A 72,089-nucleotide genomic window follows, 5' to 3' on the forward strand; every position below is an offset into this window, starting at 1 on the left:
CCATAACAAGGCTATTATCTAGAATTTCAGAAGTTGACCTCTGTGACCTTTGACCTACTAACCCAAAATCTAATCAGATAGTCTTCCTAAGGTAAGGAACAACATATCGCAGCCGATGGCTGAATTGAAGGCATGATTTACAAATATTATATTAAAAACATCATATTTACAACTCATTATTTAACAATAATTCAAGATCATACAAAAGTTATTTTACGGCATAGAAAACATTAAGAACATGTGGATATGATAACAAATTAATGAATATCAGGCATAAGTAATATGCAGAAAGGGAAGAAAGAAGTAAAAGAAAAATGTGGAGCAGGAAAATAAAGAGAAAAGGGAAGGCATGTTGAGGGAGAGGGAGTGGACCGGGGAGTGGAGAGAGAAGGGGAGAGAGAAGGGAAGAGAGAAGGGAAGAGAGAGAGAGAGAGAGAGGGAGAGAGGAACACAAACACAGAGCTGGTATTACATAATTCAAATTAAAAATGTCTTTGAAAAAAGTTATTTCATCCAAGTTAGTTTAAATGCACTTCAAACTGCTCATCACACCAGACAATGATAATGGCAGAAAGTGTTTAAAACAGATGGTTTTAGAGTAAACAAACATTCTATTGGCAAAAAGATTGATCTTGTCTATTTGTGTTTTAATTAAAATGAACACCACCACAGATTTTTTTTTAATGCCAAATTGGTAACAAACTGCCAACTAGGGCTGAATATGCTTCAGACCAAACTACATCAAAGATTTTAGTAATTGTATGAAGTTGATATCCCTACAAGAACTTAAATTGATAAATAAAATATAAATTTGTACAATAATTTAGATGTCTATTTCATTTCCATATCATACTTTAAATCATTATGCACTTTACATAATTTTCAACAAAATACAAATAGGCACTATGTTAATGATAAATAACATTTAGTTGTTACTTCAGCACCACCTATTTCTTCTCCCTAGGGATCCTTCCCAGCAAGTAGAACTCTTTGTTAGGTCTAGAGCTAGTGAGGTGTGCCAGACGATTAGACATGGCAAAGAAAGCAGCAACACTGCCCACCATGAAGGCATCCTCTTGGTCTAGTCCATGAGCCTCAAGGTTAGTGAAGTGTTCATCTGTGATTGGTTCATTCTTACACACAGCCAGTGCAAGATCTAAGATAGCCCTCTGCCGGGAGTCTAAGGCAGCCATGTCAACGTTGGCAACAATCTGTGGGGATATCATACATGTGGAAAATAAGGGTATTTAAATAAGAAACCTCCTTTAAAATGCTAACAGTTGGGTGTATTCCAATGAAAAGTTTCTTGTTCATACCAAATAGGGGGAAGGTGGGTGGGGGGGGGGGGGGGGGTCAACCCTGTAAAAAATGTTGACTCATGCAAAACATAGGTCATTTTGAAATCCTGGAATTCATGAGGTACATCTTCAGATTGCATTAGTGAATACCATGGAAATAATTCCTTCCTCATATTGGGCAGTTCCGAAACCAGATAAATCCTCCAGTAATATCCCAGAAAACCTGTACTTTTTACATGAGGTATTCATCGTGTTTGACCTTACCTGATCTGCCAACGTTGGATTTTTGCTGTAAATTCTATGCAATGCACTGTGAGCAATGATACAGTACATGCAGTTGTTCACAGAGCTTGTTGCCACGACGATCATCTCTTTATCAGCCTTGGTGAGGTTGCCACTATTCTCCATCAGGACATTGTAATAATTTACGAAAGATCGGAAGGAATCTGGATGATAAGATAGCATCTTGAAAACATTGGGCAGAAATCCGCTCTGTAGTTTATGGTGTAGATAATACAAAAAGAAACAAAGAAGATTGAAATTTTAAAGAAAGAAATATGCTATATTTGCTGATCATGAAATTATGTATATTTCTAGTTCATCCTCAATAACCAATAGATGTGTAGAATAAATGAGATACCTCCATGTTTAATTGAAAAGGGCACTTACCTTTGTCAATAAATATTTATACTTTCCTAAATCTCTAATATATCTTACAACACCTTGTTTCTTGGGTAGAAATTTAAAGAAGAAAAGCTGTAAATGAGGATCTCTTCCTGTCCCTGCATTCAATCATTCCAACACTATCCCGACAAAAATGGGTACTGATGCAGATGATCTGTCCTTAAAAAAAAAAATCACCTGCAATGATTGACAGGTCGGTGTTAATGGGGCAGTGGCGTATCCAGCAAGGAGAAAATACATGTACACTACCTTCACCAATTGCATGTGTAGTTTCTCCTTGAAAGGCCAGGAAACACACAGTGAAACTTGCTATGAGGTAGCTGACAGATACATTTACTAAGCCCCTGTCTTGGGAGGATGCCACCTTTAACAATGTCTGGATAGGCCATTTGGGGTATGCATGTAGCTAGGTATAGGGTTAAAGATCAAACGATTGTTCAAATGTATTATTAACAGTTAATAGAGCACAAGTGAATAATTGCCTGATTTTTGTTAGTTTTCAAAATTAGCTAGTGCTAAATGAAGCGTAATATACTGTTAATACTTATAATGCTATCTCATTGAATGGAGACCCTAACCCATAATTTCATAAGAAAAATATAACGCAGATATCGTGAAATTAATATTTTGGAGTATGTTTTCAAAGTGTGTACTTTTGTTAATATGCTCTTTGTATTGGTAATGTGACCTTTTAACTCACACTTACCTTTTCTTCTACTTCATCCATGACCTGTTGTACGTCATCTGGCAGAGTCTTGCGATCTGGGATGGGGAAGCGGCTTACAGGAGGAGAGCTTTCACCATCAGCTTGCAAAATGGTGGATGACGTACAGATTTGTCGAGCCCTGTTTGAGAACCTGGTGCACTACATTAAGAAAGATACAATACTGGTCAAAGTATTACAACATCTGCTAAAATAAACAAATTTGAACGTTCATCAATATCAAGTTCTTATTTAGTAATGTGGGATATACATGTACTAAGTATAAGAAAGTTGTGGACAATCCGACAATTATGATGTCCTGTTTAGCAACATTCTTACATCCTAAAGTAATTATTTGTGCGAGGAGAAAATCTTTAAATTTTCACATAAGACTTCATTAGGAAATAATATTATTTGAAAAATTCCTCTGATATCATATATCAATAAATTGTGGATTCAAAGATTCTGTTGCCACATACATGTAGCAAGTTAAAAGGAAAAGAGGAAATATCAAAGAATAAAAAATTTTTAAAAAATATGGTGGAAAGGGTAAGAGATATATGGAATAAAGAGGGGGATAGAGAGAGGGGATAGAGAGATGGAATTATAGGTCTACAACATGCCTAACTTTAAAATAGATTGCAACCACAAATTTACCTTTTTCTTTTTGTTTTTTGTTTTGTTTCTATAGTGTGCACACTACCCCCCCCCCCCCCCCTCCCCCACTGAGCTAAATATCAGTCAGCTCGATTTATACATATCCAGGGGAAAAAAAACGAAACAAATATTTTAATGCTGACTACCCCCCCCCCCCCCCCCACTAAACGAAAAGTCAAATTTCAGCTCCCCCCCCCCCCCCCCCATATGAAAATTCTGGATCCGCCACTGATCTAAGACATGCGCATTACGTTGATCCAGTCTCAGCCTCATTTTCCTAAATTGGTGTCTACAAAGGCTAGGCCTATCGCTGGCTGCCCACTGTTCAATTTTACATGTAAGTACATTATATGTAAGTAATTCACATTATGACGATTATCATTATTACGGTCCCTAACTTCACGCAGGCACCTGCTTGCAACATTTCGTCAATATGGTATGCAATAGTATTGTAATTGTGCAGTAGTTTGCTGTGAAACCTGTGAGACAGTGTATATTTATGACGTCTCTGTTTTTAGGAAAAATACTCCAAAAGAGATAGAAAATTCCACCTGCACACACCCCCAGTATAGTACAATAAATACTTTGTAAAGAGGTCTGTACTCAAAAGGAAGAAGAAGAAGAAACGGGTAAGAACGTACCAATTTTTAAAATCATGACAATTCTATGAATAATTGATGAAGATTTAGTTGATTCTTGGTATTCTTCTTCTTCGTTTGGTATCATAAATATAAATGGCCATTTAATAGTCAAATTTGACTATTGTTGCCAATTTCATTGCATCTTTTTCTTTTCCAATCTCATTTGAATATAATATATTAAGTCATACTCATCATCATACTCATAGTCTACCCAGTTTTACTTTTACAAACTGGAATTCTATTTCAAATTAAATGACGATCCACACGCAGTTCCAACTTACGCTGGCCCTGTCCTTTTTATGATGCCTTCTTAGTCTTACCAAGAGAGTAGTGAAGCTGTGATGTCATAAAAATCTATTTTTTAGAATTTCTCAATTTTTTTCTTCATTTTCCGAAAGAGCATCAAAAATAATGTCCAAATGTCGAATTCAGTCGAAAACCAATTGAATACCGGTATGTTAAGTATTGACTGAGGAACTCAGTGTTATATGCTCTGGCTCCGAATGGTTAGGAGCCAGAGCAGAGCATTATAGCATAGGCTATATGTAAAACTATAGGAAATATATTTATTTATTATGATGATGTCCACACTTCACCACTCTACACCAACACCAATACCAGCCAAGCTGATCTTGCCCATGCATCTTAATATCATGACCGTCAATTCATGAGCTCGATGATTCATTAGGCTTGACTGTGTTTATCTGTGATCTCAACTCTATTGTTTTGTTTCTTTGCATCTAATTCATAGCATTCCTATGAATTTTCCAGGTACTTCTTTAACCTCTTTTTCTACTTGGTTGGATATTTAACCACTGAGTAAAACAACCAATCTGATCTCTTCACATGTGAATGATGTGAGTCATAATGAATGTATGTTAAACAGTCTGTAGACCTCTATATGTATTATGTACGCTAGAGAAAATCATTATTTTTCTTAGGTTGATTCTGGGCCCCAGAAGCAACCCACGTGTTAGTTTTTTTCCTTTGTAAATGAGTCTTTTTTTCCTTACTCATTTTGAGGAAGTTTGTAAAATATGTTAACACATCACGTTTTTGTATACGTGATGCTTGGCCATGCGGAAAGGATGGCTTTTGACATCTCTATCAATTGTGTTTATGTCTTTTTTTCCCCTTTTGTGCTATTGTTAAATCCAGTTACTTACTTTATAACCACAGATCTATGTGCAGATTTTAGTCAATGCTACTCAATTGAGCCACACTCAGTCTGATGATAATATTGTTGCAGAGTTGAATATGAATGCAACACATTTTGAATACATGTTGAATGACGAGGTTGAAACTACAGTGTACGACTCAAAATATTTTACTGGAAAACAATTTTCTGAACATTTAGAAAACTGTCCTGTCAATGAAACGTCCTTGTTGCACTTACATGTGCGTAGCATGAATGCAAATTTTGACAGGCTTTCCTTGTTTTTGGACACTTTTCAGGATAAGTACCCAATAATTGGAATCACTGAAACTTGGTTTTCTAGTCACCCAACTGCCATGTACGATCTTCCTAGGTATCAACTAGTCACTAATGATCGACAAAGCAGATCCGTGGTGGTGTAGCAATGTATATTCCCATTTCATTTGAGTGTCATACAAAAACAGAATTGTACATTATGAATGATTCATTAGAATCTCTATTTGTTGAGATTATAATTCCTGGAGAAAAAAACTTGTTAGTGGGAGTAGTCTATAGGCTACCAAATGGTGATGTGAATGAATTTATTGAAGAATTGTCTAACACTCTTTCAAGCCCATTATTCAGAAATAAAAAAATAATTATTATGGGTGATTCTAATATAAATTTATTAAGTTATGATCACAATAACTCTGTTAATAATTTTGTTGATACTTTAAGTACATTCTCTTTGATTCCTCTGATTAATAAGCCAACTAGAGTAGCAGAAAACTCACAAACCTTGATTGACAATATTTTCACCAATATGCACCCTATTCCCACTGCTGGTATAATAGTGGCCGATATATCGGATCATTTCCCTATATTTGCTAGAACATCTTTAGCATTAAGGAGTTCTTGTAATGAATACTGTGATAAGTTAACACGGAAATTTACTCAGGGAAATATAGCAACATTTAAGAGAGAATTGGAAACTGTTGAATGGAACGAAGTTTTATGTGAAACAGAAGTTGATAAGTCTTTTGATAAATTCATGGATATAATGGTGTTATTTTATGACAGATGCTTTCCCTTGGTGCAAAGAAGTAAGGAAGAATATAAAAGAGTACCTCGAATGCCATGGGTCACTAAGTCTTTACTCAGGTCAATAAATAAAAAGAATCGTTTGTTTTGTAGATACAAAGCAAAGCAGACTGGTGTAGCCAAGCTTAAAGTATACTAACTATAGAAATATATTGACTTCTGCTCTGCGCCAAGCAAAGAAAGACTATTATCATTTTCAATTCCAGTCTACGTGTAATAATGTTAAAGTCTTGTTAAATGTCTTGAAAACCAATCCTAAACTACAGAGTATTACAAAACTCACCTGGAAGGATGGTCTTATTGAAGACAAGAAACTTATGTGTGAAGCATTTAATGAATATTTTTCAAACATTAGTGCTACTCTGTCTAGCTCCATACCTGATATACCGGAAACCTATGGAAATTATTTAACCAGTCCAAATGAAAATACTTTATTTTTTGTTCCTGTATTGAATTCTGAGGTTATAGATGTTGTAAGTGGCTTGAAAAGGAAAAAGAGCCCTGGATACGATGGTATAACTAATGATTTGATAAAAGAAGTAATTTCATTTGTAGTTGTACCTCTCACTCACATTTATAACTTGTCTTTAATGCATGGAATTGTTCCTAAAAAAATGAAAATAGCTAAAGTTGTGCCTATATATAAAAAAGGGAACCCTGTAGAAATGGGTAATTATAGACCAATTTCTCTACTTACTGTCTTCTCCAAGATTTTGGAAAAACTTGTATATCGTCGGCCTTATGCCAAAAGGGCCTTAACCCGATTTTGGGGGTTATTGAGTTATTAATATCACCTTGTAGATTTCATCATTCTCTTTAAAATGATGTGCTTCACTTGTTGAAATCGATTTATTTATGAAGATAATTATGAATTTCAAAAGGGCCTTAATGCGTATCTCATCTTTTTCCTTACGCCAAAAGGGCCTTAACCTCCACGGATGATCCATTTGCGTTAGGAGGGCCTTTCTGGCAAACCAAAGGTGTTGCGAAACAAGAAAATTTCCTTTTGCCAAAAGGGCGCTAACTATGCGCGCGTACGCGCGCATAGTTACGCGCATAGTTACGCGTACGATAACGGCAGGTTAAGGCACTTTTGGCATAACGCCGCGTAGGTTACGCCCCTTTTGGCATAATGCCGAGTAGGTTACGGCCCTTCTGGCATAACATATGCTAACATACGCTACATTCAAGCCTTATGCCAAAAAGGCCCTAACATGTTTTTTGCACATAGCATGTACAATTCTGAATATTTTATAACAAATTTAACACATTTCATGTAAAACTTAATAACTTAACACATTTATCGAAATTGGCTTCAAAAGCAAAAAAACGACCACAAACTTTTGATTATTAGAGAGGCCAAAACCTTTAAACGCGATTATCTCGGAATGTCCAAAAGCAGTTAAGGCCCTTTTGGCATAAGGCCGACGATATATTAGATTGATAAAGTTTTTGAAGTCGTGTCAAGTTTTCTCAAATTCTCAGTTTGGTTTTCGCGAGAAACACACAACTTCTCATGCTGTTTTATGTCTTTTAGACAAAATATCTTCGGCACTTGATAAACACCTCCATACGGTTGGTATATTTTTGGATTATTCCAAAGCTTTTGAAATGGTGAACCATAATATTTTGTTGCACAAGCTCTCTTATTATGGGGTAAGAGGACCTGCACTCGAATGGTTTAGAAGTTATCTTAGTAACAGACAGCAATTTGTGCAGCTCGGCGAAATTTGTTCAGATATGTTACCCGTCACGTGTGGAATACCTCAAGGTTCCCTTTTGGGTCCCCTGCTTTTTATTTTATATGTAAATGATTTTCCAAAATCCTCAGAGACGTTTTCTTTTTTGCTATTTGCAGACGATATAAGTGTATTCTGTTCTCATAGAAACTTAAAAACTCTTTTAGAAACTGTAAATAGAGAGCTTTGTGTATTGACTAAATGGATTCATGCAAATAAACTGTCACTAAACTTATTAAAAACTAAACATATGTTATTCAGTAATAGTGAAACAGTAATGCCTGGTAATGTAGTCTTTGATCAGGTAAATATTGAAAAGGTCTCATTTATTAAATTTTTAGGTCTCCACATTGATGATAAATTGACTTGGAAGATGCATACTACTCATTTAAGTAAAGTGCTCTCTAGAAATGTTGGTATGATCAACAAATTGAAGTTTGTATTCCCAAGAAATGTACTTAGCATGTTGTACTGTTCCTTAATTTTGCCATACTTAAATTATGGTGTGCTAGCCTGGGGTGCCTCAGCCAAATCCTACTTAAATAAAATTCTGCTCATTCAAAAGAGAGCAGTGAGAATTATTTCGGCAGCTGATTGGCGCGCTCACACTGACAAGCTATTTTACGAAAATAAAATGCTGAAGGTAAAATAGTCTATATATACTTTCTATATGTATCTGGGATATCTTATGTAACAGTTGGAGAAGGGTGAAGCTCCCATGGCAATAGCATCTATTTTTGTAAAGAATAACCAAATACACAAATACTCTACTAGGCAGGCTGCCTTATACCATGTATCATCAGCTAGAACTCAGCTTAGGATTAATACACTTGCACATACTGGACCAAAGTATTGGAACTCTTTAGACTGTACCATTAGGCAGTCTGTAAGCTCTTCTGTCTTCAAACGTAAGCTGAAATTTCATCTACTGTACACCTACAGTGAATAGATCTGATATTTATTAGTATTCAAGGTAACTGGATTAGCATTGTCGTCCCCCCCCCCCCCCCCCCGTGTTGTACATTATCCTCCTTCCCCTATTTCTTTACTTTTCCATTATCTTTATTCTGTTTTCTTTTTTAGTCTACCATATTTTGTAAATTTGACTAGACTCTAGTCTAATAGCCATTATAATACCAAAAAAACAACATTACAACAACAACAATTAGTGGTAGATCTGATATTATTTATAGTCTGTATAGGTAACTAGATTAGTATTAGTCCCCCACTCCCCCTCCCCCTGTAATTATAACCTACTTCTTTAAAAAAAAAAAAAAGGTGTTTCTGTAAAGGTGATCTGTGTTTTAACAAGCTGTGCTTTTTTAACAGACCACCTCTTTTTCCACATAATTTGTTAAAGTCTTGGGCCCGAATTCACAAAGCAAGGTTTGAGCTCAGACCAAGGTTTGGCCTCAAACCTCCTTTTGTTTCGCCAAACCTTTTTTTGTTATTTACAAACCTGGTTTGTAAATAACAAAGGGAGGTTTGGCGAAACAAAAGGAGGTCTGAGCTCAAACCTTGCTTTGTGAATTCGGGCCTTGGCTTTAGGTTTACACTATGAACATGACTGACAATGAAAGCGGACAAAATATACAGTTCCTCAGGTAGACAAAGGAACATCCCTTCACTGATAATAGACCTATGTAAAAAGGTGAATATGCATGTGACACCTGTTCTACACATTTTTACATAATAGCAGTGAACGGATGTTCTTTGTCTACCTGAGGAACTGTATATTTTGTCCGCTTTCATTGTCAGTCATGTTCATAGTGTTAACTGTTTCATTGTTAATGTATTTATGCTAGTTGACGATGAACTTGTTAGTCTACTTGTTCCTGAATGAAATTTTTTTTTTATGCAAGCGGAAAGAAATAAATAAATCTTGAATCTTGAAATCTTGTTATTTACGTCGTACGCTTCTCGGTTGGTTTACCTGTATGTTTAGAGGGTATGTTTAAGTAGGGTATCTCCACGCCGGAGTTACGGGTCAAAACTGGATACGGTACAAGTCACTAGCACCCAGCCCCAGCTTATACCTACCTCGTCGTTCCCGTAGAAGAGTCCACGTCTGGCGGCTGCTATGGCTACGGTAGTTCTCGAGAACATCCTACTCCTAGAAGACAACAGTGCCATGTCAATTACAGTATACCCAAATCTGCCCCCAAATCAATCGCAAGTTCTCCAATCAATCGCAAGTTTGCAGTCCTCTATCTCTGTAATTAGGGACTTTTAGATTCGCACAAAGACAATGGGGATTGCTACGATCGACGTCCTTTAATGCACTGCCTTGAATGGACGTCACACGTATCAGTCCACGCAAATCTAAAAGTCCCTATTATAGTCCAGAATCTGGGCGGCCGGCGCGACCACGTAGAATGTTACCCGCACCGATCGTCCGCCTATTAGGGATCGATCGAGAGCGGACGATCGGTGCGGATTTTATCCGAAGGACAGTGCGGAAGAGGTCTCGCACCAATAGTCCGCCTGCCGCACCGAATGTCCGTACTCTAGTCCACATATTCAATACAAGTATAATTATACTTAATGAATGAAACGACTGGATAACCCATATTCAGCTTTGCCAGCTAGCTAGGGATGACACTACAGGTCTTCCCGGCGCGGATCAAGGGGGGGGGGGGGGGGGCCTTGACCCCCAACCGCCAACAAAAAATGAAGAGAGAGAGAGAGAGAAAAGGTAAAGCGGAGAGTAAGGGAAAGGAAGAAGAGGAAGAACAAAAGAAAAGGGGGGAAAAAAGGAGATCGGGGGCGAAAGGCCTTCACCACCCCCCCCCCCCCCCCCTTTCAGCAAGAGAGAGAGAGACAGAGACAGAGAGAGAGACAGAGAGACAGAGAGAGAAGGAAAGGAAAATAAGGGAAAGGGAAAGAAGAGACAAAGGGAAAGGAAGAAGAAGAAGAAAAAGGGGAAAGAAGAAGATCGGGGGGGGGGGGCGAAAGGGCTTTGCCTCCCAGGCTGTTGCCCCCCCCCCCCCCCCCCCAGCAAAAAGAAAGAGAGAAGGAAGAGAAGGGAAAGTAAAAAGGGAAAAGAAGAGATAAAGGGAAGAAAAGAAAAAAAGAGATAAAGGGAAGAAAAGAAAAGAAGAGGGATATAAGTTGCAGTTTTCCCGCCAACAAGTTGGGGATCGGGGGGGGGCAAATGGCCCTTGTCTCCCCCCCCCCTTCTACAGCAAACTTAGAAGAGAGAGAAAAGAGGAGAAGGGGAAGGGAAAGAAAAGAAAGGTACGGGAGATCAATTGTGATTTTTCCCACAAACGCGGTGTGGATCGGGGGCGAAAGGCCTTCGTCTGCCCTCCCCTGGCCCCTCAGCAAACAAAAAGAGAGAGAGAGAGAAAAGGAAGGAAAAGAAGGGAAAGGGAAAGAAGAAAGAAGAGGGAAGGAAGAAGAAAAGAAAAAAGGGGTCCGACAGGGCCTTGCCGCCCATGCTGTTGCCCCCCCCCCCCCCCCGCAAAACAAGAGAGAAGGAAGGAAAGGGAAAGAAACAAAAGAAGAAAAGAAAAGAAGGGATATCAGTTGCAATTTTTCTGCAAACAAGATGTGGGTCGCGGAGAAAGGCCTTTGCCTCTGCCCCCCCCCCCCTCCCGCCAAAAAAAAAGAGAGAAAGAATGGAAAGGGAAAGAGGAGAGCCACAATGGAACACAAAATAGGAAAAAGAAAAGAAAAGGGTGAAAAGAAGCAGAGATCAGTTGCGATTAATCCCACCAACATCGTGTGGATTGGGGAGAGGGGGCGAAAGGCCCCTGCCTCCCTCAGCAAACTTAAATGAGAGAGAGAGAGCGAAGTAAGGGAAGGGAAAGGGGGGAAAAAAGAGGAAGAAGAAGAAAGGTGGGCAGATCAGTTGCAATTTGTCCCGATTTGTACCCCTCCCCCCCCCCCCCCCCCCCCTCAGCAAAGAGAGAGAGAGAGAGAAAGAGATGGAGAAGGGAAGTGAAAGGGAAAGAGGAGAGAAAGGGACAGAAAACAAAGAAGAAGAAAAGAAAATGAATTAAGGAAGATCAGTTGCGATTTTCATTGGTTCTTCTATCATCATTGTACAACTACCATTGTACAAATGTATTTATATATTCATTTATTTATTCCTGTTTGATAACAAAAATATGAATATAAACTCACAACAGCAACAAAATTAAATGTAGAAGGAAACTATCTTGCTGGGAGCAAGAAGCGCAAAAATGATCATGCATTTGCATGTACATGTAAGTGTATCATTAATATCATTCATATTGTTTATTTACATCTTGTGAAATAGTATGCATTCAAGCTTTGGGGATTTTTTGTTGTTGGTGTGTTTGTATGAAAAAAAAACATTTTTGAGCTTATGATGCACATGTTGCAATTTCAGGTGCAACTTAGTGTTCAATATGGGTTACGCATTGCCAGGCATTAGTGTAGGAAATCTTTAAATGTTAATCAGGTATATGACTAAATTACTTGTCTGTTGCCTTACGAAAAAAATGATATTTAGTCAGGCCTGAATTGAGTCGCAAAACAATCATTGTGTTAAAAGGAAAAAAACATATTTGATGACATTCGAAATTCCCCAATAACCAATACAATTGGAAAGCGAGTACTCGTTTTGTTTTTCTTAAAAAATTACTCAACTATAAATAGCTGGCCCGGATACTTGAGCCTCTCACAAAACTCAATTATAGGCCTGATGTGTCGTCAGGGGCGTCGCTAGACCTTTTTCAGTGGGGGGGGGGGGGATATAGAGGCCAACGATTACCGACAAAACAAGCCACCAATTACCGACAAAATTAAATGTCCCAATATCTACAAATGTAACCCTATAAACCCGAGGCCAAAGGCTAAATTGTTATGCGCAAATGGTCATTTTCGTCGACGACATAAATATACAAATTATTTCGCCAACTTAGAAAGCATCATAGCTATATATTTTAATGCAGGCGCGTACTTAGATCTTATTTTAGGGAGGGGCGGTATTGAGCAAGCGAATCACTTAAAGAGCACGCAAAACGCTCCCTAGTTACACAATTATTATAGGAGGAAGACGATTTGTTATATACCGTTCTCTACTCTTAACCCTAATCGTCTGAATTCACTTTTCCCCCTCTCGCGCGAAGCGCGGGAGCTTCGACGTTTCATTAAATTATTAGAAAAAGTAGACGATTCATTGTACCGACTCTAAATCATTGTCTGAATTTTCAAAAATGTTTCTTTGTCCGATAAAAAGTCACAGTTCGAAGGGGAAAAAATTGCTGGCCGACCGACATAAAAAAAAATCCCACCGGCTTCAAACTCACACCCCCCCCCCCTTTAGCGACGCCCCTGAATGTAGGGTGGCCTGTGCGGGTAGATTTCTTTGATAATGGTAGATTGTAAATTTAGTGAAGATATTAAGTCGTTAAATATAAGAAACGACTGAAAATATACGTTGGCGGCAAATGAGGAAGATATTCACGTACCATTGACATGGTCCTATACAGGCGCGTACGCAGGATTTTTTCAAGGGGGGGGTTTTAACATTTATAAATCGGTCCGAAAATTTCGCAACGACTCAGCCAGCCGCTGAATAAGCGGGGGGGGGGGGGGGGGGGGGGGGGGGGGGTAAGAGGACACATTTTTTTTTTTTTTTCGTCCCAAAAAAATCGCAACGACTCAGCCGACCGCTGAATAAGGGGGGGGGGGGGGGGGGGGGGGGGGGGGGGGGGGGGGGTAAGAGGACACTTTTTTTTTTTTTTTGGTCTCGAAATTTGGAAATTTGACATTTTGCTCCGTTGGGTGGGGGGGTAAGGTCACCTTTTTTAGGTCGGCCATGGGAATAATTTTTTTTTTTTTTTTTTTTTAATAATTAAAAAAAAAAAAAAAAAAAAAAAAAAAAAAAAAAAAATCCAAAAGGGGGGGGTTTTAGGTTTTTTTTAGGGGGGTTTACACACAAAAATTTTCCAAAGGGGGGGGGTTTAACCCCCCAAACCCCCCCCCCCCCCCCCTGCGTACGCGCCTGGTCCTATACTCACTACTCAGTTTACAGGGTTCAATAGAACATATGGCTCCGTTTAGTCTCATTTCACAACGCCCCCTATCGTCAGAGCATGATCAGAGTCAGCAGCCTAACATGTTAGCCTATGGACGTTTTTTTTTTTTTAAATCGTTAAAAATTCATTTTTTGTTTAAACGAGAAGCACATCCACCCCGACATACGTTATCACTAGCTCTTTCATTGGAGCCCTCATGTCTCGTTGACTTTTGAAAGTTCACCCACCGTAATTTTTCAAAATAGGTTGCAAGCTCTTCATTGCCTATAATACACATGTGAAACAAGTCTAACTTTGGACTCAGTTTACCAAGCGATTTGAAGATTATAGGTCGAGCACACGAAACATAAAAAGCATGAGTTATCATAGATCACTTCTGCCTATTTCATTATGTCCATTTCATCCAACCCCCCACCGTAATTTTTCCATTTAGTAAAAGCAAACATTTTGCCGAGTTTAGCAAAAACATGAATATTCATGAACGGTCAGACATTACAGCCTTTTAGTACGTAACGTATAGTGAATGGGAATGGGCGATGATCCGTTCAGGAGGTAGAGGTCAGTGGTTTGTGCTGGCAATGTTCACGCGAGCGAAAATGAGACAATCGGAGCAATATGTACATGTTCATTTATATAATAAAAGGAAATCATGAATATTCAAATATCATAGGTAGCAAATAAAGGATGACTAACAGAGGAATGACAACAAACAGATAGGAGAGGATGATCAAGCATAATGATGGTTCCATGACACATGCTCCGCCGACGATTGCTCCGCCGACATTTACTCCGCAAAACGCGACAATTGCTCCGCGACATTTGCTCCGCGACATTTGCTCCGACGTCAAATGCTCCGCCGACAGGTGCTCCGCCGACAGTTGCTCCGCCGACAGTTGCTCCGCCGACAATTGCTCCGCCGACAGATGCTCCGCCGACAATTGCTCCTCCGACAATTGCTCCGCCGACAATTGCTCCGCCGTCAATTGCTCCGCAAAACGCGACAATTGCTCCGCCGACATTTGCTCCGCCGACATTTGCTCCGCCTGAAGCGACACTTGCTCCGCCGACATTTGCTCCGCCGACAATTGCTCCGCCGACAATTGCTCCGCCGTCAATTGCTCCGCCGACAATTGCTCCGCCTGAAGCGACAATTGCTCCGGTGACATATGCTCCTCCGACAATTGCTCCGACGACATTTGCTCCGCCGACAATTGCTCCGCCGACAATTGCTCCGTCGACAATTGCTCCGCCGACAATTGCTCCGCCTGAAGCGACAATTGCTCCGGTGACATTTGCTCCGGCGACATTTGCTCCGCCCAAAAAGTGTCCCATTAAATACAAATGCTACTAGTACTACGACAAATGCTTCGCCGACAATATTTTTTTTTCACGGGTTGTTTTTGTTTCTTTCTTTTTTTCTTCATTTTTTGAATGCATTTCATGACATTATGTAAATGAAATGAAATGAATGAATGTTGATAATGTGGGAGGAAAAAGCAGTTGCCTAAAAGTCATTTCGAATATACTGAAATAACTTTCCATCTATCACTGTACGTCCCACATAATGTACACTAAACACTCATTACATGTCATGGGAATTTTTTTTTTTTTTAAAGTAGAGCAGCAAGCCACATTCCCAAATACGCGCATACCTCCTAGTTAATTTGAAACAGCTCATCAATATGTAATACCTGAAATTACCTCAATGAAAGAAGACTAATAACATGAGAGGAAAGAAAAGAGCAAAAAAGACAACCGTTTTTTGCTATTCCCCATAATGTTTGATTTAAAAAAAATAAAAAATAAAATTATAGCTCCTTACGCAAGTTCTCCGGCGGAAGATAATTACTCCGCTCAAAATCTGTTTCATGTATTACTCATTAGCTGATCCAAAGCTCAAGGCTATCTCTCTCTCTCTCTCTCTCTTTCTCTCTCTCCCATGCTCCTCCTTTTCCTGTTTACACCGTTTTCTTGTCTTCTTTGCTCTTTTCTTTCCTCTCATGCTATTAGTCTTCTTTCATTTCCATCACTTCTTCTCTGCTCCCCCTCTCGAGTTCTATTTCTCTCGTGAAATTGAAACGTAAAGTAATACAATCATGTAGTACATTCTTGTTTAGAATAATATTTTCAATAATATCCAGTCCATTTTCTAAAGGTTTCTTTCCTTTAGTTAAGTGTATGTAGCTTTAATATATATATGTTAGTGTGCAAAACACTCCGTTTCATTCGAGTACTTTGTTTTCACTAAATAATTTAAGGGACTCACGAAGCCACCGGAAGAAGAGCAATTGGCTTATCATGAAGAACTAACATCAAACTGCAACAAAATGATTTGTATAAATGTGAATAAGCAGAAAGGCTGCCATCTCATTTTCCCGTCTGAATGGGTTCTCTTCCTAACGTATATAAGTGCCCTTATTTTCTAAACTTTTTTTTAAATATTTGTGTGTTTATTAAATTTTCAATCATATAAAAATTACATATTTACAAGTCATTGGTAATAATTAGACAAACAAAAAAACCAATATGTATAAGAACAACTAACAATAATGAAAGGACAAGAAAGTTATAAAAAAAAAACATTATAGTATAGGTTTTCCCGGCCAATTTCGTCAAAGCAGCGATCAATTTCACTAACGTGCATTCATGTTCGAGCAAATTTTCTCCACTCGTTGCTTCCCTGTTTCATTTTTAAACTTTTTGCATTCAATTTCGTTTCGAGTCACCGAATTTTCGAAACAAGCACATTCAAATTAACGTTTGGTTCAGTCAATTTGGAAATGCGTTAGCGTCATTCAATTTCGCCAAAGTTGAGTGGGAGGACAATTCTTTGTCGAATTGCGGTTTCATTTTCGTCTATGGGCAACCTCTTTCGCAATCGGGTCATTCAAATTAAAACTAGACCTCATAATTATTGTATGAGGCTCGATGTTTATTCGGATATTCACTTTTTCATGTTCATTTGTTTATTCTTTTTCTCTACGATCTTTTCTGACATGATTTCACATTATACAATCTTCTTATTTGTCTGATATATTTATATTGCATTCAATATTTTCTCTTTCTGTCGATCTTTATTTTTGATGAAACATTTCTTTATACAGTCATGTCTTCATATCTTTCATTATAAATGAGGTTATTTTTTAAATGTTTTTTTTTTATCAATCTGGATTGAGTGGGTAATCTTTCTTTCTTTTCATTTCACACATTTTTCTTTATTCATCATTGTATTTTGTTTCCATCCTGGCCATGTCTAAAGCTCAACACTACCGCTGTCCAGGATCTGTGTATAATTATATAGCTTGTTCTTACAAGAAGAAGAGAAGTTACAAATTGTGCGCCTTCTCTGGGGACATTTACCTGTGTAATGACAGATATCTGATAACGAATACGCATAATCATTCCTACAAGTAAACTTAGCATTAAATTATTCAAACAGAAGTATATTAAGTGACAAATTAACATCAAATGAAAAGCAATGCACAAATGTCACATATGAATGCCTAATCACGAAATTGAATGCTCGAATACATACCACCCTCTGTCCGGCACGAATTTGAATGCTCTTTGCATGCTTTTCTAAATTTAATGCTCGTTTTGCACGTCTCCGTGACTAGAGTATGAAATCGCATGCTACTAAATCAAATTGAACGACGCAATTAGCTTTTGAATGTTGATCTACATAGTCATTCAATTTCGCACGAACTTGAATGAACGTAACGTTAATTCGGATGCTAAGTTTACGAAGTTGGGCGGGAAAACCTATAAAAAAAAAATACACTGTACACATATAAATCATAGTTTGAACTCCAGTGCATAAAGGGGAGTGAGGGGGCACAGGAATAAAAGTTAAATCAACATGAGTATCATAAGTCAAATCGCCATTTCTTAAAATGCGAAACAAGCTTGTTCCTTTTTTTCGCTGAGAAATATTCAATATCTTTTTGTTTCTTTATAAAACTCTTAAAAAGATCAACACTTGGTAAATCCCCCTTACTTATTTTCTAAACTTCCATGATGACCTATTACATTGTATAATGCTTTACCTAGTAAGATGCATTGATCGAGGTAATTTCAGGTATTACATATTGATGAGCTACTTGAAATTAACTAGGAGGTATGCGCGTATTGGGGAATGTGGCTTGCTGCTCTACTTTTTTTTAAAAACTTCCCACGACATGTAATGAGTGTTTAGTATACATTATATGGGACGTACAGTGATAGATGGAAAGTTATTTCAGTATATTCGAAATGACTTTTAGGTAACTCCTTTTTCCTCCCACTTCATCAACATTCATTCATTTCATTTCATCTACATTATTTCAAGAAATACATTCAGAAAATGAAGAAGAAAAAAAGAAACGAAAAAAATAGGTGTAAAGAAAATATTGTCGGCGAAGCATTTGTCGTAGTACTAGAAGCATTTGTAGTTTATGGGACACTTTTTGGGCGGAGCAAATGTCGGCGGAGCAATTGTCGCTTCAGGCGGAGCAATTGTCGGCGGAGCAATTGTCGGCGGAGCAAATGTCGGTGGAGCAAATGTCGGCGGAGCAAATGTCGGCGGAGCAATTGTCGCTTCAGGCGGAGCAATTGTCGGCGGAGCAATTGTCGGCGGAGCAAATGTCGGCGGAGCAATTGTCGCTTCAGGCGGAGCAAATGTCGGCGGAGCAATTGTCGCTTCAGGCGGAGCAATTGTCGGCGGAGCAATTGTCGGCGGAGCAAATGTCGGCGGAGCAAGTGTCGCTTCAGGCGGAGCAAATGTCGGCGGAGCAAATGTCGGCGGAGCAATTGTCGCGTTTTGCGGAGCAATTGACGGCGGAGCAATTGTCGGCGGAGCAATTGTCGGCGGAGCAATTGTCGGCGGAGCATCTGTCGGCGGAGCAATTGTCGGCGGAGCAACTGTCGGCGGAGCAACTGTCGGCGGAGCAACTGTCGGCGGAGCATTTGACGTCGGAGCAAATGTCGCGGAGCAAATGTCGCGGAGCAATTGTCGCGTTTTGCGGAGTAAATGTCGGCGGAGCAATCGTCGGCGGAGCATGTGTCGGGTTACCATAATGATGTGCACCAATCTATAAATGTGAATTACTAAGTAGCCTGTTCACACTATACAGCTCTACAGTAACAAAGCATGTGTAGCCTTCATTTTAAGCAGTTGAAGAAATTAATAAAAGTAGGCCTACTTGAAGAAATCGTTGAATGATATTCAGTTTATTTTTATTAAGTAAGACAAAGTACTAGGTGTTAAAATAACACACATTTAACACCTTTGGAAAAAATAATACCCCAGGAACGTGAAAAACAAAACTTTTATTGTAACCCTATAAACGGACATATTTAAAAACTGAAATGTGGCACCACCCACAAAATATAATTCTGAGATCTTCCTTTGTCTTTAATTTGCAACTGGAAATAAATTCTTTGTTCCTCGTCTATGTCATCGCGGCGAAAAATGTTAGACTTTTCTTCTTTTGAGGTGCACATGAAGCCTCAGACAAATGTGCCAAAGAAGTTTTGTCCTCTTGTGTTCCTGGAAACAAAGTTTTGGGCAAACTATAGTCCAGTTTATCTGTACGAGATTTATATATGAGTAATATTAAGCTTTGGTTGAGCTTTCTTTGGGTCATTGTACTTATCAGATAAGTTTTGATCCCTTTCAAGACAGAGATTGTTCTCTCGCAAGTTGCCGTTGTAACCGGGATGGTAAGGTATATGAGAAGAAGAATGTGTACCTCTGAGAATGATCTCTTATAGATTGGACTGTTGTTGAAAATCTCACAGATCGTTTTAATGTATTTGATAGGTTTCCTCTCATCGTCATACACGTCTTGGAGGTTTGTTAGCTGCCGAGTTAATGCTACAAAGTCAATATCTCCGGCAAACACTTCCCTCAACTCATCAGAACGAACAAAATACTGGGGAGGGGGGGGGGGGGGGGGGGGGGGGCTCATGATAACCGAGCCTGAGCCCCCTAATATATATATATTTTTTTTTTTGGGGGGGGGGGGGGGGCTGTACCCCCAAGCACCCCGGTTCCTAAGCCTATGTACAGGTCAATGAAGTCTACTTTTTGAAACTTAAAAGGTTTGGGTGACTTTGTCTCAGGTTCTGAAACAAAATCCTGGAATGATAGTTAGGGCTAGTTCTGATCGGAATACGACCCAAATATCGGAGTATGACTAGCTGCCCCAGGGCCTTGTCCTATATACGGATCAGGGAAAAAATTTCGAGGGCTACTTTTATGACTTTCGGGGGCTCTTTTTAACATTTCGGGGGCTGATTCACCCCGAGCCCCCGTGTATTTTCCCCTGATACGGATAAGTGAGCGCCTTTATTTGTCCACTTCTAACTCGTGTTTTTAGCCCTTCTTTCCTTCCTTTTTCCTTTCCTTTCTTTTTTTTTCAAAGAGGGGGGGGGGCGGGTCCGTCGCCCCCCGTATGTCCGCGCCTGAGTGACACCCACATAAACTAACCTTATTTATTACCGAACAAAAATAAAGAAAGAGCCCCTCGACACCATGGGTGTAAGTAATCAGCCAGTTGCTACCCCCCCCCCCCACCAAAATAAACTTTAAAAGTGAATTTTTTGTTCTAATTTGATACCAGTGATTTGCAGATGCTGCTGAAAAGGCCTAATTTTCCGGGATTTTTCCACACTTTTTAGTAAATTATACATGTTATGCGTTTGTGGGAGAATGATAAATATCAAAATTTACATTCAGGCAAGAAATGTGCTTATTTACTATTTAGAGGCCTACTACGGCGGGCTTGGGGCTCAAGCCCCCCCCCCCCCCCTACACACACACTTTTGAAAAGTATATTAAAGAGAATTAAATAGAAAGAAATAGAAAAGAAAGTATGCTCATGTGACCGTAATTAAATGCCCATATGCCCATACCCCTGAGCTTCGGGGGCTCTGCCCCCTGGACCCCACCTTGGGACCTAAGGCTGGCCCCTGGATGCTAATCTGACCTTAATTTTAATGCCTCAAACCCCTGCGCTTCCGGGGACTCCGCCCCTTGGACCATACGCCAATTAGTGACCTGCCAGTGTCATGAATAAGGTATTAAAATATGCTCACCTGACCGTAATTAAATGCCCCTACCCCCTGAGCATCCGCAGATTTGTGCTACCCTCTACCTTATCTTAACCCGTCGACTACTGAATTGTCTGGGTCCCATAGGTTTAACACAGGGACCACCAGGTTTCCGTAAGCGAAGGGTTAAATACTCTAGCCTCCCACACTCACTTTCAACATCCGGGTATTTCTCAAAGTTTTGCCCTCCTTAGTAATGGCGGGCCGCGCTCCATGCGCGCACAGAGCTTTGAACGGGCGCGTATGACGAGTCCGCACTCTATATCTCTATGGTTGTTCATTATATTCCCGACAATTATTTATTCAAGCCGCCGAAGATGGCACTAAGCACTTTGTTGATGTTGGTTTGTGTGGCGTTTTCCAATGTCGTTGGATGATTTTCGCGCTGGGCGTCCCCAGAAACTTCCGAGTTTTTTTTTTGTTTGTTGTTGTTGTTGGGGGGGGGGGGGGTTAATACCAAAGACGTTTAAATATAATTACCCCCCCCTCAATTTTTGTTATGAGTATGATTTGGAGGAACCCCCCCCCCCCCTTCAAAATTGTTGTTAACTTTTTAAAAACATGTCACAAAAAGTGACCCTTCCCCCCTAATGAACGAAATATCGGTCAGCATAATTTTCCAATTTCCGGGCCAAAATATATATATATATATATATATATACTCTCCCCCCCCCCCACCCCCGCCTATTCACCGGCTCGCTGAGTCGTTTTCCCTCAAAAATGGAGAAAAAACTAAAGGTGCTTTTACCCCCTGGAACCAAATGAAAAGATTAGCCACAGTCTAAATATACACAAATGGCCATTGCTAGAGGATTTAAATGGTGGGGAGTAACTGCCAGAAGCCCTTTGATGCTAGAAAGTAATATAGAATATGGAAAGAAACCTTGCGGGACTAATGTGAAAAGCATATTGTAAGGTTTAAACGTCGCTTTCCTGCCCTTCTTCCCGATATTTTTTGGCGTTTCATCAAAATAGAGAAAGGAAGATGATTCGTCGTACCGTTGTTGACTCTAATTAGTCCTTGTTTGAATTTAGTTTCCCCGAAAATTTTAAACCTCTGATTTCTATGGTGGCCCTGAAGGGACATCGCGAATAGACTAAATCGTGAAAAATATGCGATAAAATTCACGATATCGTCAATTTTATCGCATATTTTTCACGAAGAAATTCACGAAATTGACGATATCGTGAACTTTATCGTGAACTTTTCACGATGAAATTGACGATATCGTGTACTCTATCGTGTACTCTATCGTGTACTCTCCTGACGGGCGCTTCGTAAACAAAACCAGCCCTAGCTGGGGGAGACAGAGAGAAGGAAAAAAGGGAAAGGGAAAGAGAAGATAAAAGGAAAGAAAGAATAATAAGAAGAAAAGAGGGAAACGGGGGGGGGGGGGGCGAAGGGCTCTTGCCTCCTCCTCACTCCCCCCCCCCTCCCCGCCAAAAAATAAATCAGAGAGAGAGAGAGAAGGGAAAGGGAAAGGGAAAGAGAAGATAAAAGGAAAGAAAGAAGAGGAAGAAGAAAAAAAAAAATTATAGCCTGCGAGCTGGACATTTTTTTTTTTTTAGTCTCGAAATTTGACAATTTGACATTTTGCTTCGTAGGGGGGGGGGGGGGGGAGGTAAGGTCATTTTTTTAGGTCAACCATTGGCATAATTTTTTTTTTTTTTTTTTTAAATTAAAAAACAAAAAACAAAAACAAAAATCCGCCAAGGGGGGGGGGGGGATTGGGGGTTAACCCCTCACCCCCTGCGTACGCGCCTGCTACTACTACCTATACATAACTGTCTACTAATACTACTCTTTAATTATTTAGAAACATTGGCATCATCTCAGCATTGCCTTCCTAATCGATCAGGACCATCGTCATCATTATCATCGTCACCTTCACCATAGTCGTCTCTCTATCATCATCATTACCGTTATCAATCATCTTCCTCCTCTTCACCATCATCATCTCATCATGTTCATCGTCCTCCTCATCATCATCATCTACACTTACCCTCCTCCTCCTCAGCCCCATCATCATTATCATCCTCATAATCGTCATGATCCCCATCATCATTGCATAAGTCTTTAGCGAAATTGCAAAGAAACAGACAGGAACATGTATGATCGCCACGGATAATGTTTAGCAACATCATACTTCATTGCCAGCAGTCAGCCAAGAATCATTTACGAACTCCTTCTACCCCCCCTCCCCCCTCCTTAATATTATCTTCTTCATGCACATCATCATCATCAACATTACTGCATGTCATCAATATCGGTATTAGTAACATCATCATTCACTGTGTATTATTTATAATTGTATATGATCAAAATTTTCATTAGGATAACCCATCACCAATGTACTATCATCATCCATCAATCAATAACATCACATTAACATCTTCACGGAACCACATACTCAATGTATCACTCCCTTAATCAATCAATCAATCAAGAGTAAGATTGGAAATACATGTAGTCAAGAAATAGAATACAGTCATATCACATCATGATTCATCTCTTATTTTTTTAATTTTATTAACAATTAAAAACGTATAATTGTGTACAATGTCATGATTCTATTCTCGTAAACAACAACATGGGTTTACACTATTTCTACATGTATCTATCAAAATTCTATAAAAAAAAAGTAATCTTCTGTCAGAATCGGAGGTAGTTATAAGTTCTTACAAGAATCAATTCTTACAAAGTAGCTCATTTATTCGTAAATAACGCGTATAACGGACACAATATACACAGAGATATCAAACTCTAGTACGGTAAAACATAGTTTAACAAAAGTATATGATTCCAATGTATACATAATTATGGAGGACCGACAACTATTCACTAAAGGGTTATACGTTTCCACTTCTTCATTGGAAGCATTGTAACGATGATAATGATGATGACGATGATGACAATTATGATGATAATGATTATGATGATTATGATGATAATGATGATAATGATGATGATGATAATGATGATGATGATGATGATGATGATGATAATGATGATGATAATGATAACTAGTTACAGAGCGCACAAATCCATGAACGACGTCAACGCACAATGCACATGTACTATACATTGAGGTCCAAAAGCTTTATCCCCGACCGGGTACCAAAGCAGAAAATAAGATAATATAAACTAATCGTAATGGATCCGCCATTGGGGGTGGGTGGGGCTACAAGGTGGTCCATTCTCTATTCAGATTTTCTTATTATTCTTCCAGATATTAAATTATACTATCGTCTTCACAACCATCATCTGATCATCACTTGTTAAAAGAAGAACAAATCCAAAAATTCTAACAAAATAGTCAACGTGTAGTGTGGGGAAAATTAATATAAAGTTGGATTGTAAAAAAAGTAGAATTTATTTCGTGGAATGGATATCTCCAAAACAAAATAAATCATTAGCGATAGAAGAAATTAACCGGAATTAAAAGAATTCCCTAGAATTTCAATATCAATGTTGATCATATTGCTCCGATTGTCTCATTTTCGCTCGCGTGAACATTGCCAGCACAAACCACTGACCTCTACCTCCTGAACGGATCATCGCCCATTCCCATTCACTATACGTTACGTACTAAAAGGCTGTATTGTCTGACCGTTCATGAATATTCATGTTTTTGCTAAACTCGGCAAAATGTTTGCTTTTACTAAATGGAAAAATTACGGTGGGGGGTTGGATGAAATGGACATAATGAAATAGGCAGAAGTGATCTATGATAAATCATGCTTTTTATGTTTCGTGTGCTCGACCTATAATCTTCAAATCGCTTGGTAAACTGAGTCCAAAGTTAGACTTGTTTCACATGTGTATTATAGGCAATGAAGAGCTTGCAACCTATTTTGAAAAATTACGGTGGGTGAACTTTCAAAAGTCAACGAGACATGAGGGCTCCAATGAAAGAGCTAGTGATAACGTACGTCGGGCTGGATGTGCTTCTCGTTTAAACAAAAAATGAATTTTTAACGATTAAAAAAAAAAAACGTCCATAGGCTAACATGTTAGGCTGCTGACTCTGATCATGCTCTGACGATAGGGAGCGTTGTGAAATGAGACTAAACGGAGCCATTATTGAACCCTGTAAACTGAGTAGTGAGTATAGGACCATGTCAATGGTACGTGAATATCTTCCTCATTTGCCGCCAACGTATATTTTCAGTCGTTTCTTATATTTAACGACTTAATATCTTCACTAAATTTACAATCTACCATTATCAAAGAAATCTACCAATCTCATATTACAGAAAAATCTTATGGTGCTTTTGTAATTTACAGTACATGATCTTTTAAACATAGAAAAGGTTCAACGATAATTTGTTGAGTTTTCTCGTTCTTTCCATTCCTATGCCATGCATGTGGAAGAATAATTATGTCACGTGAAAATAGTTTATTTTGTTTATATAATCATGTGTCAAAAACTTCGTGCCAGAATTTGCGTAAATTCGAATACTTCCTACATAGGACGACATAAAAATATTTAAATTGACCTTGAAAACCTTAAAAAAAAATACTTTAAACAAATTATTTCCCCATTTATAGGCAGGATACAAATATATACGATAGTACACGCACCCAAGTGCATATATGTTTTTACACAACCCATGCATGCATGAAACACATTCTTTCACCAACCAAGCTAATGGGGATTTTATGAAATTTCACGAAATTCAAACTCGAAGGGTGCTTAAAAAGTTCATCACAGATTTGCCAATGTGTATTTAATCGATAAAAACTTTAAAATCTCACAAATTTATTATCACTCTAATTTTATTTCATTTTCCTCAAACTTCGCTGTCCCGTTTTATCTAAGAAACAGTGATAAGGTTTGATACTAGTCATTATTTGCTTTTTATTTTACTAAAGGGTATTATGACGAAGCCATTCTCGATTATTCTTTTCCTTTTCAATATCATCATTCACCTTCATCAGGAAAAATATTGAGGTAGAAAACAAGTTATTTTCGAATAAATAAATCGACGAAAAAATGGAGAAGTTCCTGGACCTGGGATAACGCATGATGATGACCATGACCATGGCCAAGCTGGTCAGAAGATGAAAGAAGAACAAGATGCCGAGATGCCACTCGGGTAAAGAGCTTGAGTCTGAAGGAAAGAGACATGAACAAAAAATACGAGGAATTTGAAATATTTCATGTAAACCAGAATTATATCATCAACACAAGATAATATTCATTCAAGAATAACTATCACTTGCACTGGCTTATCAGGTACGTCAAGGAATTAAATATATTTCACTGCCGCTACCACTTAAAGAAAAAATGAGTTTGGATCATGCAGTTGCATGGTGAAAATCTGGCAGCAATTGGAAAAAGTTGATTAATTGTAGCCAAGCGCGTAGCCAGGATTTTATTTTAGGGGGGGGGGGGGGGTAGTGAGCACGCAAAGCGTGCGAATCTCTTTAGGGGGATTGGTGCAGGGAGCGGGGAGTTTCCTTTGAAAGAAGACGATTCGTTGTACCTTTCTCGACTCATAATCATTGTCTAAATTCAGTCCGCCCCTTCTGCGCATAGCGCGGACGCTTTGACGTATTATTAGACAAAGAAGACGATTTGTTTCTTTCTCGACTCTTAATCCTTATCTGTATTCAGTCCCCCTCCCGCGCGAAGCGCGGAAGCTTTGACGTTTCATTAATTTATTAGAGAAAGAAGACCATTCTCGACTCTTAATGCTTATCTGAATTCAGTTTCCTCCCCTTTGATACTTTCAAGTTTCATTACATTATTAGAGAAAGAAGACGACTCGAAGTACCGTTCTCGACTCTTAATCCGTGTCTGAATTCTGTTTCCTCCCCTTTGATACTTTGACGTTTCATTAAATTATAAGAGAAAGAAGACGTCTCAAAGGACCATTCTCGACTCTTAATCCTTATAATTTAATGAAACGTCAAAGCTTCGCGCGAGAGGGGGGGGGGGGGGGGGCGGAACAGAATTCAGACAAGGATTAAGAGAAAGAAGATAACTCAAAGTACCATTCTCGACTCTTAATCCTTATCTGAATTCAGTTTCCCCCTTTCCGCGCGAAGCGCGGAAGCTTTGACGTTTCATTAAATTATTAGAGAAAGAAGACGATTCGTTGTACCGTTCTCGACTCCTTTTTCCTTTTTCTTCCTACGTCCTCTTACTTTTTTTCTTCCCTTTCTCTCTCTTTTTTTTTGGCCGTCCGTTTTTTTTTTTGGGGGGGGGGGACGACCGCCCCGCCGCCCCCCTGGCTACGCGCCTGCAAACATTTGAATTTACTGGGATGTTTTGGAATCATTACAGAATAAGAAATTAACTCAGTATTGCCGGAAGAAAGTAAGAAACACGCATAGCACGATTATTCGACAACACAGAAATGTAGAATAATATGAAAGTAATCATCTCCGTTGATGGTGGGCATCCACGGAAAGACAAGACAAACATTTCTGCTTTTTAAAATGATTGCATTTAATGGACCATCCTTTTCAGGGGACATTATATTCCACCACACTAACATTTACACAAAATGGAAAAGCTCACAAAATAATATATTTCCAAATACAGTCAAACCTGCTTTAGTAACCACCTGTCTACAAAGACCACCTGTCTACAAGACCATATTTTTTTTTATTTCCCTTGAAAATGGTTTCTCATTGAAACATGTACTAAAGGAAACTGTCTACAAAGACAGTCCTGTCTTCAGTTCAAAGACTACTTTTTGTGTTTCCCTTGGGCGGTCGCCGTAGACAGGTTTGATTGACTGTATGTATAAACTATAAACGATTCGAAACCCAACTTCTATATCGCAGTGCTCCCTTGCAAGTTTTCCTATGTATGTAAAATGTATGAATAGAGTGGTTTTGACTTTTGAGAGCTAAAGTAAAATGCAAAATATCTGCTACTCGGTCACTTTGTTCGATATCTTGTACAGTCACGTTAATAACATTGGGTGGGGTTTTTAAAAGGTTTTGAAATAAACGGGTCTGGAAGAAAAACTACGCTCTAAACCCATGCTTTATTACCGGGTCTTAGTTTGGAAGATGGTGGGGTCTTAGTTTAAAGGTTTTTTTTTTTTTTAAACTTTTGAATAACCGGGTCTGGAGAAAAGACTACGCTCGATTCTCATGTTATTCCACAGAAAAGGATTATGGGGTCTTAGTTTTGAAGATTTTTTTTAATTTTTGAAATAACCGGGTCTGGAGTAAAGACTGCGCGCTTTACCCATGCTTTATTACAGGGTTTTAGTTTTGAACAAATTCGACAAAATATCCCTTCAAATTTATTACATTTGAGGGTAAAGTCATTATTACATTTGTGGGTGATTCAAAATTATTACATTTGTGGGTAAATTGGTTATTTCATTTGTGGGTGAAATTATTACATTTGTGGGTAAAGTGTTATTACATTTGTGGGTGATTCAAAATTATTACATTTGTGGGTAAATTGGTTATTACATTTGTGGGTGAAATTATTACATTTGTGGGTAAAGTGTTATTACATTTGTGGGTGTTATTACATTTGTATTACCACTCTAAAATAATTAAAGTAGGGGGCAAAAATTGATTTTCAGAAAGAAATTTGCATGTTGTTATTAGACGTTACAACGATGTGTGAAAAAGCTTCCTAGTGCTCTAATATGCAAACTTTTAGAATACAAATTTTCTCGCTTGGTCACTACGCTCCCTCGTAAATAAATCTGACACAAATCACAAATCTAGCATAGGTACCAGAAGAAAGGGGGTATGTGTTTCCATCTATACAGTGTCGAGATCCGAGAATCAAAATATGTTTTTTGTTAAAACTCGATCGCTACGCTCCCTTGCATATAAGTAGAAACATTTTTCTTAAAGGTATTACAAAGTTTTGGTATGGGGTCATCAATTTGGTTTAAATTAACATATTGGAAGCGTATGCGTTCCTACAATATTTGTAAATTAAATTGTAAATGATAAACTTTTGATGTTGTATAGCTCCTTCTCAAGGTCAAGATATTAATTTAGCTATGAAACAGTATGTCTTGACTAAATTCAACCGATTAGCTATTCCCATTTGGAAATTATATATCACAACTACGTATTCTGAGATTTTCATGGTCGCAGCTACCATGGTACGGCCATAGGCGCTATTTGAAATTTATCAAAATTTACCGGGAGCACCGGTAAATTTTTATATTCAGTTTTTCTCGAAAACAGAAGTGTTTTAGGGGCTATTTTTTTATATACATCCACAGGGGCATCCAAATATATCAAAATTGTAAAGATTCACTATCCACCCAATTATCAAAATTTCCCAAAACTTTGTATTACCTTTAAGCTGCAAACGACGAAGAGAGAGGCAAATTCATTTTCCCCGCTAAGCTAGAATATAACGGGCCACCCCAAAATCAGTGAGGGCCAGAGGTGAGAGTGAGACTTAATAGTACCTCCCTGCCAAAACGCAAAATTTTTCGGACAAACCCTGATGGTGGTCTATCATGCTGGGGGGGGGGGGGGGGGCACCAACAAAAAAGGGCACCTTCAAAGGGAAATCCTCCAAGCGAAAATATTCAATTTTTTAGCCATTGGTATATACCCCTACAATACATTGGGATTACATTATCAGGGATAATTTCAATATTTGTTTCTCTTTTTACATCATATACTTTGCAGTTGGGAACGATGGTCTGAGAATTCATTTGCAAGCGAGCAAACTTCTTAAGATTTGTGAGGACGCAGTGCGAAAAATTACATCTTATAAAGAGGAAAAACCCAATCATGATGGGGTTATAAGCACATTCTCATAAGACATAACGGAAGACTAAAAGGACCTTTGATAAGTTACAAGTAAGCGAGCTTTGGGGGAAATTGCTCTTAGTCGCTTGAAATTAGGGGCACGTTTAATGATGAGAGAAAAAGGGGACACTTATCGAAAGGGTCAAGACACTTACTAGAAAAGAAAAAGAGCACGTGTCAAAGTACAAAGGCTAATTATCAGAGGTGAAAATGGGGCACTTATTACACCTAAAAAAAGAGGCACGCAACAGGGATGAAAAAGGATTTTATAAGAATGGGAAATGGGCATTTGTCGACGGAAAAGAGGCCCCAGTCAGATTTTGATAGGGGCATTTAAAAGGGGTGAAAAGGGGCATTCACGAAAAAGGGATAGGTTCCTTATTAGAAAGGAAAAAGGGGCATATATCATGTTTAAAAGGGTAATTTTCAGAATGAATGAAAAAGGGGCACTAATGATAAAGGGAAATGTGCATTTGTTGAAAGAAAAGGGGCACCGATCACATTTATCGGAGGTGAAAGGGGGCTTTTATGAGAAGGGGCAAGTGGCTGTTATTAGAAAGAAAATGAGGCAAATGTTAAAATAAACAAGGCACTAATCAAAAATGAAAAGGGGTAATTATGAGAAGGGTAAGGGGCACTTATAAGAAGAAAAAAGAGCATTTATTAGGAAGGACAAGGGGACGTGTCAAAATAAAAGGGGCATTTATATTAGATGAAAAGTGCACTTATCGAGGGGAAGGGGCACTTGTCAAAGTAAAAGGGGAACCTCTCAGATTTGAATAGGGCAATTTTCATAGATGAAAAGGGGCATTTATGAGAAGGGAAATGGGCTCTTTTTTAAATGGGGGCATTTATTATAAGGAAAAAGGGCACTTATTACAAAGGAAAGGGGCACATATGAAAATATAAGGTGCGCTTATCCGAGTTAAAAAGGGGTAGTTATTAAAATGGGAAGGGGCACTTGAAAGGAAAAGGGGAACTTGTCAAAGCAAAAGGGGAACCTCTCAGATTGGAAGGGCAATTATCAGAGGTGAAGGGGGCGCTTATCAACATTGACAAAGTTGTACTTCTTGTACCTGAACAGGGGAACTTACTAGAGATTAAAAAAGGCACTTATGAGAATGGAGAATGGACACTTATTGCAAAAGAAAATGTGAAAAAAGGGGTACGTGTGAAAATAAAAGGGGCGCTTATCAGAGGTGGAAAGGGGCGTTTTTACAAATTAATAGGGGCACTTGTCAAAGTAAAAGAGGTACTTTTCCTATGTAAAAAGGGGCACTTTGAGTTTGGGGGTGCCCCCTGCCCCCCCCCCCCCCGGAGCGCCGCCTTTTTCTACACTGCAAAGAACAGGGAATTCCATAATTTCACCAAGAGCAAAAGGAAAGGATTTAAATAAATTTACCTTAAAAAAATCCCGGGGGTGATGGGTAATCCGACCAGCAACCTGATGATTTGGTCAGCTTCTCGGCTTTTGATGAACTGGAATTTTGAGGACAATACTTGACGGTGTGCGCATTATCACCCTTCGCCCCACAAATAGGACACTTGTAAGCCCTAAGAACAGGACATTGAACGTTCCCCAAATCATCCTTCAGGACATGAGAGCTGTAGAAGCAAAGAGTTTCTTTGTTGTTCTTACAGAACACGCAGTAAGTGTTGAGGTATCGCTTCTTCTCATAAGAGACAGATAGGGTGTCGGTAAAGCTGGATCGAAATATCAACTCATCTTCATGCGGCGATGATGATGCTGATGGTGGTGGTGAAGCTGATGGTGGTACGGTGCTTGAGGGAGATAGAGCTGGCCATGGAGACATAGGGGGAGATAAAGCTGGCCATGGAGACATAGGCGGCGATGGGCACGGAGATGATGGCCACATCGCTGGTGAATGTTGTGGCATGGCCATGGTTGGAGGAGTTTTCCAGCTTGTCGAAGAAATGATCTCACTGAGGTTCAACCCTTTCCCCATGAAAAGATCCCAAGAAGATGTCTCCATTTTCCTTGAAGATTAATGTTGTATTGGTTTGTCACTCACGGACACGGGTGTACTGTTCTTCTCAGAAAGTTTGTACGTTATTGCATCGCGGTCAAGCAAAACCATCTGCATTATGCAATCTTCATCATCAACTTTCTAATCCAGGAGCTAGCGACCTTTTTTTCGGGGGGGGGGGGGGGAGAGAAGGGGGAACTCACCCTGATATAGTTTCAGTTCAAGTCAGTTTAATTTTGACTAACCTTACGTACTATTAAATATCGTCATAGTAAAGTTCTCAGACGCTTGTGAGTAGCATGTTATGTTGTCCATCATAATTTGCAGAAAATGTAAATGTGTTTAATCCATTTTAGGCCGATTATTATGACTTATGTGTGTGTTGCAGAACTTGCAGTCATTACGTGAAGAAATGACACAGCCTGGACTTTGGTGGTATCAGGGAGGTGTTTTCCCTGGTGGTATCACGGTGGTATACACATCAGCCCCAGCTTATCTAACCTTGGGATGAACAGGGGTGGGGAGAGTCCAGGATAGTCTGAAAATACAAACTCTTTACTTTTAGTTTCCCTCGTTCGGTGCCCTAGATTGGGAGACGAATTGTAGAGATCAAAACAGTTGTCTATATTTTGATCAGCTTGCTTGGATATAGCACAAAAAGCTATTCGTTTCCAGTGTAGAGCACACAATGAATAACTAGACAATATTGCCCAAGTGGACAGACAAACGGTGTAACTTGTATGGAATGGTGTGCACACGTACCACGCAGGGGTGTTATAAGTGAACAACTTTTTTTAGTTTTGTCTGTTTTATAACACGTCTTTATTGATTGATTATCAGCTTGAACAGGATAACCAACGAAAGCTCGAGAGCTTATTTCCAGTGGGGTCCCCGACATATTATGTACACAATTTATTTACACAATTACAGAGAGAAAAGATAATAATGATGATAAATAATATTAATAACATTAAAATAACATACAATAAAATATGCTTGTAGTTGTAAGCAAACAACTAGGGACCGGTGCTTTTAAGTTCTCTCCAAGGGAGAGCATGGTATAAATGAGGATTAATGACACTCGCAGGGACCACACGATTACGAGACCACTGCTCTAACCCCCCCCCCCCCCTGGGGGAGGGGGTACTCACATCATACGGGGTGTGCCGCTCTAATGGGTCACTTTTTCACAAAAAATCCCTAAACATGGTTCCCACTTCATTAACAAAAAATCTTTAAAACCGTTTTTTCAAAATTTCCATGCAAACAACCGAAAAACACCCGAAAATTGTGGAATTGTGTATTTTTTTCGAGAAAAATGCCCCAATCAACGTGACCATTATAAGGGGTCTCGAGGGCTTGAGCGGCACGCCCCAAATTAGTACAAAGGCTAATTATCAGAAGTGAAATGGGGCACCGTCTATACACCTAAAAAAAAGAGGCACGCACCAGGGATGAAAAGGGATTTTACCTGAGAATGGGAAATGGGCATAAATTTGTCGACGGAAAAGTGGTGCAGTCTACATTTACGCGTACTATTTAAATTTCTTTAAAAATAGAAGATTGATTTAGAAAAGAAAAAAAATAAGCAGATGGTGTATTTTACAATTCTCGAAATGCCAAACATTGAAGCGATCGAGCTCATAAGCCCCAATGACGGCTCTCGTCAAATGCACCATTTCCTCCCCTTCCCCCCTCTTATTTCCCCTTTTATTTCTGGTGCAGCAGTTAGAGTTTATTCCTGTCTGTGTACTTATGTATCAGAGTGGACCATACCACGATTATCCAAGCGGCAAAGATAAAGACAAAAAATAAAAAAATATGAAACATCTTGATAAAGGCTATAACCTCGATTTCTGGAATCTCAGCTCACTAAGCTGTTTGTAGGACATGCATGCTGCACGCGCAATATGCATGCAGTTACAGTGTACACGAAGCATGCGCGTTCAGTTCACGGACCTCGGATTTCGGAACTCATATTTCTAGTAAATAAATGGCTTGTTGATTCGAAATGGCCGTTTTTCAAGCACTTTCAAGAACTCGTACTTTATTTTCGGTAAAACCTGTAACTTCCACTTCATGCAATGCGGCTAAAAATTTGATTAGACTTAGAGAATACCACTGGAGGGGGCGGTGGAGATCTTCCAGTTTCAGTGAAAATGTCACCGACAGTGTTCTCGGCAGCATCAACTTGGGACGAAAACTCCTCATTGCCATGCGGCTAACATCAGGGCAAACGTTCTCTGAGCATGTCTCCACGATCTTCAGTCTGCTTACCCGACAGTGCAATGTGTATGCCGCTCAAAGATTGAGAAGGCTTGAACAAATGATGTGCTTGTACAGATCAATTTACTCCGAGCGATCGCTTCAATCCCTTGCCGTCGGCTTTGCCAGGAGATATCTGAAGGGAAAGAGGCGAAATTATGTTATATTTGGTGGTGCACTTTTTGCATGGGATCAGGAGAAAATCACCAATCGCCAAATTAATGGGTTAGCAAACTTCAAATGTTCAACTTAAAAAGTTTAAATAAGGAGTTAGTAACTTAAGTTAGTGTAAGAGGCCAATGGCAATACCCGGGTGTAAGGTTTCTATGCCTAGTAGTATGAGACTATGAGCCTAGATCTACGATTGATGCACGTCTAAATTCTTGCAGCCGTATTTTAAACTTTTTTATACTGTCGATCGATGACATCATTCTCCTTCATGCGCAAATTAATTAGGCTATATAACGTGATTACAACTTTTAACAATTTATAACTTGCTTATTTTTGGTCCAGCTTATTTCGAACTTTCCCCATTCTTGTTTTTCTGGTTTTTAATGAAAATTAACTTAGGGGTCTATTAAAAGGTAAAGTTTTGGGAAATTTTGAAAATTGGGTGGATAGGATAGTGATTCTTTACAATTTTGATATATTTGGATGCCCCTGTAGATGTATTGGACTATATGCACTAGAAAATTTAGCCCCTAAAACACTTCAGCTTTCGAGAAAAAGTGAATATAAAATTTTACCGGTGCTCCTGGTAAATTTTGATAAATTTCAAATAGCGCCTACGGCCGTAAAATATGTAGCTGCGACCATGAAAATCTCAGAATATGTAGTTGTGATATATAATTTCCAAATGGGAATAGCTAATTAGTCGATTTTAGTCAAGAAACATTTTTTTATAGCTTAATTAATATCTTGACCTTGAGAGGGAGCTATACAATATAAAGAGTTTATTATTTACGATTTCATAAATTTAGACTCCATTTCATCCGAGACAACGATCACTGAATATTGTAGGATCGCATATGCTTCCAATATGTTCATTTGAACCAAATTCATGACCCCATACCAAAACTTTGTATTACCTTTAATATCATTTGGGAAAAAGTTATTTTTGTAGGCCTACCCTCCACAAATTTTCAAGTTTTCACTTTAAGTGGGTTCCCCCTGATGTGATTATCACATAGGCCTACTGTACATGCAAGATGACTTTAATGAAAGCATGAAAATGAGAGAAAGAAAGTGGTAGGAAAATCTGAGAACAATTAAGGTCTGAGAAAGTTTCAAATTTTTAAAGTTGTAGCGACTTGCAAGTTGTAGCTCTAATTGATCAATAGCCAGTTCAGAGAATAGTATACTAAACGGTAAACCTAAATGTATCTGTGCATGGGAATATAATAATGGTGATTTGTACAAAACAAAAAAAAAACATTGATACGAATGCTGGATTAATTAAAGTTACGTTGTCATTATTCATTCATTTACTTAAATTATGAATAGAATATTTCAAGTGGAATCTTCTGTGTGCTGACATAGGCTTCCTACATTTGTATCTTAAAAGTTAAGTTAACATCAAGGTCAATCAATGCTTCCTTGCCTTTTTCATGTACAATTGTACATGAGTCTATCTATAAAATACACCGCAAGTGCATCAAGATTGTTTCATGGTTGTATCATATATCTACATATATAACTGATCCTACATTGTACACATCTTGTTTGATCATATAGCTGCCTTGATGATGTAGATCTGATCAGAATCTTGCGATCAGACCCAAACCCAGACCTGCCACAATTAAGCTCTTGGGAGAAGGTCATGGCCAAGTCAGAGATGATGGTGTGGAGGAGGAAAATGGATCACGATTACTTGTATGAATACAAAGGTTAGTATTGTTTAGTGCTTTTCAAAACAACTGCAGAATTTATAGCCAGTTCATTTGGAAGGATTAGTAAATTATGCATTGTATTTTTCTTTTTTGCAATGCATACAAAATAAGAAAATATTTGAAAAGATATACTAGTACTGGGCAATACCCAAGTACATCACTTCACTTGTGAGTTGTTTTTATTCTTTGTGGTAAATAGGGAAGGGGGAGAGGATAGGTGTAGGGGGTGCCATATTATCATGGCACACCAGGATCACTGGGAACTTGGGAAGAAACTTTCAAGAAAGCCATCAGATCTATAAAACAATGACTGATTATACTATTTCACAAATTACACAAGGAGGAAAGTTATTGAATAAATACTGGTATACATATTTACAAAACACATTGTGTAGACAAAAAAGCCAAAAACATATCATTGTCTTTCCTGGAGCACTCGACATTCTTACTACACTGTACATACACCTGTAATCCTTGAAATTTCCTAGTAATGGTTAAACAGTGAAATGCTGTTCATGTGTACTTTTATCCAGCATTCAAGTACATTTTCACCCCCTCTTTGCCTTTCTCTTTTTAGTGTTTGGAACATTCACCGACTGCACAGCCAAGTCATTTTTTAAGGTGCAAACAGATTTGGACTACAGAAATGTGTGGGATAAGCATGTCATTGAAACCGGAGTCATTGATCAAGATAAAGAGACAGGAACTGAAATCGTGTATTGGGCTACGCAGTTTCCAGTAAGTATTTTACAGACCGCCGCCTCCCCCGTAAAAAAATGGAGAGAAAAGATGAAAAAACAAATTTGAAGTTATGTATTTCTTCCTACAATATTTTCAGAAATAAAGTACACGTATAATAATGAATTAAATTAAGATGAGGAATAGCATAAGCGCATTGGAAGTAACACCTATGAGAATTTGAATTACAAAGGTAAGATTGAAATGGCCAAAATGGCCAAATGGGAAAACAGCCCAAATTTGATAGTGGAGACCTGTTGTATTATCAGTCAGAAACTCCAGTGATAAACAAAAGATGGGGGTCTACACTTCTGTTACAGGGGCTACAGCGAAAAATGTTTGAGTAGAAAAAGGCCCTGATTATATAAAAGACACTCTATCACTTTCCAGTCACAACTGATGAATAACCAAATTTATACATCAATAAAAACAATAGAAAAGAGTGAAATAAAATATCAAGGAATAATTTTATAAAAATAGATCTTACTCTGCAGTCAAAATTGGAGGGCTTTAAATTTACTATGATATGCTATACCTAACTGGACATTTAACCCTCTTATACCACACAAATAATCTCCCTGTGCCACATTTTACTTATTTTGGGATAGTTATACCAAAAATAACCTAAGGCTTCAAAATTATTTGATTGTTTTCAGTGTAATAGTAATCTATTCTGTGCCTCTCACATACAAAGTTGATAATATTGTATTTCACTATTCTCTGTTGAATGAATATTCAAAATAAGATTTCGGAATTGTCATATATATTATTCAAAAATTAGTCCTAAGCGCAATATTCGTATTAAAACCTGTAATTTAACCTTTACTATCCTACAGTTTCCAATGAACAGTCGGGACTACTTGTATGCTCGTCGCACCCAGATCTTCCATCGCCACCGTGTGATGGTTATATACTCCAAAGCTACTAATCACCCCAGGAAACCAGAGACAAAGCGTTATGTACGAGTCACAAGATTCTCCTCAAAGATGGTTATCAAACCCTTCACTAGCTTTGATGAGGTAAGACCCTTATTTGTCCTTCCCTCTTTCAGAAGAGAAAGGCAATGTGAAAAGATGATACAAACCCTTACCGCACTTGTATGGCCTTGTTCTCTAGCAATTCACCTTCCCTCACTCTTTCTAATCTCACATAATATTAACCCTATAGTGCCCTAGTCTAGAATATAATTATATTTCTAGGTTAATACAATAACATAATAAAACAATTTTGCAATAATTCTTGTTGTTACAATGAATATTTTATTAGGAAGAGTTGACATGTAAATCACCATTGCTTTTATTTACCATTTCTAAATTCTTCAAAAGAGTCCAATGTAGTTTTAATTGTACCTGTATCCCGATTCAGCAGCGTCGCGCCACCGCCACGTCCACCCCGTCCACCCCGTCATATTCTTGTGTGCGCTATAACTGCCACATTCCGAGATGGATTTCTTTCAAATTGTGTATTGAAGTGTATCTTAGTATAATCTACACACCTATAATTTTTGGTGATGCTGCCCCCAGTGTTCCGTCTAGGCTATAGGGTAAAAGGTCATATTTTTGTGGATGGATTGTGTTGCGCTCTATAGGCCACATTTCTCAAAGGATTTTCAAATTTTAAATGAAGTCAAAGGTCATATTTTGAGAGTTATCATCAGAGAGGAGGGCTCAAAAGAAATCTAAATCTCAGTCAATGATCATCCTGTTGTCCTCATTGATCTCCATTTCTGAGTCTGAGTTGTCCTCCTGGATCTCAAGTTCTGACACAGATTTGGGCTCTGCCTCCCGATCCATCTCTTCTTCTTCCTGCTCTCCATGATCTTGACTGCAGCTGTCTCTGCCCGTATTTCTCCTTGATCAGGACGACGCTTGCTGCTAAGTTGCCAGGCTTTCACGGCTTGCTTTGTCTCAAAGGTACCCGCAGGAGCACCTTCTTGTTGAATCAGGAGAAGGTCGTCCATGGTACTTGTGGAGAGTGATTTTCAACATTCAGTAAGCACACGCTTCATGTAGTGCTGTAGCCGAACCGCTGAACCGAACGGAAGTTCGCCGAACATGGCACTTCCGAACCGAACCGAACCGAACCGAACGCAAAGGCCTGGTTCGGATGTTCGGCAGAAAAAAGTAAACGCCAATAAACCTGTCATTTTTTACCTAATTTTCATGTCATGATTGCTCATTAAATATTTATTTTTTTCCCAATTTCCACCTTTGTGATATGCCTATCCAGTGGTGGGTGCGACTTCACTGACGCCATTTAAGTCCCAAATCCTGACCTCTGCTACATCGCGATCGCAAGCCATAAACAAGAATACACATGTGTACTACATGTAGGTGCTGATCAAAACAAGTTCAGCCCAAACCCATTCAAAAAAACAAAAAAATAAAATAATCGTAACAATATCGGACAAATTTTACAATATAAATAATGAAATAAATATATATTATAGTATGGTATTTATTTATTCAGGAAAAATAGGGATTTTATATTTTTGCTATTGAAAATAAACACTTATAAAAAACAGTGATTGACGAGCCTGATTAGCTATTAAAGATGGCAGCTTTCATGACTCTAATATTAGACAACAACCGTCTCGGAAAATCTTTTAAAAACATCATTTATTGACAAATTGAAAACATGATTCTTTTAAAATTAAAAATAAAATACGATTCAAGACGGAAATACGAATGTAAGTAGTACTTTTCTTCACAAATAATTACGTTTAGAGCAGTTTTTAATATAAAATTTGTGCTGGTCCAAAGCAGTGTTTTTCAACAGGAGTGGGCAGAAGTCCTCCGTGCTGGTCGGGCCCGGCCGGGCGGCACGCTCAGTGCCGACCGCCGTGGCTATAACGCTGCTTGCTATTATATTACCGAACCCCGAACCGAACCAAGTTCGGGTGAAAAATTGCCAAACTCTGCCGAACCGAACCGAACACGAACATAGCGTCTGACTTACAGCACTAGCTTCATGGCTGAGAATACCTTTTCTAATTCCGCATTAGAGATTGGATAGATAGGAACAATTGCCACTACATGTAGGATGTTAGCATATCTTGTCTGCAGCAGCTTTTTGTAGCTGAGACAACTTTATGGCTTGCTACTCCCGCTTTACCTTCTCCAAGTCGCACCCATGGGACAGAAAGACAGCCTTGAAGTGGTCAAGAAGGAAATTCACCTTCTTGTTACATATCAGCCGGCCAGGATAATAGATCAAACACTGTGGCATTGACAAAGATTGGGTTTCCTTCAAAATCTTCAAAGTGCTCCTGTATACACTCCTGGATTTGGGCCATTGTAGTCGCCCGCATGGTTGACAAATTCTCTTCTGCTGTGGCCAAATTTGTCAGAACAATATCGCTAAGAACAGCTCTTCCTTCTTTATCTTCTAGCAGCTGCTTCCTTATTGCTTCTACATCAATTTCCGGGTTGGTATCTGGCTCCTTCAGCCTATTCAAGGCGTTTTTTGCCAATTTATGTATTCTCTATCAGCCTATCACAGGCACAACAAGAGTATAGACAGTTGAAGGCAAATGGGCATAGCAAGTACTCTCGACGAGCCCACAAGGTAGGCCAGTGAAGAATCCGTAATCTTCCTTCATTGGGCCTATAATCACCTCTTTCCTCTTTTTTCAGAGCAATGTCTGTTGCTATACGGTGAATTTGTTCTATTTGTTGAATTTAACTGGATGTGTTTAGGTGCAAGCTGCTTCCTTATTGCTTCTACATCAATTCCCAGGTTGGTATCTGGCTCCTTCAGCCTGTTCAAGGCGTTGTTTGCCAATTTATGTATTCTCTATCAGCCTATCAGTATCACAGGCACAACAAGAGTATAGACATTTGAAGGCAAATGAGCATAGCAAGTACTCTTGACGAGCCGACAAGGTAGGCCAGTGAAGAATCTGTAGTCTTTCTTCATTGGGCCTATCACCTCTTTCCTCTTTTACCAGAGCAATGTCTGTTGCTATACCGTGAATTAGTAATTTGTTGAATTTGACTGGATGTGTTTAGGTGCCATGCAGGAACACCATGCTTCAAGTATAGGCAGAGCCAAGGCCTGATAGAAGACAAAGATAGCAAAGGTGAAGGAACCACAGGCTACAACTCTTATGAATCCAAGAAGACGACTCACACAAGCAGTAATTGCATCAACATGGCAGTTCCAGGAAAGATCAGTACTGATCACAACACCAAGATATTTACGTGAAGATACAGACAAAGGCTGTAAATCCCGCAGGGTATGATCTTGGTCTTGGAAGAGTTAAAGGACATGCTATTGAAGATTTTCCAATTGTAAAGAGAGTCCAGATGTTGTAACTGAATTTCATCATCAGGAGTGTGAATGATACAAATTAGTAACATATCAACAAAGAGGTTAGAGGAAACATCAGATTCACAAAAATGATGAACAGTAGCTGGCCAAGCACACTGCCCTGAGGCACAGTGGCACACCACAAGAGACCTTACTTAAAGATGGAAGAAAACCCAGAAAGAGCACTCTTCGGATTCGATCTGACAAGAAAGAATGAGCATGTTGAAATCTTGATAATCAATAAATACCTTTTTTTTTTTAAAGAAAGAAAGTTCCCAGTTCCAGGTGTTACCACAAATGTTATACTTGACTGCTAACTCTGACAGCAAGGAATTCTGTCAAAAGCCTTTGACAAATCTAAAAAAAAATGCATCAGTGTGTGGAGGACATGGTTTGTCTAGCATAGTAGCCCACTTATACCTTGACCTACCACTTTAGTTTGTATCCTACTTTGATGTGTGGATCATGTCTGACTCTGACTTAGCTCAAACCCCACAATTTGAGACTGGTTGGAGTCTGGTTTGAGTTCCAAGCTACAACATTACATGTACGTGTATATTTCAGTTTGGAGGGCAAATGGTGTTAACTCGTACTTCGATTCCGTGATCAGCACTTCTATTGCTTTAGTGATAAGGCAGGAAATTCTACATTCATATATCGAACAATATCTCCTTGCAAGATCAATACTTAGCTTACATTTAGGGTTGTGCGTATCATGCAACAAAACAACAAACCTCAATTCTAACAAATATAATGTTTTTACATATTTTATTGACAGAATGGATTTGACTACATGCTTACATATCATGATGACCCCAAGGCGCCTATCCCATCTTCTGCAGTCAACTGGATGGCCACTACTGGTGAGTTTTCATACAACTGTAGGCAGGATCCTGTATGGTAGCTTTAACTTCCTTACCACATCAACAAAGTCCACCATACTACCAAGTTACTTGAAATAAACATACAGACCACAATCAGTTATGAACTGGACAAGGAAGTTTCTAGTACCTAGCCTGGTTTGACTCACAGCCCTTCTGTTCAAGTCATTTCTAGAACAATTGAGAAAAGTAGAAAAATTAAGGTTTTTTTTTGTGTGTGTGCCTCCTCCCACAGAATGTAGTGCTGGAGCCATGAATGATATCTCTATAAACAATATCACAATATCCCAGGAACCAGTTGAGGTATGAACTTCAAACTTGATGATAATATGTTTCACCATTGGAAAACTATCTGATCAGATTTTGGGGTAGGAAGGTCAAAGGTCATGGAGGTCAATGTCTGAAATGACAGGTTTTAGCCTCGTTATTGCAACCTGGTGATAGTATGCATCAGATGTTGTGGTCTAGTGAATAGGTCAACAGACTGTGGATCACTTGGTTTGCAGTATGAGTCCCACCAGGGCACTAACAGAGATGCCAAGTAGTATGGATTTCCCGTAATTTCTACGGGAAATCGGCCGATTACGGGCGGTACGATTTTCATACCATAAATCCCGGATTTTGCCGATTATGCCGATTTTCAAAATTAGCACTTTAAGGTTTAGCACGTACTTTTGACTATTGCAGCGCAGCCATCCTTGAATCCATGCATAGAAATCCCATAGGGCTTCCGATTGGACAATTTGTTATCTAGCACACCCCTTTCACAGTGCAGGTGCATACATGTGTGTCTTTGTATATTCTGACTGTGTACGTGACGTGTGCGTGTGTGCCCAGCAGAGAAAGACAGCTTCGCGAGCGGGGGCCGGGTGAAATACCTCTCTTGGCCGCGCCGCTACCGTGCGGCCAGCGCCAGGCCTCGCTAGGCTAGCGCCGTGTACACTGTCGGATTTCTCACAGGCTGTCACAGCGTTCGTCGATTTTCGTCGACAATCTGAACTCATGTTGGTTGGATTTAGATATCAATCATCATGTCTTCCACAACTAAGAAGCGTGGCAAAAAGTTACAGACTTTTAAAGAAGAATACAGTAAGAAATGGAAATGCATCGTTCCTTCAAAGAAAAGCCTGAATCATGCTAGGTGCACGATATGTGCATCAGGGAGTTCATCCAACCTTTCAACAGAACACTTTCAATGTGGAGTTGACAGCAACTAATGAGCTTACAGGTGCAAGAAGGCTGCAAAAGACTATAGCATCATATCAGAACATGTGATTGTGAGGGAGTTCATCTAACCTTTCAACAGAACACTTTCAATATGGAGTTGACACCAACTTATGAACTTACATGTGCAAGGACGCTGCAAAAGACTATAGTAACATATCAAGACATTTTGTCATGAGTTCATCCAGTCTTTCAGTAGAATACTTTCAATATGGAGTTACATGCACATGTAACACCAACTAATGAACAAGTATGTTACTTTTATTTAACTTGTTGTGCTATCGCGCTTGCCTGCGGGAGCTGCGCTTGCCAGCGTGCAGAAAAATTTGCATCGCGCAGAAAATTACTGATTTTGTCTCCAAATTACTGATTTTTAGCCTTATGATTATTGATTTGTGCTCTGAAAGGTTGGCATCCCTGCACTAATGTTCTTTGGCAAGAGATTATTATACATTTGCTATATAGGTCAAAGATCTTAGAGGGTGAATTCAATAAAATTCTGGGTACTTAGCATTATTTTCGCAATATGATTGTGAAGAACCATTTGAGAAAATGGACCGAAACCTTGGTACTAATATTATCATCATAGAGTGATGAAATTATTAGATTTAGGGTTGCTGGGTCAGAGGTTAATTAACTTAATGTATGCCGCGGCATATTAGAGACACAGTCATGTTTATCTTGATAATATCTTGATGATCTCTTTAATCTCCAGGTGTACCAGACTTCATGCATAGGGTTCACAATGCTGCTCTTGCTTTAGATGCCATGCCAGGCTCCAACTTCAAGGATATGCAGAGTGAGAAACAGTACACCACCAATGACTCCAGCTGCTACAGTTGAAGGAGATACAAGAATGATGAGAAGAGAGAAAATTTTAGGTTGGCCTCAAAGATATGAACCGCATTACCAGTAGTACAGTCAAACCTGTCAATACATATGTACATAAGATACCATGAAAAGGGGCTTTTATTTTGCTTAATATTATACATTGCATTAAGAAGAAGGAGAAATGAAGCATCATTAACTAAAGGTTTTGAGATAGGTGTGTACAATGGTGCAACACAAGTCTACCTAATGTCAGAGCTTGACACTAAATCAAATATTTTATTAATTCAAGTATTACAAGTTATTCTTAGTATGAGAGCAATGTGTGACATAAAGGCCTGGGCAAGTATTCAATTCAATACTTAAGTTTGAATTATGAGTATTTTACTTAGTTTTCGGCTTAGACAAAATACTTAGCCAAATTTGGTATACAGTTCAAACTTTTGGCTAAGTATTTCACTCTATATTTAAGACAGCTTTCTACCAGACTTGAGCCAATTATTAGGAGGCCTTGATTTGCAGGCATATGGTTTTCTTACGCAGTATCATAACCTGCGCACAATTACATTAGCGCTCATTTTTTATGACGCGTTAATTGCGCATTACTAGATTATATGTAATGTCACACTGTTTAGCAGTAAGAGTTTTGCTGTAAAGTCGGCTTGCGAAAGTAAATTGCTTAGATTTGATCTTGAATACGACTTAAGACGATTTACTTCGCTTAGCAAAAGACTAACTAAAGTTTAATTAACAAAGGATGGAATTGGATACTGACCCAGGTCAAAAAAAAGTTGTGGTACAAAACTACACAAGTCTTCAATCTACATGTATTTGTATTTGATTACTTGATTCACATTTAGATGCAAGTCTTTAGACAAGGGTACCTTTGCCGACTGCTAATGTGAAACCCCAAACATAACTTTTTTTTCTTCAAATTAAAGCTATGTAAGTGTGCTGAATTAAAGCCTAGGCTTTCATTGACACTTTGCTGAATATAGAGTAGCTCAAATTTAGCACAAAAGTGCGTCCTGTTTTTTGTATGTTTTGATTTTTCACTTTTTAACGATCAGTGGTTACATGTATAACAGAAAGGAAAAAAATCAGCCACTCTTGATGAAAAATATTTAGAGAGGGAAAAAAAGGGCTTACTTGTAGGTCTGGCTGAGTAGAAACTACACCCTTTTGCATTGGTCATTTAGAATAATTCATTCCGTTGATATTCATCTTTCTTTATTCCTCTGTTGGTATGTAAACAGAATTCATGATGTCATGCAGTATTGCAGCTCATGCCTGAGATTCTATCAAATACATAATAGAGCATAATTAAAATCCACCATGTGTTCAAGGAGGTATTCCCTGTGTGCTTTTATTATTCCACCAACTGTATGAACTTATGCCAGTTTTTTTCTGATGGTTTTGTGAAGTTCAAATGAATTCATTAAGATATTCTGTGATGGCAGACGCAATTGTATCGAAACTTTAAAGGTAAAGACCAGTTATGGTCATGCGATTGCCTTGTGAAAGAAACGTTGTGGAATCGATCAGAAAAGGTTGATCATCTAGCATATAAGTATTGGTGTGTACTGCAAGGTTCTGGAATCATCAAAATGATAAGAAATTTGGCCCGGTCTTCTTAAAGTTACAAGCACTGTACACAGAAAGATGTATATGGGACTTATACGCACATGTGCGTTTATCTCTCAAAGACCATGTAGATAAACTAATTTACCAAATATATCAATTCGTAGGCAGTTTCCCGGCAAATTTGTTATCATCATGTATTAGTCAAAACATATTCTTTCACATGATTGGTAATAAGAGCTTCCATTTCATTTTTTGAAATTGGGGCGTTTCCAATACTGGCCTTTACCTTTAAGCAGGGTAATTTTGGCTTTATGCCATCTAGAATTCTAGATATCAAATTATAGGTTTGTGGTGTATTGTAAATTCCAGTGGCTTTTTCTACCTTGTATCAAAATAAAAACTTGTCTTATATATGGATTGTTGAATGATGATGATAATCAGGATTGTTTCTCTTCTTGAAGGCATTTACAACTAATATCCATTTTATGTTCATCTTTGTTTGGACAAGCAATGCATAGTGGCTAGAGTTAAATTTACCAACTGTTTGCCCAAGACATTTTGAGTATTGCTGCACATGAAATTATATGACTCTGATAGGTCTGATGCAGTATTTAAAACAACTATTGACTACTTATTTTGGGGGGTCCTGGTTAAAACTTTAGCTCCTTGATGATCTTGAGACTTTACTATACCCCTGGACTTTGTCTTGGGGCACAGTGCAGTTTCAAGATCACCTATGGCAATAGTTTTAACTGCCCCTTAAAGGTACTATGTCCCTTTTGCAGGCCAAAAAAAATGAAAAGGTTAATTCCAATGGCATTTGAAAGATAATACTAATTTAGAACTCCCCTTAAAAAAATGGGGCTTAAAAATGCCTTTAAATGTGAAAATAACGACTATTAGTTGTCAAACCGAATAGGAGCTATAGAGCCAATAAGTAATAGTCTTGATTTTCAGACCATTGTACCGCATGGTCGTACGTTTTATGCTGCGCAAAGACTCAATCAGTTTAATTTAAGCCATTACAAGAAGTTGGTTATTGATGTAGACAAATCCTTTACAGTGCATTTTGTGTATGATATTACCAAAGAAGAAGAAAAAGCCAGTCAGTCACTCAATACTGACAATAGTGTCTGACAGTGAAGTCTAGCAAGTAAACGGGTTTCCTTGCATAATTTGAATATTAGGACACTGCTAACGTTTAAATTTCACAGATATGACGTACATGACATATTCATAATTCCTGCAAAGTTCTACAGACTTTGAGGTTGGCTGCAAAAGAGACATAGTATCTTTAAAGCAGTCAATATTTATATACTGCACTTTAATTTTATGTGCAGTGCTGTGATAATAAATGATGAAAATTACATGTATTGTGATTATATATCTAGTAAACAAATAACTACCGTTGGTGAAGTTGATGGGACAAACTATCACTTCCGAGGCGATCTGGACGTAACTATCTTTCCGAAGCAAGGCTGAGGAAAGATAGCGTATACATTCAGATCACCGAGGAAATGGTAGTTTGCCGTCGCCTGAAACCAAAAGGTGATTATTTGCTTTATATTCCACATCTAAAACAATTTAACTACAAAAAGAAAAGGACGTGTATGCATCTACATAAAAGACACCATGCCCAAATTCACACCAAAAAAGTTGAAACAGTTTAACCCAACCCCTTGAGTGTACGGTGTGCGCATGTGTTTGTTTTAATTGCACTCATTGGTAATGCGCGCTTAATTACGCCTGTTTGAGTGCGCTTTTGGATAATCTTCAGTGAAAGTGCGTTGCCCTGTGTAGATAGTACCTCTATCTTCAGTGAAAGTGCATTGCACTGTGTAGATAGTAGTACTATCTACACAGAGTAACAAACTTTTTGCTTCTCCCATCAATAATGGGCAAACTATCTTTCATCCAAGATTTACTTTTGACAAATCATAGAGCAAGATTCTTAGTATCTTTATACTATATATATATATATACTATATACTCATCTATATATGCTAATTACACCGCCAAGCCGATTCAAAGCTGACTTGGACATGGGAGTAATATAGTTTTGTTTGGGGTTTTAATTTTTTACTCTGTTATTGGTCTTTGCAGTACGACTGGCGTACATGCCATATAAAGTATTCATTTTTTCACGAAAGCAAATAAAGATAAGTTTAACTAGCATTTGCTGTTTCTATCATTAAGCTTACATGCAACTTTGTTTCTCCCTTTGTTTTAACTGTTTTACTTGTCTCAATAAATACGGTTAAGTACATGTATGTAGACTTCAAGATTCCTTGAGATATATTTTACACATAAATAACCTGTGTGCATCCCATACTGCTGTGTGTTTGAACATTCTGTATTCTGCCATATCTGGTATTTTAATACATATGATTATTTTGTGATAATCAAAGTATGATATGATGTTATTTGCCTGTTTTGATATTACATTTATTTGTGAGCCAACACAAAAACTAAGGTTTCTTATTTCTGATTTAATTTTACATTAGTAGAGCAAAGCTGTCAATAGAAAATAAACTCATGTACATATATTTGAGCATCTTTGGGCATCCTGAGGGATGGATATGCATGTGATATTAAGGTAACTTAATGAAGAAAAAAAAAATGGAACTGTAAAATTAGAAGCCTTTGTGAGTGATTCAGATTAGTAAAGGTTTCATTCCCCCAAAAAGATGAGTGTCAACATCGAATTTGCAAATTTGTGAAAATTTCTGGCCTTAAAAATGCTTGTTGACAAATCTGATCATCAATATTTCTGGTTTTACAGTAAATGATGCTTGATGAATTGAGTGAGACAATCACCAATGATGGATGTCATTTCAGCATTGTAATGTGAACATTATTAAAGAAATTAATTTTTTGTGTGTTGAATTCTTATCAGTATTGGAATCATATAGAATTCTAATCAGGATTTTTTTGGCAGCACATGCCAGAATTTCAAATGGACAAAAGAAGTCAGAGATTTGAAATTGTTAGACGATAGTTGGAAGTTCTGAACAAGCTATAGAACAAATCCTTTAAATATTGTTAACATCTACAATAATAGAAAAGCAACGCTTTCTTTAAGTAGTTACAAAACAATATAATTGGTGATGATGTGAGGGCTTCATCAAAGAAGACAATTTGTTTGGAAAATGACAATAGCATCTTTGATGTTAGGAAGAGTGTGCTTGGTGTGATAGGTCAAATAATGAAACACCCTGTATGGGACAAGATAACAACTATTTAATATTGTTGATTGAACTGACACTGTAGTCTAGATTGAAATACCTGGATATTTCTTTAAAAGAAATAAAGATATCAAAGAACAAAAATATTTGGAGATTTCATGTTCAATTTGTCTTGTCTCTGTATTGTTGGCACGTTTGGGTACTATATGTATCATATGTAGAACATTTTGTTAGACATATTCATATATTTAGTAATAAGAATTTGGAGACGGGTCTTAAAAGGGTTGTGAAAATACCTGTTCTGGAAGTTATACAATCTGCATGTGTAGCAGAAATTGGTAATAATAAATTAATTGAATGCAGGTTGAGGAAAATCGGAGGCAAAGTCGCATTCATCTTGTTTTCTTACCTAAATCAGATTAATGTGGGTAAAAAGTCTGTTATTTTTTCAATTTTAGCATTTAACATTCCATTATGAAAATATCAATTATTCTTTTATTGAAGAAATTGATTCTATTTCCAATACAATGTTGAAAATAGCCTTTTATCAACAAATAAATCATCAGCAGTAAAAAGTCATATAGTGCACCTTGTAGACCTACATCTAAGGTAAGTTGATATGATATGAATAAGATGAATAATGTGATATTAATTGGAATCATACCATTCACGCATGAGTAGGCATAGCCATTTAATTATAAATTAATCTCTGAAAAAAAATGGGGCATCTGGGATTTCAAATGTTGATGAGCGTTTCCATCATGTAGAGTCAAATTAAAACAATGAAAAATGAACAAGAACAGGAAAGATGAAAGGAGAGGTATCTTGACTGCTTGTCAAAACCATGCAGTCCTGCCTGAAACTACAGTTGACATCCAGAGCTCAATCCTCATTCTGTGCTTTAATCATTGAACAAGAATATATCACAAATGCACAATTTTCTTAATCAGATCTTCTAACAGTGAATGTGACCATCCAAACGTGAAAGTTTAAAACTTGATCATAATTGAAAGTGGTAGAGTATTTGTTATATACTTTTTATACTTTATTGATGGTTTATGTGAAAATTTTGAACAACTTTTAGTCTCTAATTTTGCGATATATTATTGCTTAGAAAATAAATGCAAATAAAGAATTATAGAATGAAATTAAACATAATAAAAGGCAATAGAGTCCTATTTTGAAATGTTTTAATTGATGGCACTTGAGCATGTTATATCACCCCTTTGGCTTTCTTTTAATTCTGTATGATGCTGTAAAATGTGTTGCGTTATTGTTCAGTTATTTTCATAATATTAGCTGCTCATACCCATTATATTGAAACTATATTCTAGCCCCATGTACATGCAATCGGAATGGCAATATTGAAGAACACAACATGGCATAAAATGAGATGGGCAATTGAAAGGTTTGTTACTACTATTTACAATGAATTCCCCCCCCCTCTCTCTCTCTCTCTCTCTCTCTCTCTCTCTCTCTCTCTCTCTCTCTCTTTTTTTCTCTATCTTTTTCTGTCTCTTTCTCTTGCTCTTTCTCTCTTTCTATCTCTCTCTTTCTCTTGCTCTCTCTCTCTCTAAATGTATCATTTATTTTTTTATGAAGACCAAACACTTGTTTTTTTATCACCAAAGAACTACATATTTTACAAATTTGCTTTTTTCTGCTGTTCTTCATTTCATAATAATTAGTTGATATTTTGATTATCATACATGTACATGAATATGTATGTTTTTATTATTGTTTTATATTTGTTGCCAAGGCAAGAGGGTCTATTCAGAATATTGTCTCTGTGTTAGGGTTTGCCATATTTGTAACCACTTGAGGATGTCTGATTCTGATGACTTCTGAACGAAACAAGAAACCACATTCTTCAAATAATATTCCAAAAGCAATAGACATGACTTTGTATAGATGACGGAGAAAATGTCTCAAGTATATTGGGGAAATTATGTATATAGTGACTGCTCTAACTTTCCCATGTGCCATAAAAGTTGCATAGTTTTAATTTGAAATACTGCCATCTTGTGTTGACTTTTTCCAGCTGCTAAACATACGATTGGCTTGCACACCAGACTTCCTTCTATTGAAATATGAGTTGCAATCTATGTATCACATTCATTCATTTATTAGAGGGTGCATTATTAGCATTTGGATTATAGGATCTTAGGATCATTTTTTTCACAGAGAACAAGTGTTGACTAAGGGGTCAAATTGACCGACCACCCACCCCCCACCCTCCCCCACCCCCAATATCTGCCACAAAATATCCAATAGACACGCAATTTTGCTCGGACATATGAAGAGTGCCGCTGCATAATTTCTTTTTAATTCATTACTCAAATATAATTAAATCAAATTAGATACCTTTTTTTTTAACATATTAATTCTGTTTAAAAAATGAGGTATGAAGGTCAATATTTTGAAAAAAGTTTCTGAGTAGCATAGTCGACAATTTTGTCTTGAAAACTTTTCAAATTTCAAATCAACTCTTTTGTATTTTATTGTTTTATTAATTTTTCATTTATTCTATTGTTTTTATTTCTTATGTTTTACTTTATTTTTATGATTTGTTATGTTTCAGAAATGTACCTTATAGAGCAATTTAAGAAAAGCAGTATTTTGTACCTTGTTATAGCTCCTGTATCCACCTTCTATCAAACCAAATCACCATCTTGATCTTAACTCTTTTTTCCCCTTCATACAGATCTGTCTTCTTTAGAAAGTGATGAGTTAAAAGAGTAGGACAATTTTGGGAAGTTTCTCTTTACATCATATCCTATTTTATCTCTTCAACCCTCCACCACCCCCCCCCCCCCCCCCTCCTCTCCACGGAGAGGCCAGTTGCACACTTGAGACAAATTTGAAGCCTTACTAACCTGCCACAAAAGAACATTCGAGTAGGCAAACTCAAATTATAAATTGCTCTGTTTATTCAAAACCTCCAAAGAACCCTCTTTTCTTCATGATCAACAGGCTTCTAGACCTTAGCAACACCCCCTCTCTTTCTCTTTCTCTCCCTCTCTCTCTCTTTCTTTCTGTCTCCCTCTCCTCCCACCTCTCCCATTCTCTCTCTTTCCCTTCTTCTTCTCTCCTATTCTCCAGCTCTCACATACATTCTGAATAGCTGTGGTGGTATCCCACAAGGCCCCTGTGCCCTCAGTCATGAGGAAACCAACCCTGAAATCTGACAACTCCAAATGGCTCCCCAATGGAACCGACATTGATTTTACTTTCACACTCTTATTTCACGGTCCATAGTTTCCTCTCTGAGCTGAGTGTGTACTAATCGCACTGGGTTCCCTATGTTCATTCTTTCCTCTATGGTTCCTGTCCTCCTCTGCTTTCCCCTCTTCCCCCTAATCCTTGGGGAGCCTATTGTGGCAGCATTTAACCTAAAAACACCCTCTCTTTCATTCCACCGGTCCCTTGTTTGTTCCTCTCTACAATAGCCCTTGTCAAATCAATTAGTAGTGGAGCTGCTCTCTGCATGCCAGGGGACTTTGACAACTTTACAACCAAAGAGCAGAAAGAGAACTAAAAGATATATAAAGCACTTTCTTATGGAAATATATTATGGTCAGGGAAAGAGAGGAAAACCGAGGCAAAAAAGAGCAGGCTTTTAATTTTTCCCCAAGCTTCATGCTTTGGAAATTTGTTGCGTTTTACATTTCGCTCCCAGTGCACCCCGTGCTTCTTGCCAATGTATTCTCTATGACCTAGATAACAAGCCAGAAGGTAGAACCTTCACACCAAATGGGAAAATGTAACACCATGGTTTTGCCTTCCATCATGGGTAGGCAAGCGGCCAAGGAAAGTGCATGGAATCTCTAGGTGATAAGCTGTGCCTAATCTCTTATTCTCACCTTATTCACCAACCATGATGAAACATAGATTCACACTTTCGTACCACTTTTACTTGGTTTTTTCCCTTAACTTGTGTCTCTTTCCTCTTGCACCGTTTCCCTCTGATGTGCATTGTATGAAAGGGCAATCCAATCTTTGTAATAAGTTCATTTGTATGAAAGCAGAAAAATAAGAGAAATATTTCCTATCTTTGAGAAGTACCCAGTATTACTATGGGGTATCAGTCAATATCCATCCCAATAGGATGCATTATTCATTATCATAGCATGTTTGTAGGTTAATCCAATATATTTTATTGGATTACCCATCTTACAGTTCTGTACCAAATATGCAATTTTCTATTTTGTTCAGTGTATTTTGGCACTTATTGTTTATCTATTTATTAATTTTATTTCTTATGCAAGCAGTTTTGAATTATTCATGAACACTACTTCGCAAACATGTTATGTATTATTATAAGTCCTGCATGGACTTTAGGGGCCTGCTCTTCATCAATATGAATCTCCAAGATATATAACAGATTTACCACGTCCAAATTATACCAGCTATTATAGGCCCTGTTTAAACACTAATTCTCTTTTATTTTTTTGTTTTGAAACTGAAAATATCACAGTACACTTGACAAAAACAGAAAGACAAGATTGTTGGATGAATCAAGCAATGTGATGCAAGTTTATATGATTGGTAGATCAGAGCATGAGCAGGAAGTAGTCTGTTGAACAAATACATTAATACATGTACATGTTGAGCATGAGTGAAAAGCAAATATACTAATTTGCTATCACCCTCCTTTTTACAGTTGATATGAGTATGACCAGAATGTAGTAGATCTGACCTAGACTGATGTCATGGGATGGGACAGTGTAGATGTAGGATAGATAATCTTGAGCATGCATGCAGAAAGTTGAAACAGGTACATGAGATAAGTTTGTGCTCTTTACAAAAGTCTATCCATTTACATGTACTTGATATACTGTACAAAATATGTTCATGTTTTAATACAAATTGGTGTGCTTTGACAAATCTTATGCCTGTAGTTTTGACCAATCAGAGGCCTAGAATCTTCATTTGTGGTTAAAGAATAAGACATTTATGAAAGAAATCTATGAAAAATCAAGATCCAGGAGGATTTGCAAATCTTTTGAAAGGGGAGGGGCATAGTTCTGAACAATATAAAAATGTTTTTGTTTATATTGTCACCATGCATAGGCAGTTCTTGGGATTCATTCAGCAATAGACTGGTTTACTAACATTCAAATTGATGGATGTTTCTTTCCTGGGGACCTAGTGATGCGGTATAATGAACTACAATACTTGGAATCCAGTCTGCATACATTGTGTTGCTATGTTGGGCAAGCATCCGACAATCCTTCTTGTTGTCAAGAACAACCTGTGTTTAAAATTATGCATACCATTTGAATATGTAAGTAAACTGATCTATTACATGAGGTAAGGAGGGAGCTTTGTTATAACTTATTTGTAGAATTTATTGTAACTCAGTCATGCTACAAACTTGTGTTGCCAATTTATTCTGCTGCTCTCGGTGCAAATTATTTAGTATTATATTGATATAAGATCAGACTTTGTCTCTTCCTGGAATACTTTCAGACAGATGTTCAGTTCAAATATGCACTCTGAACTTATCAGAAAATATTCCTTCAGACCAAGGACCTAATCTTGTAGGCAACATTTCTGTATGTGTATCAATCACATATCAAATGTGAACATGGGCCAATTTTGATACACTCCCCAAACACCATTTTATGAACATGATAGATTTTTTTTAAACTGCTATTTACACTACTGGAAGAACCCATAATAATCTGTTGGTGTATGTCCATCCCTATTTTTTGTGAGTAGTGCTCATACGCAATTTTTCGCTACTCTGCGTGCAATCGCACGTGAGCGAGGAGAGACTCGTTACAAAAAACGGATATGTACCAAAATTTCGAGAGCAGATTTTGTTTTCTTTAGGTCATGTTTGCAGGTTAGATGAAAAAAAATGAAATTGACAGATCCACCTCGTGAGTGCGGTTTTATGAAATGCCTGCCGAAATGTTACCAATTTTTGCAGTGTTAATGCCCACTCTCAAAAATTTGGTACAATTCCAGTCTTTTGAGGAAGTTTCTATGCAACTACCAACAAAACACTTGAATGTGAAATAAAAAATCAATGAATTTTGCTTGCAGTGTAAATGCAGCCATTATGTGCCATGATTCAATAGGGAGAAGAAAGAGACGTAATCTGAGCTGAAAGGGGGTGGACAGGGTAGGTGTTTCTTCCTTCTCCTCCCTGAAACATAATACTTTGATTAAATTAAGAGAAAAGAAGGGGATGATATACATGTATATCACTGAATGAGAGCATGCTAGCTGACATCTCTTGAAGCAGGAGTAATCCAACCCCCCCCCCCCCCCACCACCAGAAATGAGAAATGGGGAAAATCATTTTGATTGGCAAAACAAAACAAGATGTGTCTTGAGATATTATTCTTTGCCTTCTTGTGTCCCCCTAGGGGAAAAGAAAATAAGTCATGTTGACACAGTGCTTGTATCAGGCCAAACCATGTACTCCGGTGTTAATCATATCCTATTTCTAGCCTTGTCCGTTGCCCATTCTCGTCAATGTCATTGTCTTACATGTCTCTGATGAACTGATAGTGGGACTCAGATATAGCAGGTCAGAAAAAAATATTTGGGATTACCGAGTCAAGATTGTTATGGTGGCCTAGCTGTCTAGGTATAATTTTGGCTCTGCAAGATTCATTCAGTTTCACTGTTCACGAAGCCCCCACCATCCTCATCTGTTTTTCTAACCAACAGATCTATCCCATGTATTCTCTCTGTCCTTTATGTGGCTTATTTCCTTCATTGTATTTCTGTATCTTGTCTCCTTTTTTTCATCCATCCTTTTCCGTATGTCATGTCTTTTTTACTCTTTTTTTTAATTCAAAGTTCTTCTAAATCTCTCTTTTAGTATGCCTTCTCCTAGCCTTAGCTGAAGCGAACCTAAGGCCTGTATTTACCACTTTAATACTGACACTTTTCACTCATGGTTTAGGAGAAAATGGAAAGAGATTGTAAGAAGGTGTTAGGAGCAGATTAATGAGGAATAGAAAGAGGGCTAAATGAGAAAGGAAAAGAGATAGAATGAGAGAGACAGAGGGAGAAAGAGATAGACAGAGAGAGAGATAGGGGGTTGGAGAAGGGATCAATTTTGAGCAGTAACCAATACTCTGTTGAACCAAGTTCATTAATACTGACCACCATTTAAAGAGCAAACATACCACAAAAGCACTACCCCTTCATGTACTTTCCAATCTTATTTGGACAAATTGTCCTTAGGAACTTGTTTACAGAACATGCTTTGAGCAAGGTAGCTCTAATCTCTTTGATCGGTCCTCCCTTTGATGTCATGGAGATACCTTGAATAAAATGTTGACAAGACATGCAGAGTCTAAATCCGTCCAAAGATGGTCTTCTCTCTACTAACTTCATGAGAGCGGACTACTTGGATGACTAAATTGAAGTCTAAAAACTTGCAAAACCAAAAAGTATTATTTCGATATTATGGCCCAAATGTTACAAATAATTTTAACTTAAAAAATGAAGCTCTTATAATAAGCAGCGATGAATCAGTAATTACCCACCTTTTTCTGCAGTGTGTATAAAAAAAAGTATACCTAACTTTGGTAGATTCCTACTAAAAGGTGATAATAAGTGTGACCTTTGATTATAATTATTTCATTTTAAAGGGTACCTAATATTCTATTTAATGATGCCTTATTCATAACTCTGCTGCAACTGATTACTGAGCAGAAACCTTATCAAAAAGTATTGTCAAAATCCTCTTGTACCAAGTTTGGGCTGAAGCAATACATCTGAAAACAATTGCTGTCTTATGTGTATTTTGTGTAATTGAATAGAAAAAGTGAAATTGTAAACTCAGACTCAAGAGAAGGATAATTTACAAGTAAAAATATATGACATTCTCTTTGTTATGATAAAACAATTTTGGCTTCTCTGACAAATGCCTTATTCACCTTATGCACCTCATGCATGGGAAATGGTGCAATGGACAAGTAAGCATAGAGATCTTAGATACAGGTGTCATGAGACAATATAATAAAATAATAATAATATTCCGCTTTTATATAGCCCTTAATACAAATGTCTCTAAGCGCTTAAACCACTCGACCACGACACTCCTGGAAGTTAATAGGCTTTTTAAAATGGAAGCAAGGTCCTGTAATGCTTAGATAAATTGGATCACTTCAAACAATAAAGAACTCAAGCATAAAGCAGAATTAAATTTTAAGAAAGATTTAAAACCGAAGTAATACATGCATATGGCCTGACCCTACTGATTCGGTACATCAGCATGAACTTGTTACAAGAGAATTTTGACAGCGCTTTTTAAAAACCCTGGTGCTCAGTCATCCATGGCAGAAGAATTATGAATATAGTATCATTATACAAAAAACAAGTACATTCATGATATAGATTTCAAGATCATATTGATTATAAATTTGTAGTCATAAGCTACCAAAGTTGGGTATACTTTTGTTGTTGATGTACACTGTATGTACAAAATATTATTTTCAAGTGCCTTACCTAATTTGTAAATGTCTATCCAGGGCAGTTAAAGTGAAATGCCTAAAGCAAGTGATGATGAATGCTTTACCATATAATAAGTTTGCTATTTTGCAATTACCAGAATTTTGAAAGTAACAACGTTTTTTTTTTACTGATATGTCACAACATGTACTTTGTTCAAATCTTTTGACATTGAAACTTGTTGAATGAGATCTAATATTGTTCAACTTGTTTGATGTAACACCCATGATTTCAATGAATTTTAGCTTGAACATGAATCTCTGATTTCAGGCTTTACATAACATACCTTTCTTTTGGTCAACCAACTTAGTATACATACCCCCCCCCCCCCTCCCTGCTTCCCCTGCAATCTCTTCTTCTTCTTCAAGATAATCTGCCTCCTTCAATATTGAAGATTCTTACAGATGCCGTATATACTCTCTTAGAGTTTCATACAAAGTTTTGCACATGCAGCTGTCTCTTGGTTATGTAAATCTGTCTCAAATGTGAATGCAAGAGTATTTCAATTAATTTCACTTTTTATTGGTTCTATACTGTCTTGTTGAAAAACATTTGTTCATAGCAGCTTAGCATTGTTATTGCGTTCAACTAGGCGTTGTGGCGTGCGCCTGTAATCCAGCTAAAAAGTGGAAGTTACAAAGTGATTCAGCCGAGGACGCAGGTTCGAAACTGAGTCACGTCTTTCGGATGGTGACGTTTAAAGGTCGTTCCCAGACGTACATAATCATATCTGATTGATACACGTCTGTAAAAACCCAATACACACACACAGCATTGTTGTGCAATCGTTAGAAAGTAACAAAAGTAACATCAAAGACATGTACAAAAAGTTTTATAGGAAGTAGGTTAGCCAATACTGAAGTGTGGACGTAATATCCCAAGAGATGTCTCTAATTTGTTATCATCATGTCGTCTGTTGTACCTTTCTTCTAGCCATGCCTGCCCTACATCCATTCCTGTCACCCATCTCCGTTCTCTGTGTTGATCATGTGATAGCACTAATGTGCACCTAGTGATCATCATTTACAATGCTGAAGCGAGAAAGACTGAGATAATAATGATGGGGGATAGCAGGCTTGCTTGCTTACACAAGGTGCCAGTTGTCACTCCAGGCAGTATATATCCAGAGCAGACAATGGTAGATCTGATCTGGTTGCACTTTTCATCTCCCTCTTGCAAGTTCGCTGTCCTTCATGGAATGTTGAATGACATTATATTCAGATTCACCATAGAATATAGAAAGAGGATGCTTACAATGTATTCTTGCTGTAATCAATTATTGTTTGATATCCATCACTTCTCTCTCAGTAAAATAGACCTCAGTATGTTATGCTATATTGGCATTTCAGATGTGTGAGAAGGCAAAAGGCCTGTTTTCACTAGCTCGAGATTGCCAAATATCCTGCTATTTGAACTATCCCGATCGCAAACTATCCAGCTAATTTGCATTTTCATCAGCCCGAAGTTGCAATTAGCGGGATATTTGGTCGGGATTGTCATCCCAAGATATCTTGGGACAGTTTGCAAAATATCCAGCTATTTGTCCGGTGCGTCTTCACCAGACCTCACCAGACCAGAGACTCGCACTATGTGCGAACGCTAAGCAAAACAAGGTCGAGTTTCAAGTCTCGAGGTCGATTCGTAACTTCGGGACTATTTCCCAAATCAGAAGTAGCGGGCTATTTGGAAAAAAATATTTGGAAATCTCGAGATGATGAAAACGCGCCTATTGATAGTGTAGAAGGTTGTGTGGCTATCAATGTGACAGCTCTTCCCATTATAGATGTAACTGCTTTGGATTTCAGTGTAGAACTTTTTTTGCACGCATCATCCATTTTCATCCACTTTCATCCACACTCAGTATCCATCATATTTTTTCATTAGATCCATTTGGCATGTGCCCACCCATATATGAGTTGACACATATGTTTTCTTTATGACAAGCACACATACATGTATCTGTATTTTTTTATGTTACTCCATAACACAGAAAATTTCATAAACATTCATTTTCTTAGTTATTGATGACCAAATAGATTTGTTTCATACAGGGGTTGTATTTGAACATATTTTCAACAATTAAATTTAGGGTGCATGTACATAATTATATGACTGGAAATTTTCTTTAGGACAAAAATTTAAATTTCAGAATTATTAGTACAGAGTAAATTGGAAGGGAGCTTCCAAAAAACGTCACAAAGTTGCCTATTTGTGTTTTATCTTAGAAAACTCATAACTTTCTTATTTTCAATCGGATTTTGCCCAATTTTTCACTGACCCCTTCCTCTCCATTTTTTGCTTCTACTAAAGCCAACTTAATGTCAGGGTGGACTTCCCCCTCTATAGTAAAACAGAAATTAATGATATTCTTGTATATGACACATGGGAGAGTTGTCTGTGACTACATCACAGTCCACTGACCTAATTGCCAATTTCAAATTCACATAAGGTAGATTTAATGATCTCAATTTATAACTATTGTATTATTGGTCTGATTTATTTCAAACTTGTGTCATTCTGTTTCTTATTTTTCTGCTTTTATACAATCAAACTTCTTACAAAGGTTTGAAAGTGGTGGGACACATGACCATAGTGTGAGACTAAGAGTGCTGGTCATGCTAATGTAGGAATTATGGAAACAAGTGTGGTAGTCAAGATACATTCTAAATGTGAAATTTTCTAGATGAAATATTAGTTTTAAGAAAAATGCAATTTTATCCATTTCTTGAACATTAGCAACTGTCTATTCTGTTGATCAATTCAGAGAGGTTTCTTGTTTCCTTCATTCATATGTTCTTTTGTACTTTTGATACGGGATGGATGTTTAAGTTATCCCAACCCCCTCATTTCTATGCCCTATCTTCTATTTTATCTTTCCTCCGTTGTGCAAGGTGGCATATCTAATTTCACATCGTCTCTCTCTGTGCCTGCTCTTTTGCTATCCCCTGGTCTTCTGACTGTTCGTTTGTCCATGGTTTGTCCAGCCGCATGTTCGATGATTCCTGCTGGACATTTACTGACACCTCATCCACATCAAGCAGACTTTTGCCACAATCACGTCCCTCACGTGCCCTGGAGTAGTCTGTATATTCAACCCCTAATTTCTTGCCATGAGCACCATGTCAGAACTAAATGGATGAGATTGTATTTAATATGAGCCCGGTCATTAGAATTGGGGTTATAGATTGTAAGTGCTTTACGTCATTCGTGAGAAGTATCATTAAGAATTTGACGAGTTCATGTAGTTGAATAATTTATTTTCCCTAAGATATAAAAAAGCATATCCTTGAAAGTTACATGAGCATTTTAGAGAGAGAAAATTAAATTTCTTGTCAAATATGATTAAAAAGCATCCATAGGGACTGATTTTCAACTTGCAAATTATCAATTTGAGAAAGTACCTTTGAGAAAATACTTTAAAATCAGAAACTCTTGCATCAATGAAACTTTCACAAATTGTGTTAGTTGTCTAGATTTGCAGAAGTTTCATGTTGTCAAGGATTGGAATTAGACTGAATGTTAGCAGATTGTAAAGTTCTGGTTTTACATTATTAGTGAATATACTTGCTGATTAATACATTATAGAAAGTCTTTTATTTGTGAATAAAATGTAAAAAAATGCAGAGAAAATCTGAGATAGTCAACCTCTACACTGTTATCAATTAATGATTAAATGTAGCCAATAAAAAAATAAAAAATAAATCTCTCTTTACATGTGTAAAGTGAGATTTATCTATAAATTCTATTGCAAATAACACATGATTCATGTATATATTAAATATCAATAAAGAGACAATTATCAAAGGTAGCTTTTGATACCGAAATACTGATTTATCTGGTCTTTGCACTCAAGAGTAAAATGCAAGAACAAAGAAAATGCCTCTATAAACAATGAATGTGGGAACTATGTGACAAAAATTATAATTTTGCCATCTTCATTCTTGCTTTTGCTCAATATGTCTTTAGTATGTCCATGGTTAAAGCTGTTCTAAAATCCCATTACACAATTTTAACAGTACAGTAGACAGTATTCCTACTTGTCATATTCCCATCAGTCTACAGAACTTTAAATAGTCCATATACACTTATTTTCTTCTCCTAGTCAACGGTCCCGGCAGTGATGATAGACTAGCCAATTGAATGTCTCTCTGCCGATATTTACTTGTAACCCCTGAGGGCGCTGTTCGTCATACAGGTGAGCATACACTGCAGCGGCATCCTACTGTCTTGAAAGGAAGCCGCTGGCTGAGGGGAAAGAGAGGTACATTTGTGAGAATAAATGATGCTATCTCCTATGTCTGATAGAAACGCTCAGGAACCACAGGCTAGTTGGAAACGGTGGAGGTGAAAATATTTTGTGCAGAATTGTGCTGAAGTCACATCGATATATGCTGTGTATCTCAGTTAGATTGCTAGCATGCAGTAAATGTCTAGTAGCTAACCATTAATTTGCAGTTTTCGGTTTCACAACAGGTTGTCAGTTTTCTTGTCTGAGGGAGAGAAAATGTGTTGCCTCTTTGTAGGGAACCCATCTCTTTCATGAAGTTTTAAAATGTCATCCCTTTCATGAAGTTTTAAAATGTCATGAAATTTGGCATGAGTCAGAATGATAAAATGATTATTTCACAATAAAAAAAATGGAAGGAAGAACAACACCAATTATGGGGGTCTGGTGTAATGCTTGTGATTCTGTTTCAAAATCAGTGATTGTAAGAAATCAATCTAAATTACACACAAATTCAATGTTGAGGATGAAATCATTTGATAAGATTGACTTAATTACAAAATACTTTATATTGTCAGAGACCACAAGTGTTACTATTCTTCATGTCCCTTCGCAAATAATACTAGACAACCCAAATGAAATTCCATAAATTTGGAAGAGAGTAAAGAGTATATCCATGTATGTACTCATACAGCTAGTCCCATTTTAGATCAATCGTTACAATAGATCACAAATAATAAGAACAGGTGGATGAAAATATAGTCGAAGAAATATGCAGAAAATTATGCAGTCATCAATGTGTCTATTGTAAAAAGAGAGAAAGAAGACTAAAAGACTTTGTGTAGTGTATTTTGGACAACCAACCTCTGAAAAAGGGATAGATAGATATATGCATTTCACTCACCATGCCAGTAATGCAAGTGTAGGTTTGGAGAAGAAGGAAAATTTCCACAAATAAGATATCAAAGAATTTTGACGTAACAACAATTCACTTTCTGTGAAATAGTGAGTAGTATTAATGTACTTTCTATCAAACATTGTCATTTTTGTCTGCTTTCTGGGACTCTCTATACATGATGTATAAGTAAAATATAACATGAGACCCTTAGAATTGAATGGGTTATGCAATAGATGCTATGATATTTTCTGTCTTTCACTTGACATTCTCAGTCTTCCTTCTTTTTTTAATGACATACTACATCAACTTATCGGTAGTACACTTGGTCGTAGGAACAGACTGACAAGTGTGGGATTCAAGAGTGAAATGGTCTTCTGATGTAACATATTTCTGTACCTGTTCAGCAGTTGCAACCATTGTTCAATTTACAGGTGTTTCCCCAAAATGAACATTTATTAAACCCTCCTCCCACTTTACTCGAAGCCAAATGCTGTTTGGAATAAGTAAAATTCTGGGAGAAAAAGAAGCAAACCCAATTGAATACAGGACCAGAAGTAGCCCAAGGTACAGGAAGTTCTTTGCTTAGGTGATATTGAGCATGAAATTAGAAAATGTTAATGAGAGAGAGGTTTGTTTGGGTAAAGCTATTGTTACCAGAAGTTGCCCTGTACCGCCATTCACCGAAAACACCTGACTGTGAGGGTGTAATGGGTGATTGCCACCAAGTGGTTTGGGTGTGAGTTTGCATTACTTTTTTTATTCTTTTTCTTTTCTCTTCTCTTCTCTTCTCTTCTCTTCTCTTCTCTTCTCTTCTCTTCTCTTCTCTTTTCCTCTCTTCTCTTCTCTTCTATTTTCTCTTCTATTTTCTTTTTTTCCCTTTCCTTTTCTTTTCTCTTCCACTTTTCTCTCTTCTACCCCATCCCCTCTTTCTGTCTTCCTCATGGCATATGCATTTCCATTTTCTCTTTTTCTGTTTTGTTTCTTATCATTCTCCCATGTTTTTCATATCATCATCGTTGTCATCTTTATCATCGTCATTGTCGTCATCAGCATCATCAGCAGCAGCAGCAGTAGACTTATGCCAATTTTTTTTAGGCCTTGATTGTTCAGTCATCATAAGCCGCTTACATGTGATTTGAAAACAAATTAAGATATTTTATTAAGCCAAGCCAAATGCTTAGTAAAATCCATGTATTAAATTAAAATCAGCCTCTGGTTTCTATGACAGCCATCGTCACATCTCTCTCTCTCTCTCTCTCTCTCTCTCTCTCTCTCTCTCTCTCTCTCTCTCTTCTTTCTCCTTTCTCATGTTCTCCTCCCCCCACCCCACTCTCTCACCCTCTCTCTTTCTCTGTGTTTAACTGAGGGGGCAAGAAAATGTATCATTACCAGATAATTACTCAATGTATCAATACGGTTTAGTCTTTACAAGTACTTCATTTAATACAAATTGTTGCTTTTAAAGGTATTATTAAAGGTAATACAAAGTTTTGGGAAATTTTGAAAATTGGGTGGGTAGTGATTCTTTACAATTTTGATATATTTGGATGCCCCCGTGGATGTATTATAATCACTAAAAAAATTAGCCCCTAAAACACTTCTGCTGTCGAGAAAAATTGAATATAAAAATTTACCAGTGTTCCCGGTAAATTTCGATAAATTTCAAATAGCGCCTATACGGCCGTATTATGGTAGTTGCGACCATGAAAATGTCAGAATATGCAATTGTGATGTATAATTTCTAAATGGGAATAGCCAATCGGTCGATTTTAGTCAAGAAACAATGTTTTATAGCTAAATTAATATATTGACCTTGAGAGGGAGCTGTACAACATAAAGAGTTTATTATTAACAATTTCATAACTTTAGACTCGATTTTAACCGGGACAACGATCACTGAATATTGTAGGATCGCATATGCTTCCAATATGTTCATTTGAACCAAATTCATGACCCCTTACCAAAACTTTGTATTACCTTTAACTAAAATTCCAGGTTTTGTTATAATTTTCCTCATATGCTTAATAGCAATATACTTTTGAAACAACGTTTAAAACATCGTCTCCTTTGGATATGAATGTGGTGGTCTGTTGCTAATCAAACCCTATTTCTCTCCAGCTTGCAAGAAGATGTTTCTCTTTCATACTAATTTCTAAGATCTGTCATTTTGACTTACTTAAAGAAATACTGTTTTTCCCCTCCCTTTCATATTTTTCCTTTGTAAACTTTGTGGCAGAAATGCAAGGTACTAGAAGAGAACAATTGTTAGGTTTTCTTTGGAACCTGAATGGCCTTTGTTGGCTTTCCAAGTGAATCAACAATACAGAGATTGACATGCCATTAGAGTTTGGCTGCTGTTTTTAAACCAACACTTTGACTTCAGAGGGGTGTAAAGAAATGCCAGCAAAGTTTGCATGTAATGTGGATTTTGGACATGAATAGAAAGTATGCTTTTCTCCCCATTTTAAGGATATTCAACTTGAAATGCTATGTTTCTACACATAGGATTTTGGTGAAATGTGTTTAATGAACCTCTTGAGAATGTAGTGCGGTTCTGAAAGCTAAATGCCAGAGTGGGTTAATTCAAAGATGCAAATGAATTTCAAATATTTGGACAAATAACATTGTCATATAGTCCTTCAAATGAAATAAAGGAAGAATTCATTTTTGGACTGCCCTTTACACTACTGGAAAAAAACACATTAAAAAATGTCAGTGTATGTATGTTCATTCCAATTCTGATTAGTGCGCATGCAGGATTCGTTGCTGCTCTGCATGCGATCAGACACATGGAAGAAAGGAGAGTCACCTGACCAAATCGTACTATAGTTTTGAGAGCGGTCATTTACACTGCAAAAACCTGTACAATTTTAGCAGGCGTTTACAAAACCACACAATAGAGGTGGATTTTTTTTATTTTGGTTTTCGTCCTGTTTGCCGGTAGTTGTTAAGCAATGTTACACAGACAGGAATGTGAGAAAAGTTGATGATTTTTGCCTGCAGTGTCAATCAGCTTTAGACAGAAAGGAATGATATGTCATACAAATTTGATCTCAAATGGCAGTCTTTGACAAATCCTGATCATGATAAAATTTAGGCATTTACTATTTCTACTTGCTATCATCTTGCAAGGAGAGGAGGGAGATAGGTGAACTAACAGCTCTGGGATACATGAAATTTCATATTATTTTGTCAATGCTCCTTACACTGATTGCACTCAGCTTTGTTCCAGAATTTATCATTTATAATGCTTCATTATTTCAAATACAAATGAACATCAACTTATATTTATTTGATTTTAAGCCATAATTGAGAATTAAGAACCTTGTATTCAGGCAACCTACATGTACATTTGTGACTACAGGTACCGGTATATAGATCTGTGTATAATTCAGAGGGAAAAAACACCTTCTAGTTTTTGTATAGTCTTGATTACCCTTGTAAAGCATACTTTTCACATTTATCATTTAAACAAGTGGCGAATAAGAGGGTACATATTTCCAGAATAAAAGTGACATAACCTTTGTTACTTTGAATTCCCATTTTCTCTTCAACAAGACACATTGGAGATGTGCACTGCCTCATTTGATTGTGTTGACAAAAAACATGTGGACTTCTTTCCACTCTAAATTACTAAATATAATTATATGTAGGTGTAACTTGACTTGTGTTTGCATGCATGATAAACATGACAGGTACATGCATGTCAGTGTTGCCTCTATTTGTTCTGAAAACACACCACACCTTCCTCAGTGCTTAGCTGATTGCAAGTTCATAAAGAGCAGCTGGGATATTGACTACCGATATACAAACCATTTTTTCTTAGTTTGAAGACTTCCATCCTTCTGATGTATTTTTTCATATAATGAAATTAAAACTCATGATTTATTCGAAATCACAAACAATAGGAATGTTCATTGTCGTATATGCACCTAAAGGCCAAATGTACTCATGAAGTAGGAGAGGCAACCTATGAATCTGATTTATTATATAGACGTGACCCAGGCACGTGATGTTAGTCATAATCATTCTCTTATTGAAGGCAATGAATGAAGTCGTTGTTCAATTTGATCACCGTAAAATATCATTTATGAAGTTCTATTTTTAAAATGAAGCAGGGAACTGCTGAACATAGGTTTAACAAGTGGTGTTGATGCTTTATGATGATTATGATTATATTGTTTGTAAGGTCATGGTCAAGTTGACAATCTACATTCTTTCAATGCTATTGATTTCAGGTGAATGTACTAGTTAAGATATGATCTTCTGGGAGTGCTTTGTGTATAATGACAGTTTTATAATCCAACATTTAGTCTGCTGAGAGGCAGAAGGTCTCATGGTATACCACAGAGTTAATGTCCTTCTGACTGTGAAAGGATGATTTATATGGTGTAACTAGAATGAATAGGTTCACATGATATGTCATGGCGTTAAAGTTTAGCTCAAATACGGGATTTAAACTTGAAGATTTTGCCAACTTCCATTTTTGAAATTACAACAATGCCATACAAACATACATGTAGTCAACGTTTGCTCCAGTAAATGTTTTGACAAACAGTATGTGATGAAGAGGTGCTGTGGTCCAATGGATAAGTCTCCGTACTGCCAACCACAAGGTCTGGGGTTCGAATCCCTGTCACAGCATTAATGTCCTTTAGCGAGACAGTAATCTACATTTGCCACACTCCACCCAGGTGAGGTAATGGGGTACTTGGCAGGAATTAATTCCTTGAAATGATCGTGGGCGGTAATGGCAGCCTTGCTAAAGACGTTCTTTTAAAGCGTATCTGCCATAGTTTACAGGAGGGATAAGACTGCCCTGCAAGATCACTGGACAGGTGGTTATCTCATCAACTCAACTCTCAGTTAACATAAGAAAAAGAGGATCATGGGGGACCAATGGTCACCGATTAGGCATGGTTTGTTATATAGAGGGCGCAAGTAGTTACAAGTAGTGCAGTGGGCCTTTAAACAGATATTTTTTAAATTTTGATCTCGGTGATCATTCAAATTCGCTTAAAATTGATTGATCCTATCGTTAAATCGGATGCAACGTTGACGAAATTGGGCGGGAAAACCTATATTATTATTATGTACACCGTATGTCTATGAAATAATTTCCTTTTAAAACCAAATATATCTCCCATTCATGACATCTAAACAAATCTCTGATCTGTTTGGGCCTGTTTTATAAGTTGCTTATTGATAAAGAAAATGGTCCTGGATACACAAGCACACATATGTAAGATTCTATGTAGGTGACTTGTGTAAGATAAAAATATCTAGGAGATGTACAAAGAACTTTTCCCATGCATTCAAGATGCAGTTTGATGGGAATTGCAAATACTGAACCACCTGCTGAAAAAGTGCGTAGAACTTTATTAGCAGGATTGGTCTTGAGACTTCCCTTCTCTGGGTAGATTCAACAAACCAGGTTCATTACACCCATACTCTCATAATAGTTTTGCTTTGCTATTGTTAGATGAGTGTTTGCTTTTTTAAAGAATTCATTGCCACAATTCTACTGAAACTCCTTGAAATCGATGGGTTGGAGACTGAGGATAGAATGAGAGTGAGCGCTTTCAAGAGGTCTCTTGCTAGGTAACACCTGATTAAATATATCAATATTTGACAGTAACCTATATTCATCAAAACTTTTTTCCCTTTTCTTCACACAATTCCCCCCCCCCTCTCTCTCTCTCTCCCTCTCTTTCTCTCTCTCTCTCTCTCTTTCTCTTTTACTCTCTCACTCTCTCTCTCTCTTACTCTCTCTCTCTCCTCCCCCCTCTCTCTCTCTCTTTCTCTCTCTTCTCTCTCTCTTCTCTCTCTCTTTCTCTCTCTTTCTCTCATTTCCTCCTTCTCTCCCCCTTCTCTCTCTATCTCACTCTTAACTCTCTCTTCATTCAGATCCAAGGTAAAATGAAGGCAAGTGGGGAAAGGAGGACGGTTCAAATTGGGCCTTTTAGGTTAGGTTATTTGTATGTAGACAAACTTCTATTTGCCTGTTTTTTCATAGTTTTTTGGTCCTACTTTGTCAGGTTTGGAGAAGTGTGATTGATATGGTATTTACATTGGTTTGTGTCTGCTGCGCCTGTATGATCACTCTTGAGCCCGGTCATTCTAGCGCTCTTCAATACAGCCTTTTCACACAAGGTAAACTATTGCATAGAAAAATATTACCGGTATATAAAGAATCACATACAAGAACCATGTAATGGGAGGGCCTTCACACTGGGTGCATGTAATATGAATTAATTGTAAAGAGAATTTCATTTTGGAAGGGAAAGGTACCATTGTGTGCAATTCTCATGCTATATCCCATGGCAAGTCTTTTAAGTTTTCATATGAAACCATGCCCAAACCGCCTTGGTGTCAACAAACTATGTATTGCTGTACAATATTAACCCAAAGAAATTATGTTATTACCATACACCTAAAGAGTTATCTGACATAAAGTAAAGTTTTCTTCCAAGTTCGAAAGTAGGGGTTACTTTCACTTTATCCCATCATTTCATGAGTCCACGTACTCGAGGTTTATCAAGGCAAAAACAAACATTGCCTTACCGGTACTTTGTATTGATCTCAATAACAGACTCAAAGCATGTCACTTTTAAAAGCATTGGAAATCTGGAGTGCTGAACAAATGATTCATGTTTCTTTAACGCATAATTTGTTGTAGATCTTGGGTGTTATTGAACATTTTTGTAGTTGGGGTGAAAATGTGATTAAAGAGCTGCCAAACTGAATAAGTTCTAATGATGTTTTATTTGTAACTAATGTAGTTTTATAATTTTATTGAATTTAGACTCCATGGACATGGAGGCCCAAAGCTACATGTTGTATGTTAGCATCACACTAGTGATTTATTACAATATATAAAATCCCCCACATTGCCTAAGAGCCAATCACTGTTATTCTGTTGAGGGTTTTTGAAAGATGAATTGTGATTGGTTGAAGAGCATCCCCATGAATAAGGGTGAAGTTTTTAGGCAACAGATCTGCCCCAGCACTCTTCCAATCCATCCATCCATCACCACCATCAACCATGCATCATCTTCTCCCAATATTTAGGTTGAGATGTCTGCTCTTGGCTGTTGCTCTAGCTAGGCTTTTCTCTCCTTTTGTACCCCAGGATTTGCTCTGTTTTGCCAAGCATCACTGTTCCATGGTCACTAACCTCTTTACAGAATCATAAGATATTTGGCAAGAAAGGACATAGGGATGCCAGCCTGCCCCCACCCCATCCCCTGTTCCTATCACTATTAAACCTTCCTTTTAGAATCAGTACAATTTGGAAGAGATGGGTATAGGGTGATAGATCACCCCTCCAGTACCCCCCCCCTCCACTTCCCTCTTTCTCTGGTTGTAAGGGGTACTTGAATGCTCCAAAGCCACCTTCCTTCATAATCGGAACGTTTGTGATGGAGAGAGGAAAAAATTACTATCAGGGCCTACATGTAAATAGCCCCTCCTCCCCTTCCCCTATTCTTTCTTTTACTTTTTTGTATATACATTTTTTGATAACTTTTTGACTCTAAGTTACATAAGTAAGTCAGAATCTGTGTTCAATTTACAGCTCCCCCTCCCTACCTTGTTTGGAAGTCTTCTTATGTATTTAGTTGAAATGTTCTTAAAAAGAGCAATATTAATGATCACATATCACCTTTATTAAACAACTTACCATGTGCTTGCAATTTAGACAAGACTTTATTTTATCATTTTATGTTAAACATTACCTGGTGCATTTGAAATAATAGAGAATATTCTAGGGCTAATGCTTTCAATATCTTCATGATAAAAATCAATTCCCACCCATCCCATACCCATACCCTATCAAAGTTCATCCTTGCAGTCTCTCTCAATGTCTACATTTTTCCAGTTTCCACAATTTGTTTCTCATCATATTAAAATATTGGATGAATCAAGACCTTCCAAAGATTTATGAACATAGATTGGATAAAATGTATGATATGAATAATGAAATGATCCTTCGCCGTTGCCCTTTTGCCGTTGCCCTTCCCCTTTGCAGAATAATCCTTGCTATGCCTGTCATTGAGAGTGACCTTTTGATTTCACCTGAGGCTCCTCACATGAGTAGTGATCAATGGAATCTTATTGATATTTGTTTGCTGGTTTTGGGCCAATTCTTATGAATTTTCAGCCTCAGGGTAGCATATTGTCATCTCTAATGGTGATGAGAGATAGCATGTAGGTTATCTTTTATGTGGTGAGATCAGGAGATTTATTAAAGGTACTGTTTAATGCTACAAGTACAAAAATGAAAGAGGCTGTAGTGCACTGAAATGATTCCATTATGCATTGCTTGATTTATTTTGTCAGTAACACATTTCTGGGAAATTCTTTCTTGGCAGTGAACTTATTTGGCATTATAATGTCCATTAGAACACACTGCTCAAAAGAGAAGGCAGATTTCTTTCCTACGATATGCTATTACACGATGTCAGGTGTCATGATTTTCTGTTTACCTATCAATAATGGAAAAAAGAAGGAAGTTAGCCTTCAACATCTGATGATTATAAAGATGATAAACCACTGTTAACAATACCAAACGCAAACCTCCCTTTCTTATCATGGTTATTCAGCTCATGACAAATAGATAGATGCAATTAAAAGTCCATCATCATTAATTATCATCATCAGTCAAGGTATATTGTGATTATACATTGAGATTTTGCAATGAAGATGCCTTTTTAGGGTCAGGACACCTTCAAAAGATTTAATTGGTTTGTTGACAAATGTTGATCTTTCAAGTGACTTCAGTAAAATTTGAAATTCCAGAGAGGGTGCTAGGGTGATCCGCTCTTGTTGGTATTTGTTTACCACCCCCCCCCCCCCTCATTTTGCAGTCCTTAGTGTACGATGTAACCTTATTCCATGTCATTTACATGTAGCAGCATACATGTATTATGAATGTTAAATCAGGAAAAGTAAACATCAATTATATCTCAATTGCTTATATGACATATGGTCCTAGAAGTATTCTACAAACAATAATTTGTTGAAAACCCCAAATGCGAGAAAGAAATGACTATTGGAAGTATTTATAATTATATTCTTGAGGTAAGCAGTGAAAATAATTGCTGATTCTAGAAATTTTTAAAATCAACATTACTGATGGTCTGTGGTATAAATTGATAAAAAGTTATATAAAGCATTGATAGCAGACTTTTAAAATAGAAGGCAGATAAGTAGAGAGATCTTACTGTGTAATTGATAGAATTATTGCTTGAATCATGGATGTTCTAATGGGACAGTCAATGCATGAGATGAATGGATGATACTACAATATATCTCTCACTATCAATCTGTCCCAATCTAAAATTATGAAAGAAAATTAGAGCAACTAATTTCTGACAACTAAAGAGTGGAGAGACGCACACAAACACTGACAGAGTGGCAGAGAAAGACAGAAGGGACGATAAGATATCCTCAGTTATATTGGGATGTTGAGATCATTGCCTCAAAACATGAAAACAGGGTAAAGCAGTGAACCATACTCCAAGAACATTGGATGATGAACACTCAAACGAAAGTACCATTGGCTAAACGTGATATGAAGGTTAAGATCACATCATTGGATGATGAGTTCTTTTTTTGACAAATTTGTCCCCCATCGGCATGGCAGATTTCTCTCCCAGCATGAAAATGATTAGGAAAGCATCATATTGCAGACTTCAGAAAAAATATGATCTGCCGGGGAGCGTTTTCCATGCAAGTTTCATGAGGAAACCTGTGTGGAGGATAGATGT

At 37.7% G+C, this 72,089-nt stretch overlaps 3 protein-coding genes across 3 annotated transcripts; 1 reads left to right on the plus strand and 2 right to left on the minus strand.

Moving 5' to 3' along the window:
- Positions 1–626: 626 nt before the first annotated feature.
- LOC755102 lies at positions 627–10,207 on the minus strand. Its single transcript, XM_001188365.4, has 4 exons — positions 9,999–10,207; positions 2,689–2,847; positions 1,563–1,790; positions 627–1,211 (listed from the first exon to the last, which is right to left on the minus strand). The coding sequence occupies exons 1-4, from the start codon at positions 10,089–10,091 to the stop codon at positions 948–950; spliced, it is 744 nt and encodes a 247-aa protein (XP_001188365.2). The 5' UTR covers positions 10,092–10,207; the 3' UTR covers positions 627–947.
- Positions 10,208–31,225: 21,018 nt separating this feature from the next.
- Positions 31,226–31,949, minus strand: LOC115924144 (nanos homolog 1-like). Its single transcript, XM_030985969.1, has one exon. The coding sequence runs from the start codon at positions 31,814–31,816 to the stop codon at positions 31,226–31,228; it is 591 nt and encodes a 196-aa protein (XP_030841829.1). The 5' UTR covers positions 31,817–31,949.
- A 1,757-nt stretch (positions 31,950–33,706) lies between these two features.
- LOC578525 (stAR-related lipid transfer protein 7, mitochondrial) lies at positions 33,707–45,295 on the plus strand. The gene is made up of 6 exons (XM_778688.5): positions 33,707–34,300; positions 35,810–35,961; positions 36,542–36,702; positions 37,539–37,721; positions 41,792–41,876; positions 43,834–45,295. The coding sequence occupies exons 1-6, from the start codon at positions 33,822–33,824 to the stop codon at positions 43,959–43,961; spliced, it is 1,188 nt and encodes a 395-aa protein (XP_783781.4). The 5' UTR covers positions 33,707–33,821; the 3' UTR covers positions 43,962–45,295.
- The last annotated feature ends 26,794 nt before the right edge of the window (positions 45,296–72,089 follow it).

The sequence above is a fragment of the Strongylocentrotus purpuratus genome, unplaced genomic scaffold (genome assembly GCF_000002235.5).
Source record: "Strongylocentrotus purpuratus isolate Spur 01 unplaced genomic scaffold, Spur_5.0 spur5_scaffold_15, whole genome shotgun sequence".
NCBI lineage: Eukaryota > Metazoa > Echinodermata > Echinoidea > Camarodonta > Strongylocentrotidae > Strongylocentrotus > Strongylocentrotus purpuratus.

Bases quoted from the DNA above. Each gene is read 5' to 3' on its own strand.
- LOC115924144 (XM_030985969.1), bottom strand. From the start codon at position 31,816: ATGGAGACATCTTCTTGGGATCTTTTCATGGGGAAAGGGTTGAACCTC.
- LOC578525 (XM_778688.5), top strand. From the start codon at position 33,822: ATGGCCGTTTTTCAAGCACTTTCAAGAACTCGTACTTTATTTTCGGTA. The intron at 35,962-36,541 runs GTTAGTATTGTT...TTCTCTTTTTAG, and splicing joins TTACTTGTATGAATACAAAG to TGTTTGGAACATTCACCGAC. The intron at 36,703-37,538 runs GTAAGTATTTTA...ACTATCCTACAG, and splicing joins ATTGGGCTACGCAGTTTCCA to TTTCCAATGAACAGTCGGGA.
- LOC755102 (XM_001188365.4), bottom strand. From the start codon at position 10,091: ATGGCACTGTTGTCTTCTAGGAGTAGGATGTTCTCGAGAACTACCGTA. The intron at 2,848-9,998 runs GTAGGTATAAGC...TTCTTAATGTAG, and splicing joins TCTTCTACGGGAACGACGAG to TGCACCAGGTTCTCAAACAG. The intron at 1,791-2,688 runs GTAAGTGTGAGT...CATAAACTACAG, and splicing joins TGGATGAAGTAGAAGAAAAG to AGCGGATTTCTGCCCAATGT.